General features: G+C 39.8%; 1 protein-coding gene and 1 pseudogene across 1 annotated transcript; one reads left to right on the top strand and one right to left on the bottom strand.

The window, feature by feature from the left end:
- Positions 1-442: 442 nt before the first annotated feature.
- gpr83 (G protein-coupled receptor 83) lies at positions 443-45,847 on the top strand. Its single transcript, XM_055158491.1, has 4 exons — positions 443-877; positions 7,730-7,855; positions 42,384-42,517; positions 45,115-45,847. Exons 1-4 carry the CDS (start codon positions 443-445, stop codon positions 45,845-45,847), a joined length of 1,428 nt encoding a protein of 475 aa, XP_055014466.1.
- Positions 45,848-54,017: 8,170 nt separating this feature from the next.
- Positions 54,018-54,135, bottom strand: LOC129410468 (5S ribosomal RNA; annotated as a pseudogene).
- Between the last annotated feature and the right edge of the window lie 287 nt (positions 54,136-54,422).

Here is a 54,422-nt window from a genome sequence, read left to right as displayed (position 1 = left end):
TTTTTCTTTTCTTCTTGTAGAACTTTTTAAATCTTGTTTTTAAAAGTACTTAATAAATAAAGATGTATTATCACTATTATACTATCTCTAAAAGCCTTATTAGGATGCAGGTGCTTAGCCCGCTGAAAGGGAGCAGGAGCCGAATGATTTGAGAAAATCACGGCCAACGAGCGCGTGGTGTTTCTGTGCGTAATTATTACTTACTCACTTATTCTGCTGCTGTAAAGGAGCCGATCTATTGAACCAATGGGGTAGCTCCTTCGCCGCTTTCCTCCCTCACTCTCCTACCTTTTCCATAGCCGCTGAGCGCGCGCATCAAACATCTGTCACGCGGCGGAGTGGCAGCAGCATCTCTCCAACTTGTTGCTCTAGTCGGTGACTGAAGACCGAACAGAGCTGGCGGCACAACGAATCACCATTACGCAACGTGAGAGGGGTTAAAATGACTTCGAAGGGTCTTGGAATAGGCCTACTTACGCTCTTTTGGCTTGGGACAGGAGGGAGCGCACTTAAAAACAACTCACTTTTGGAAGACCGGATATTTTCTTACCCAGAGAACCTGTTAAACGCGTCTTCTGTGCACGCGCATAACCGCACTTCAGGCTTTTTCTTGCTGGACTTGGATGAGGATTTGTTGGAAGACTGGCGCACTCTGGCCTCAAGCAGGACGCGCGGCGGGGAGTCTCAGGGGGGGTGCGTCAAAGCGCTTCTCGTGGCCGCGTACTCCCTCATTATCGTCATTTCGCTGTTTGGGAATACGCTCGTGTGCCATGTGGTGGTCAAAAACAAGCGCGCGCAATCCTCCACCAGTCTCTTCATAATGAACCTGGCCATAGCGGATATTTTTATCACGGTGCTCAACACCCCCTTCACTCTGGTAAGATCTTATAAGCTTTGCACATATATGAGTCATGGATAGGCGCCGCACAACTTTGGAGAACAATTTACACAGGCCTATTCTATCTCTCTCTCTCTCTCTCTGAGCCTTCTTTTGTTTCAGCCTTGATATAGTTGGTACGCTTTTTACGCATGTGAATGATATTACACTATATTTAAAAGTCCTATATTACGCAAAATTTACTCTTGTGAGCTTTAAGTCATGTCAAAATGTTGTTACCTCTTGAAAAACAGAACTGGAGTTGTGTTTTGTTTCACTCATTTCGTTTGAGCAAGCCTTTATCATTAGTCTGTCTACATCTCCAAAGCTCAAAATGCTCCATTCCACCTTGTGATGTCATGTAGTAGTAGTTTTCAAGTTAACAACTACACCTTTTACCTTTTGTTCAGTAGAGATGGGCAGTTCCAGGGTTGAAATTATCCAAATAATTCTAGTGAAAATGTATTGGAAAAGTGGACCAGTGTGTGAGAAAAAGTCAGTCTAAATATGCAGGGTTTGTGAGTGAAAACAAAACACAACTCCAGTCATTTTTGGGATGAGGAAACAAGCCAGGCTGGCACCACCTAGTGCCTCCACTCAATTTAATTTCTCTCCAGCGAGTAGGTCATGAATCAGAATACACTGGACGGTTTGCAAGAACCCCAAAAGTGCGAGTTTGGGCACCAGCCAATCAGGGAAGAGTCATACATTCTGTGTTGACAATGATTTCTGAGAGCGAGGATTTAAAGCTGGAACAAAGAGACTGTTTGGTGAATTTTATCAAGGGGAAAGACATTACTGCCCTTCTTCCTACGGGATTTGGAAAAGCTTACTATACCAGTTAGCCCGTTAGTAACACATTACATACATAACGACCAAATAGCAGCGATTGGTTAAATAAAAACAAGTACCCGCCTACCGTTGAACGAACGAATTCTAATGCTGCAAGGTCAGAAGGTTTCCATGAAGTGAAACCAGCTGATGAATCAGGCTATGAGGATACAAAATAGCTCAGAAAATAGCATAATATAAGCCCTTTAAAGTCAAGTTTCCACCCTTCTGCTTATACTTGCCATAATGTTTCTTATAATTTGTCGATTAACCTTGATTTCCAGATTCCTCTCTGCTCTGCTTGTTTTCTTATCTCTCAATTCATTTTCCTTCAACATATAAATCCAATCCGATCTCTTGGGTTATTTAGATGTCCTGTCCAGTCTAGACATGTGCTTAAAGGTGTAAGTTTTCTATTGAGGGGTCTGTCACTTGCTTGAATGTTCCACAATATGGCACCAATGTCATCTATGTTGCATATATTTAATTATCAGTGTTTTTATTGCTCAGAAACACCTGAAAAAGCGTGCATTCACACAGTGAGTGGGCTCGCCTGTCCACAGATCTGACCTGTAACTTGGCCTGGTGGTGTCCCTTATCTTTTTGGAGATGGATATGTTTAGTGCCCAACTGTGGAACATCTCTACGAAGACAAGCAGACTAGAAAAGTTGCACAGCTCATCTTTAAGTTTCCTGGGGTCTGTCACCTGCTTGTCTCAGTGTTGTAGTGTTTTATCTGAATAATTCCCCAGTATAGTATAAACTCCAAAATCTTTCATTTATTCAAATACCAAAAAATATTTCGTTTAGTTAACAGCTTGCTTATTTTGTGCCAGAGAAACAACACAATAGACCTGCTGTCATGATAATTACTATACTAAATTATTGTTCAATATAGGTTTCTTTTTTTTTTGCCCTACTGGGAAATATGTTTGTTTTTTTTTCCTGGCAGAATTAACAACTTCAGTGACTCATTACAGGTGCAAACTAAGTACTAAAGTGTTCCATTCTTCTACTTATTCAATATACCTCATGGTTTTTTAACAATATTTTAGATTTAGAATATTTTTTGTGGTTTAATTTTGCTCTTGGACTATAGTGTCAGGCATAAATTCATTTCAGTGTTAGGGTTAGGGTTTATCATCTGTACTTACGTCACCAACATATCACGGTCCAAAATGAGTTGGCTCCAATTATAAAAAGAACTCAGTGCCCCTTTAATAAGGAAAAGCTCGGCAGGGTTTAAACTGTTTACACACGACTCCAGCGTGTTTGCCAATGAGTCCTCATTTATCTGATGGGTGAATCTGCACCTTCAAAGAACAGAGCCACATTCTGCAGTGGATGGAGGAGGCTTTGAGGCATATGCTTTTGGGTTTCTAAAGTAAAATCCAAATATTTTATTGATTGATTGAAGGTGCATCATTCTCACACCGTTGCTACAGATTGGGTTGTTCCATAGAGTGATATATTACACAAAATTGAGTCTTGAGGTTCAATCCATCATGTTATAATGTTGTTACCTCCTCAAAAACATACTTGGAGCTGTGTTTTGTTTCATTCACACATGTTTGAGTAATCCTTTATTATTAGTCTGTCATCTCCAAAGCTCAAAATGCTCTGTTCAACCTCGTGATGTCATGTACTGGTAGTTTTCAACAGCTACTCTGTACCTTTTGTTCAGTAGAGATTGGCAATTCCAGGGCTCAAATTATCCAAATAATTCTAGTGAAAGCATATTGGAAAAGTGGACCATTGTGTGAGAGAAAAAGTCAGTCGAAATATGCAGGGTTTGTGAGTGAAAACAAAAACACAACTCCAGTCATTTTTGGGATGAAGAAACAAGCCAGGCTGGCGCCACCTAGTGCCTCCGCTCAATTTCATTTCTCTCCAGAGACTAGGTCAGGAATCAGAATACACTAGACAATTTGCAAGAACCCCGGATGTGTGAGTCCGGGCACCAGCCAATCAGCGAAGAGTCATACATTCGGTGATGGCAACAATTCCCGAGATCAAGGATTTAAAGCCGGAACAAAGAGAATGTTTGTTGAATTTTATAAATAGAAAAGACCTTATTGCCCTTCTTCATACGGGATTTGGGAAAAGCTTAATATACCAGTTAGCCCCTGTTAGCGTCACATTACATATGTCATTATCAAATAGCAACGATTGGTTAAATAAAAAAAGTACCCACCTACCATGAGCAAACAAATTCTAATGCTGCAAGGTCAGACAGTTTCCACGAAGTGAAACCGGCTGATGAATCAGGCTATGAGGAAACAAAATAGCTCAGAAAATAGTGTACTGTGGGCCCTGTAAACTAAAGTTTTCACCCTTCCACTCTTAATTGTAATAATCATGATAATGGTAATGATTCTAGTGAAGGCGTATAGAGTTTTAAAACACAGTGGAGCACTTCCTGTATTACCACATGACATCACAAGGTGGAACAGAGTGTTTGAGAGAAGAACTTTGGTGAAATATGCAGGATTTTGTGTGTTAAACATGTATGAAGCAAAACAAAACTCTTCACAGGTTTTTGGTGAGAAAACAAGATTATAACACGCCAGAAAACAGCATAATATGGGCCCTTTAAAAGTCTTTTCTAACACTGAAGTGGATTAAAATGAGTCTTACCTCATCCCATTTTCTTCCATTATGAGTGTTTTTTTTTTTTTTTCTTTTGTCAGCTTTATGGTCTAATTGTACAGATTCAGTCACCTCTGTTCCTTTGTTCCATTTCAAAGTAAAGATTATGAATTAATTTGAATAATATGAAAGTATAGGCCAGTTGTGTAACTAAACACAATCAACATTACTCATACAAAGACTATTTGGTTAAAGGTGCACTGTGTAACTTTCCAGGTGGATGGTCTACCACCAGAGAGATGTTGTTGCTTTGCCTGGATTTCCATTTACAGGTCCGATCTGTGGAGAGGTGGGCCCTTGTTTAGAATGTGTGTTTTTCAGAAAAAAAAAAAAAAAGAAAGAAAGAATAGCAATCTCTATGGCATATCTCCATGGACATGGATACAATTTCTGGACCTGTACCAGAAAATTTATACAGTGCACCTTTAATTTCTGTACTAAATGAAGGCAACAATGGCAGCATCTCATTTCTGTTTGTGGTTTTGTTTATAAAAAAAAAAAAAACGTGAAATCACAAAATTGGATTCTGATGAAAATATCTGTTGAACACTTCGACATGATATGAACACAAAAACACTATCAGGTTTCTAAAACTCATTACCGCATGCTGTTACTGCCTAAATCCTTTCCACTGGGATCAGCTTTGGTCGTCCCTTGTTGCACCCAAATCCTTCTGAAATCTACATCAGAAAAATGAGATTGGTTCAAGCCACAAGGATCTCAACCTGGTTCACTTCAGAGCTTTGTAGAGATGCTGCCTGGGAAAACATCTCTTTATTCAATCCCCACAGATTTCTTCTTTATATAAACCATAGACTGTACCAGAAAAAGCAAAAGCACAGTGAGTTAATACAAACATGTAAAGACCCAAATGATGAGGCTCACTGAAGCAGTTACTACGTAAGCCGGGAGGGCTCATAACAAATGCAAACGCCGCAAAAAATACAAACATGACAACACAAATGCAAATGCCACCACACAACAAAAAGCCACAACGAAAGTGACAGCGGGACTCTATTTTCCGTCGGACCAAGCGATGGTCAGATAGTATGGACATCGATCCTGGCCACAAAACAATAAATTACTTTTACTTACATTTCCGACTTTGTTCACTTCAACTTTCATTTACTTTTCACATTCTTGTTCTTCTTCAGCTTTTCCCATTCACTTCTCGCTTGATCCTTTAACGCTTCACTTGGTCAGTCGGAAAATTGAGTCTCGCGGTCACTTCCGTTGTGGCTTTTTGCTTTGCTGTAGTGTTTGCATTTATGCTGTGTTGTTTGTATTTGTTGTGGCGTTTGTATTAAAATAGAGTCCCGCATTCACTTCCATTGTGCCTTTTTTTGGTTTGTTGTGGCTTTTTGTTTTGTTGTCACAATTGTATTTGTTGCGGCGTTTGCGTTTGTTATGAGCCCTCCCGGCTTCTGTAAGTTACAAAGAGAGGAACGACATTTATGTTTTTCGCTCTCTTCATTTTATTTAAATTATTGGTTCATTTCTATTTATACATTTTTGTCTTTTCATGTATTTTTACTTTGATATTGAAAAAAATAAATAAATAAAAAATGAAGTGAATTGGAAACAGGGTCTATGGAGCCAGAAGCGCTCCCATGTTCACTTCCTTTTTGGCTATTTTAGCAGGTTATCTATGTCCACATATATATACAGTCCAGTCTTTGACAGTTGTTTTCTTTCCACTTTATGATCAAAACCAGGTTCACTTCTATTGTAGAGACCCTCGACTACACATTCATATCCTATTCCATAAAAAATGTAACTGACCCTTATGTAACAAATAACTCTATGTATTGTCAATCATTATTTCCTCTTTATGACCTCTTGCATATAGCTGAGAAATGTATTTGTATTGCTATATTTCTATATTTTATTTGCACTTGTATTTTTACTTGGGATGTAACGATATCCAAATCTCTCAATACGATATTATCATGATACATACGATATTTATTGCGATATTTTGGAGAGGCTGATATAATTGTAAATAGGACACTTTTTGGCATTTAAAATACCCTGACAAGATTTTGGTGCGAATTATTTCTGTCATAATCCTAAAAATTCAAGTAAAAACATATTTCTTCATGTTGTCTGCGCTGAAATGAATCATATGTAGTTCCCAATGCTTATAAGCTGTTGCTACTATAAAAAAAAATCATTTCAGCAAAGGAACTTGTGATTCGATATATGAGACTTAACAATACAATTTCACAATATTTCGGTTATATATATATATATGTGTAATTATGCCTTATTTGACACCAGTCTCTTTTTAGTTTTGCTACTTTTATTGATATTTATTATTACCATTTATATTTTTGCTCTTCGTTGTTATACTGTATTGTGTCTTGTGAGCTGCTGTGTCCAGATTTCTCTTGTAGATCTGTATCCTTGTAGATCCTGTAGAAGTCTAGAGAACAAACAAGGTTGCTGTGTCTTCTTTATGATCTAAACCTGGGCTACTGCAGAACGTATTGTAGCGATGTTGTTTGGAGAACAGCTTAACACAGTCTTTACAGGATTTTTTTCTTTATACAGGTGACTTTCAGATACTACAAAGCAATGTCATACTCCCAGATGGGGGGCAGGAAACAGACTCCTCTATTAATTATATGAAACTAGACTAGACCCAAGGACTCACTCTATTACAACAAACAACAATACAAAATTTAGCTGCCCCCATCTATTATGAAACTTTTCTGGTGGAGGGTCTGAATCTATGGACATGTCATTACTTTACCTATGTTTCACAGTATGACATTGAACAGCTTTACCTTACATTTATTTAATTAGAGGTGTTTTTTCTTTTTTTTCTTTAAAAAATACCTAGAAAAACATGCATTCTGACAGGGGGTGAGGCTGTCTCTCCATAGATCTGACCTATAACTTGACCTGTTGATGAGAGAAAGGTTTAGTGCTATACTGTGACAGATTCCATACAAAGAAATAGCATCCTCATTAGGGCTGGATATCATTAAGAAGTTGCCAGTACTGTACATAACTCGATACAGTGAGCTTTTGATTCGTTATGATATATTTCAAATTGATTTGATACAGCTCAATAAAAAATAATGGCTAAATGACGGCTGTGATAGTAAAAGTCTTTGTTAAACCACTTCTTGTGCAAAGTTCATATGAAACATGCATCATCAAAACTGTGAAAATGTCAAAAGTGTTGCATAAATGAGTTTCCTTTTTCTAAACAAACAAAAAAACTGTAGCGCTGTAACAAAATAAATGAGTAAAATATACACCAGAAAAGTTATACAGCGCACCTTGACATAACATTGGCCTATAGAATGTTGTATCTGAAAACCAGCTTGTTGCATAACATGGTTGTTTTTCTATCTCCTTTAGGTACGCTTTGTGTACAGCACCTGGGTTTTCGGAAGAGCCATGTGCCATATCAGTCGATTCGTGCAGTATTGCTCTCTGCATGTGTCCACGCTCACCCTGACTGCCATCGCTCTCGACAGAAGGCAGGTCAGTCTTCACTCGCCTACAAGGTCTACACTGATACTGGTGCATGCAGCATTAGACTTTGTAGTTTATGGACACATCATTTTACAGAAAATCTTGATCATAACTCCACATGAATAAAATACAGTACTAAAATAGAAAATACAATAATACTGAAGGTTTTATCTGCATTGTGTAACTGTGTGCGTCACCTGCTTGTATCTATGGATATACTGTATGATTGCTCTGCCTTAAAGGTTGTATGGAGGATTTTTTTTTTTTGTTTGTTTGTTTCAAGTTGTCAATGATAGCATTATAGAGGTGCAGTAGCCTTGTAATTATGATGACAAAAAAAAAGAAATAAAATTCATCAACTCTGGATGTGGTGGGGCTAAACATTTGCCAATAGATAACGACACTGCCTCGTTATCTGTTAGCTGACAGGCTGTCAATCAAACTCCCTACGTTTCTAGCGTAACTGACTTGCCTGCGCGCCGCCGGTACGTGGTTTACGTACGCCTGTCACGCAGTCCACAGACGCAAGACGCACAGACGCTGTATATCTTCCTCGCAGTTAGCACAAAGTTTGTTGCAATGGCAGACAAGAATCCAGGAGCAGTTCGCCGCAAAAGAAAGTCCGTTTTTGAGGTCGCTGAAAGAAGAAGACAAGGGGAAAAGCAGCGAAGCCAAACTAAGGTGATTCTTGAAGATTCATTCCAGCGATGGCGCAACTGAAGCAGACGCAGGGTCTAAAGACTGACGCATTGGTCGCCAAATTACTCCTGGACAGGTCACTTCTGCTTATTATGAAAACGTACTTTATTTCCAAGAGCTAGTCAAATGTTTTTCAGGACACGAAAGCGATATCCTATGTCTGAAAACGTAATTTTCAAGGCAAAGAAAGAGTCCGCTTGCTGCTGCGTGTTGTAGCTAGTTCATTCGCACGGAATCTCCGCGCACCTTTCTCTGCACCCCTTTCCTGCTCCTCTCCCCGCTCCCCTTTCCGCTCTTCCCCTGCTCCTCACTTCTTCCGGGCACGGAATCTCCGCGCACCGCTCCCCTCTCCTCTCTCCTCTCCTCTCTCCTCTCCCTGCTCCCTGCTCCGCTCTTCTCCCTGCTCCTCACTTCTCGTCCGCGAACGAAATGTCCGCACACCCGCTCCCCCCGCTCCTCACTTCTCCGTCTTGCCTAACCAACACTGTAGTTAGTTGTTTACAAGTCATGTGCAGCACACCGGCTGTAAACAAACCTGTCTCTGGCGTAAGGAGGAGGCGGGAGGAGGCGTTTCTACGTAGGGAGCTGTAGGGGAGGGGGGGTGGTTTCACGCATGCGCAACATTTGAAAAAGGACAAACAGTCGCTGGATTTCTCGTTCCTTGGAAAATCCTCTATACAACCTTTAAATGTTCCCCAGTATGACATTAAACATCTCTGCTTTTTATTTATTCAATTACTGGTGGTTTTATAGCTCAAAAATACCTAAAAAAAAAAAAAAAAAAGGCATTCTGACTGACTTTGGACAGCCTCTCCACAGATCTAACCTATAACTTAGTCTTGATGAAGATAGAAAAGTTTAATACCAGACTGAGAAACATTCCAGACAAAGCAATAACATTTCCATGGAGAAAAGCATTTGATGGACGCTCCATTAGAAACATGGTTACATTCCGACATACCAATATTTAGACGTCAATGTCGGCGTGACAGCATTTCCATTTTTTATTAAACGTCCCTGTACTCTGACATATTTTTTTTTCCTTGGTTGGACTGGCGGCACATTAGCTTTTTTTTTCAACATTCTGCCATTTAGAGACACAAGGTAATTATTAAGTTGCAGTGGCGCTCTTTTCGGGACAATATTTTCACAGACTGGTGGAATAGCAGATGCGGTTCTTGAGGCGTGTTTTAGTCCTGGTTAAATCCTGTTTGAGTCCTGGTTTAGACCTGGTTTAGACCTGATTTTATACCAGATTTTATACCTGGTTTAGACCTGAGTTTAGTCCTGATTTAGACCTGGTTTAGACCTGATTTAGACCTGGTTTAGACCTGATTCAGACCTGATTTAGGCCTGGTTTAGACCTGATTTTAGTCCTGATTTAGACCTGGTTTTAGTCCTGGTTTTAGTTCTGGTTTAGTCCTGGTTTAATTCTAGTTTAGACCTGGTTGAGACCTGGTTTAGACCTGATTTTAGTCCTGGTTTAGTCCTGGTTTTAGTTCTGGTTTAGAGACATGGCCCATGCATTGTACACGAGAAGACACGGTCCATGTGGTGTGTACAAGGAAAAAAGGCGATGGTACAAACTAAGAGTAGGTTGTCAGAATGGCGGCATAAAAGGTGTCGGAATGATGGCATCAAAAGGTGTTGAAATGGGGGCATGACCGAATGACAGAATGTCGGGGTGGAGGTCTGTTGGAGTGGCTGTATGTTAAAATAAGGGTTGTTCCCCCAGAAAACCATTACACAATGCGCCTTTATAAGACCAATTCTCAATGCAAAATCTCATACACATTCAGTAGTTTGCACTGATGAACTCTATTCAGTTTTATTTCTTATTTCCTTTTTAAACCCTTTTTTTTTTTTCCGCCCATAGGCTTTTTTAGACAGAAACAACATTCAGCAAATTATCAGACTAGGAATCAAATTCGTGACACTGAGGCCAGCCACTCCGGGCAGATGTGCTGCTGTTTTTACCACTTGACCATGGGCAGAACACCTCTTCATTTTACAATACGGAAGAGGTCAGAGAATCGGGATGGGGGGTCAAGATCATTATTTTGTGGTCAGTACGCCATGTTTACTAGATTTTGAAGTGTGCTTTTTATTATTACCTTGCATGAAAGTCCAACTGTGACAAATCATATCAATTTGTGGCAGGAGGAAAACAATTCTTGTCTGCCTTGAGATATATAGGTTTAATCTCTACTTTGGAACATTCTAGACAAAGCAATAACCATGGAGACAAGTAGGTGATGGACCCACCACCAGAAAGGTTGCGCAATGCACCTTTAAAAATACTAGCAACTTGTCCAGAATACAAATGCAGCTCTCTTGACTGGCACAAGGAGACAAGATCACAAGGAGACGAGTCCTTTTAAATATCCATGCACTGGCTCGCTGTCTCTTATTGAATTGATTTTAAAATCGTTTTATTTGTTCTTAAACCTCTCCATGGTCTTGCCCTGCACGATTTGTCTGACCTGCTCCAGCCCCACACTCCTGCACGCTCTCTCAGGTCAGCAGATCACTCCTTGTTAGTGGTCTCAAAATCGAAGAGAAAACGCTCTTTTTCTGTTGCAAGTCTGAAACTGTGAACACCACTGCTCCAGCCCCTTTGACAGGCTCAGGCACTTGCTGTTTTTAAATCAGCTCTTAAAGGTGCATTGCATAACTATTCTGGTGGAGGGTCCGTCAAATGCCTTTCCCCTCAGTCTCTCAGTCTGCTGAAACCCTCATCCACACCTTTGTCACCTCCTGCCACGACTACTGCAATCGTCTGCTCTACGGTTCACCCTCCAAACTCCTTAACAGACTCCAATACATCCAGAACTCTGCTGCTCGCCTCCTCATCCACACCTCCTCCTGTGAATATATCGTCCCTGTCCTGAGAGATCTCCACTGGTTCCCCATCCCCCAGCGCATCCAATTCAAACACCTCACCAATGTGTACAAGTCCCTCCATAACCTGGCCCCCCACCTGCCTCTCTGAGCTCCTACACCACCACCAGCACACCCCCACCCGTGCTCTCCAATCAGCCGACGCCAACCTCCTGTCTGCCCCAACCTCCACCAGGACTAAACATAAGACCTGGGGGGACAGGGCCTTCTCCGCTGCTGCCCCCACCCTCTGGAACTCTCTGCCCAAACACATCAGAGATTCATCCACACTCCCCATGTTTAAAAAAAAAAAGCCCTGAAAACCATCTCTTTAAAAAATTACCTTTCATTAATTGTCTTTTTGTCTCGTTTGCTTTTGTTTGTCTCCTCATGTAAAGCGTCTTTGAATATCTTGAAAAGCGCTATACAATTGTTATGTATTATTATTATTATTATTATTAAATGCTTTTCTCCATGGCAATATTATTGCTTTGTCTGGAACGTTTTGCACTATGGTATCAAACCTTTCGACCTTCATGGAGACCAAACCTAAATGAGTTACAGGTCAGATCTGCGGAGAGGCGACCCCCGCTCACAGTGTGAATGTCTGCTTTCTTGGTATTTTTGAACTATAAAACCACATGTAATTCAATACATGTAACACAGAGCTGTTTAATTTCATACTGTGGAACATTCCTGGCAGAGCAATGACATATCCATAGAAACAAGTAGGTGAATGACCCACAACCAAAAAGTTACACAGTGCACCTTTAAAACGCACCTGTTCTCTGTAGTGTTTCTGAGAGTAATGCTGACACTTACATTGTACAGTGTGTTTTTATGTGTGTTTGTTTTTGCAGTCTGTGTCTATTTTTATTTTCTTTTATAATTATTGTTATGTTCTGCACTTTGGTCAGCTGTGTTGTTTTTAAAGTGCATTAGACATAAAGTTGGATTTGATAGTAAAAATAGATAGATAGATAGATAAAAATAATAAATACTTCTCTAAAGAAAACTGAATAGAAACTGGACAAAAGATTTTTGAGAAATGAAAATTTCACAACTTATCCAAGCCACAGGTTACTGGGAAGTCAAGGCCTTATCTGTCAGAACTGAACAAGCCACTCGGAGGGGGAAACGTTCACTCTCAATAACCTTTGTGCAGAATTTTACTTTGATTTTTTTCTTTTTTTTGTGGTGCAACCTACTTGGACAACTGAGTTATTACATGCATTAGTCCTTCTGGTTGATCTGTGAAATATTTACAAGCATTTACAAGAGAGTGAAATAGACCTTTTTCACAACATGAAGTACCCCCTGTAGATTTGCTGAACTTCCGGTTAATGGTTTCTATGGCAAAATATCTGGAAATGTCACGCATATTTTCCACAAGCTTCATAAAACCGCCCCATCTCCAGATCTAGGTCCACAAAGGTTATAAATTCTTGCATGAAGAATTTATCCACAACTATCAAGATATGAAGGACAAAAAATTAAAGGCGAACAACAACTAGTATTAGTGAACTACTCCTGAGCAAAACTAATATTATGGCCATGCTACAGATGTCTAGTTTTGGAATTGCACAAGGTCTATAGCTTTGCACTTACAGGTCCGTCTTACAGGTCCGTCAACTGCTTGTCTCCATGGAGATGTTATTGTTGTACTCCTGTAGCAGGGGTATGCTGTATTGAGCCTCTGAAAAACAAAAGAACCACTTGAGTGATTTCTCACTGCTTCCTTCATGCACAAGTTTAATACAATGAAATATAATCATCACAACAGCATTTTACATGTGGCTCATAAGCCTGTGTGGACACAAGATGGCGGACACGAGCTCACAATGCAAAAAAACGTCTGGTCTTATTAATACAAAAACAAAGTAATCAAACTTTTTGCTAGCAATAAACATTCTCCTATTTCAGCAATCCTTTTAACAATGTACATACAGCAAACACAAAACTTTTGGCAAATCCCACCTGAAAACAAAAGAACCACTTGAGTGATTTCTCACTGGTTCCTTCTTGCACAAGTTTAATACATTGAAGAGAAGGAGCGCAAAATCCCCAAGTGGTGTGCGAAGGCATTACCAATCACCAGATCAGAGAATCCCAGGCTAAGCAGTCGATCACAGATATGATAGATGCTACTGAAAAATAAACTAAAATAAACGTTTTAATAAACATTTAACTCTTTTTAAACTGTTTTTAAGGCTTATTTAAATTTATATTTATTAATATTTATTACAAACCTTTTTACTTTTTTTTTTTTTTTTACTTAACATGAAATCTCATGAACTGTATCACTGCAGCTAGGCACAGAGCGTAGCATTAGGGGCATATACTACCATTCTAACCTATCACATTATTCCCATGAATGTTCCATGATATGGCTTTAAACATTTCTATCAAGCATTTATTCATTAATGGTGATTCTATTGGTCAAAAATAGAATAATTCCTTCTGTGAATAGGGAAGACTCTCCACAAATCTGAGGGCCTGTTTACACGAGAACGCATGCGGGTAAACATGACAAAATATTTAATCAGAAGTGCCTTTCGTTTAGACGGTGCCTGAGACCACCCTCCAGAGTGTAAAAGTTGAATACATTCCACCATAGCATTTCAGTCTTCACTGTCCAAGACATAAAACTCTGGTCAGATCTGCTCATGTCGCTTACGCGTTTACATCACATACATCACCACCGAGCCGCCTGGCATGCATACCCAATTAAATTTCACAAATTTTTGCGTCACCATATGCACACAATTTTCCTCCCGAAAATGCTCATCTAAACACGGAATAAAAAGTGAAAATGCGATGCCACTTTTGCGTCTTCTGTTCAGGCCGTCATCATATAAACGTAGCCTGAAATGTAATGTAGCACAGAGCTGTAACCTGCTTGACTCCCTTTTGATAAACAGGTTCAATCTATACTGTGGAATGTTCTAGACAAAGCAATAACATTTCCATGGAGACAAGCAGGTGACGGACCCTCAAGAACAAAAAAGTTTCACAGTGCACCTTTAAATCTAGTTCAAATTTATATTCAGTTGCATTATTATGAAATGGTAGAACCGTCATGATTACAAGCAGTGATTGGGACCCACATTAAAATAAAGTTTTAGTCACTCAACCCTTTGTCAAATAACATTGTGTAGCTCAATCTACTTCCTATAGGAGCCTGATTGATCCGGTTGATCTGAAAGATCAAAGAAATGCCATCCATCCATTTTCGTCCGCTTATCCGGGGCCGGGTCGCAGGGGCAGCAGCCTAAGCAGGGACTCCCAGATTTCTTTCACCCCAGACACGTCCTCCAGCTCCTCCGGGGGGACCCCGAGGCGTTCCCAGGCCAGCTGAGAGACATAGTCCCTCCAGCGTGTCCTGGGTCTTCCCCGGGGCCTCCTCCCGGTGGGACATGCCCGGAACACCTCCCGAGGGAGGCGCCCAGGAGGCATCCGGAACAGATGCCCGAGCCACCTCAACTGGCTCCTCTCGGCGTGGAGGAGCAGCGGCTCTACTCCGAGCTCCTCCCGTGTGACTGAGCTCCTCACCCTATCTCTAAGGGAGCGCCCAGCCACCCTGCGGAGGAAACTCATTTCGAGCACTTGTATCCGCGATCCTGTCCTTTCGTCACTACCCAGAGCTGAGAGGTGAGAGTAGGAACGAAGACTGACCGGTAAATCGAGAGCTTCACCTTTCGGCTCAGCTCCCTCTTCACCACAACGGTCCGATACAACGACCGCATCACTGCCGAAGCTGCACCGATCCGCCTGTCAATCTCATGTTCCGTCCTTCCCTCACTCGTGAACGAGACCCCTAGATATTTGAACTCCTCCACTTGAGGCAAAGAAATCAAAGAAATGGGGAAAAAAATCACTATTACAGAGCAATAATGCAGATTGATCTCACAATAGGCTGACATGTTGGGCTAGAGTCAATGCTTCTGATGAGGAGGTTTGATCCTTTCAGCTCACAACAATGCAGGGTTCACTGAATAGCATCACCACCATATGAAGCAGTCACAAAATAATTTCACTATTACCAACAAATATATTTAAAGGTGCAGTATGTAACTTTTTGGCTGAGGGTCCATCACCTTCTTGTTTCTATGGATATGTCACTGCTCTGCCCGGAATGTTCCACAGTATGACATTAAACACCTCTACTTTACTTATTCAGTTACGATTATTGCTCATAAATACATAAAAAACAGGCATTCTGACTGTGAGTGGGGTCGCCTCTCCACAGATCTGACCTGTAACCTGGTCTGGTTTGGTTTCTGTGAAGGTAGAAAGGTTTAATGCCATACTGTGAAACATTCCAAAGCAATTATCTCCATATGTTACACAAGTTTTAAATATAGTAAAAGAAGAAGAAATATAGGATTAACAATTACGTGTTTAAGGGGAACAGGAGAGTTTGTTACATTTTTTTTAAAGAATTAAAAAAAAAAAGTCAGTGTGCTTGTTCAAGGCTTTTTACTTATCTCTTTTCAAAACCCATGTGCGTTTGACAATAAGTTAAACAAAAAGTATGTTCTGATGACTCAAGTTATCCAACAAAGGTTAGTAAGAGTGCTGCATTTTTAATTGCAATAACTTGGGTTTATTTCTTGGTAAGATTGGTTTCAGTTAAGTTCACTAAAATATACTTCTGAGTGAACTTGAATGTGAATTGTATTTTAGAGGATAAAAATACAGATGAATTTAGTAAATGTACATTTTAGAGGATATTGATGAGTGAAGATAATAATACATTTGATTGCATTTATGGAAATTTTGATTGTTGTAAATGTTTAATGATTAATTGGATTGTGGTTATTTTAAGGAGACACTGTTAATGATGAAATATTGTTGTTAGAGTTGGTCTAATGTAAATTTCTTTAATTTTGTACCTGCCCAAGGACTGCAGATGGAAAGCTTGTAGCTAAATCTGGCACAGAGCAGCTATTTTCCCTGAGATTAATGTTTTCTGTGCACTGTCCTTGTACTAACTAAATAAATAATAAATAAAACTTGAAAGTCACCAGAATAAAAATCTCATGGTGAGGATCACAGCATCAGTCAAACATCTGAAATTCGATAAACTCTCTGAGCTCTCCTGACTTTCTCTATACTTCTTTGTAATGGCGGTGGTATTTTCATGTTTTAGTGAAAGGGTTAGTTAGATTTGTGACCCATGCTGTTTAAGTAAATCTTTAAAAGCATTCACTGGTGCCTGAAAGCAACACATGCCTCTGTGCAGAAAGCCTCGTGCAAAGGACCAGACCTATTATGCAAAATTTATTTTTCCGAGCTTTTAACCTTGTTATAGATGTTTCCCTTTCTGATTTACCATCTCGAAGTTGTTTTTGGAGTGATTCGTGCATGTTTGAGGCATTTTAATTGTTTATTTTCAAGACGCTATATTTCTGATCTCAGTTTTCACCACCGACATATACGCCCACAGATCTGTAACCATCTTTTTTCTTCAGTTTTATTTTCTTAATCAGTGATACGCATAGGTTTCGGCAGCGTTGTGCAAATGAAAATAACAATGGCTGCTCATCAGTGTGACTTGTAGTGATCCCCAAGAGGGGCTGACAACCTCATAGAACTTTATATGACGTTTACAGCAACGTGAGATCCCATGGCATTGTGACAAAATGAGCCACAGAATGATCCAAAGGGGTCTTAGAATATAGTGTATATAGCAGACACAAGCACAATATGTCTTCTTCAACAAAGGAGAAGATTCAGGTGGTGAAGAAGCTATAAATATGATAAACAATTACCATCTACAGGGAGCTCAATTTGCCAACAGGTGGAGAAGATTTTGAACTGTCAGTGTTTCTTTCAAGTTCCCCAGCAATTACAAAGGTACTGCCATAAACCAAGTCAAAACAGCAGTGTGACAAGTGACTTTTCTGGACTGAGATGTCAGATGTTTTTCCTCCAATTTGGCAGTCACTGCTCTGAGTGCTTCAATGACCACAAGCACCACTGAGATCTTCACCTTCCAGACTTTCTACAGCTCTTATTTGAGCCTCTGGGATTTCTTTGCCTTTTGCTGCCAGTCCCTCTAGCTTGATTCATCAGCCAGTTTCACTTTGTGGAAACTGTGTGACCTCGCAGCATTAGGATTCGTTTGCTTGATGGTGGGTGGGTACATTTTTAATTTAACCAATCACTGCTATTTGGTCGTGACGTATGTAATGTGCCACTAACGGGGCTAACTGGTATATTGTGCGTTGCCCAAATCCTGTAGAAAGAAGGGCAATAACGTCTTTCCCCTTGATAAAATTCAAGAAACATTCTCTTTGTTCCAGCTTTAAATCCTTGATCTTGGGAATTGCTGTCAACACAGAATGTATGGCTTTGTTTATATCCATCGCGACCGCTTTGTTTACTGTTGTGCTGTATCACAAAAGGGATCCAGTCATGGCTTCACAGCACTTTGCTGATTGGCCAGTGCACGGTCTACAGCTTCCGGGGTTCTTGCAAACTGTCTAGTGTATTCTGATTCCTGACCTAGTCGTTGGAAAGAAATGAAATTGAGCGGAGACACTAGGTGATGCCAGGCTGGTTAAGTCCCTTCTACATTCTGTTTGAATCCAGAAGGTGAAAATTCTCCATCGTAACTTGAAACAGATCAGAAACAGCTGCTAATTTGTATCACGTGTCTCTCAAATGCAGAAGACATCACCTCTTGAAAATTCTTGTAACATTCAAAATTCAAAACAAAGTATATCACTTATTTCACCTGAGATAACAGTTTAAAGTAATAGTTTAGAGCTTCGATTGTTGATTCTGTAAAAGTCTCCACTGTTTCTCAGTAATTATTGTTGTTTTAAACAATGTTTTATGTGTAAGCAAGTGCAAACAGAGCATTCATAATCCCAGGCAGGTTTCTGTACACTATGCTCGCCACTTTGTTATGCCGCTGCATGTGTGTTCCCTCATAGCATCTTGCACCCTACTGTTTTATGGATTGTCTCAGGGGTCTCTTTGCACACTCTGCACTATGGCACTTGTTTGTTGAGGTGGATCTGGGCCTCTATTGCTCTGGTGCTCAAGGCGTGCTCCTGTACAGCTACAATAAGTGCCTTTTTTAAACAAGAGAAATCTGAATATAGGCTCAACTAACGTCTTTGAAAACGAGACCATAGAGAGTGCATTGTTACAGATACAGACAGGCTTTAAAGGGACAGTTTGGAATTTTGGACATAGGACCTCATTTCCTAGTGAGCCAGAGTGCTGAAGACGTGTGGAGACAGTTTTTAAAATATTCCATCCAGTCCTTGTATTTGCAGAGGTCGCTGGTGCTAGGCTAGTGCATGTCAATGGCCATAGTTATGCTGCCACTAAAAACAGTCTTACCCACTCCACAAAGCATTTGAAGCAAATCTTTTATAACGCCAGACTATCAATGTGAATGTCTGTGTTGATAGAATAATTTTAGAAGTAAATCCAACCTTGCATTTGAAGGATTTATGTCTGAACAGCAGCAGCGAGTTGTACTTCCTGACAGAAAGCTTGGCTTTGATGGACTGATATATGAAAAAATAGTCCCTCAACATGCGACAACTCATGCAATGGTTAATTTTATTTCAAACATTATTCTATCAACACAGACATTTACATCGACAGTCTGGTGTTATAACTGTTTTGCTTCTGGTGTTTTGTGGAGTGGGTAAGACAGTTTTTATTGGCAGGATAACTATGGCCATTGACTTGCGCTAACCTAGCACCAGCAACCTCTGCAAATACAAGGACTGGATGGATTTTTTTTTTTTATAGTATATATATAGTATATAGTATATATATAACACTCTGGCCCACTAGGAAACGAGGTCCTATGTCCAAAATTCCGAACTGTCCCTTTAAGTGCTATATAGCTGTGTTGTTACAGTACAAAATTTCCAAACACGTAGACTCTGTACTCAATATCAGTTTCCATATCACAATGATAATAATAATCATTAAAAAAAATAAAAATAAAATCAATAAAAAAAAAAGATGAGAGATTGCCATTTTCAACATCAATCATAGTACTGTAATTTCCGGACTATAAGATGCTACTTTTTTTTCACACTTTGAACCCAGCAAACGATGTGGCTAATATATGGACGGATTCTTTGTTTGGCACGTTGTCCATTCATATATCCTGTCTATGGTTTGGCAACACAGCGAATGTGCATACAGCCTGAGTGCAGAAAGTGCCGCTGTCTGTGCGCTTAACACATAGAACATGGGTTAACTTGAAGGTGCAGCATTTGTTAGCAATGTTATCAGTGCACTAAAACATTTGTTTTATATGGTTTATAACCGTGTGATAAAAAAAGTTATGATGCTAAATGAACATTAGTGAGGGGGATACGTCTTATGCGCAAAAGACAAGAAGAAACGTCCTAAACTTCAGTAGCCGGACATCCTCTCATACCTGATTGAATCATCTAACCCCGCCCTCGTGAGAGCCTGAAATCTGCTGAAATTCTACAAGACACTGACATGACACAGACAGGACAGTGGCACTTGCAGGAGACATGTGCAGTAGAGCGCAGGGAGATGGGGGTTATGCGCCGAGAAAGATACTCGTTTGATTGTGTTTTGAACAGTTATTTTGTGCTTCATGCACACATTTTCCTTATTGAAAATACAAATGATGCAGCTTTTAAGTTAAAGGCAATTGATCTGGCTGTAGAAGAAGGAAATAAAGCTGCTGCACGAGAGCTCGGCATCAGTGAGTCAATGGTGAGATTTTAGCAACGGCAGAGTGACGAACTGACTTAAGGCAAAAAGACGACAAAAGCTTTCAGAGGCCATAAAAGCTGATGGCCCAAACTTTAAAACATTCTTGAAGATGTGGACACCTGTGGCTTTTTTAAAAACAATTTAAAAATTTTGTTAAAGTTAGTTGATGCATCTTATATTCAGGTGCGGTCAATAATCTGGAAATTATGGTACTTTCTTTTATATTGCTAAGTGGCTTTATAATCCCTCTGTTATTCAGGTAGATTCCATAGGAGTAAACTAGTCTATGTGGTTTTATACAGCTCAAGATCATTCTAAAATTTATCAGGAAAGATGTGAATGAGACTGAGTATTGTGAATGTTTTTAGTATTGATACTTGCTCAAATGAGTATCTAGCTTTAATATTAGTTTTAGTATCTAATTTTTGTACAACCCTCCTCGTCCTTGGGTACTATATTTTTTTGTCACAGGCTTTGCTATCTCTACTTTGGTTTCGTAATATCCTCTCCTGCTTTAATGCTGAAAAATACATCCACCTTGTAGTAGACAAAATGATAAGTACACAGCACAGGAAGTAGTAGGGGACAAAGTGTGGAAACTGTGTGTTCAGTCTATTCAACTTCAACAGACCTTCTGTCTATTCATTACAAAACTGCTGTGAATCATGGTTTGACCTTACATACGCCTATAGTGTCCTTCTGACAGCTAATCCAGCAGGAGACTCAATTATGGCTATCCATTTGTTTGTTGTTTATCCTATAATTATCATAATGTGAAATGATAATGGGCATTTTGAAGCTTGTTTCAAGAGAGATGTATTTAAAAGGGCTGGACCTGATTTTTTTCTGTCAGAAAAATGAGAAAAAATAGAATTAGTTCAGTTTGCAGTGGTCCAAATCATTAACAGTAATTATCACTAATTATTCCCTGTTGAATTTTTAATCGTGTTTCACAAGTTTCAGAAAGGGGAGAGGAGTTTATAGTAATGATAAAGCTACAAAAAAATTGGGCACAAACTCTTTAAAGGTCAAATATAAATCTGGTCAAAACCACAAAGATGATTCTCGAGACCTGCCTTTTGATGGTGGCATTTCATTTTGTTTTTTAGTTATGAAAAAAGGCAGTGCATCATTTTACAGGCCTATACAGACAGGCAGGTGAAAACTGAAATATTCAGAACATTCAAGTCCCAGTTGCTGACCAATGCCTAATTAGGTTAATTATGCATAAATCTATCAAAGCTCTGAGTAAGCTAATGAAAGTGGGAGAGCCATTATAACATGGTTAAATAATAGTCAGCTAAAGACTGGTGATCTGTTGTTACATCTCTGTGAGCCAACTGTTTCACAAAGGTTCTGTGTTTGTGCTGGAGGAGGTAGGACATCTGCAGATGGCGCTGTCATAAACCCACAGACATGTCATATGTAACCCAGGCAACGTCACATGGTCACTCTGAGGGAGACTGCAAACAAGCAGTCGAAACTGTCAGGTGGAAACAAACTAAACTTTGGTTTGACAAAAGTTATCTCAAATAGATGGACCAAGTGTGTCCACCTGTCAGTCATGTCCTTTTGAAATGTTACTGGGCTCCAAGCTACATTTCTCTGAGAGTTTAGGAATGGCCTTGGCTGGACAAACAATAGGTAGGGCTGAACGGTTTTAGTGGTTTAGTGATTAATTGGTCTCTGTCAGTCGACCAAATTTATACTAGCTGACTGAATCATTTTATTTTTATTTTAAAGTTTTAAATGGAATAGCAACAGAAAGGAGAAGTTAGTGAGCTAGCTGAAGATTTGGTATTTTTTGGTATTTATGTAAACAGCAGATTAAACTCATGATTCAATAGGTTGTTTCTTAGTCCTTTTTCTGCATAAATAGTTGTTTGTACTTGAACTCCTGTGCACAGGTGTAGTCTTGTGAGTGCTGTTTGAGTCAGATACACAGAAATGTGTAATACTTAGCTTATACCACGCCTCATTTCTAGTCGATTAATCGATCAGCAGGACATGTTTTTAGTCGACCACAGCCCTAATGGGAGGCGTATATTTATTTGGAATATATCAATGAGCACCTCCAATGATTTTCTAGAAGAGCAAGATGTCTTAAAAAGAAAATTTCCAGTTACATGGGCTTCTAACTGGGTATATGTCAAGAGAAATGTTGGATCAAAGGAGGCAAAAGTGAACTGTATTAAAAGTTCTGAGCAATTGGAGAGGCTTAGGCTGCGTTCAGACTGCAGCCTGAAGTGACCCAAATCCGATTTTTTGGCTTCTATGTGACCTGTATCCGATCTTTTAATGACAGTCTGAACGGCACAGATCCGAATTTTTCAAATGCGACCCAGGCCACTTGGATATGTGGTCCTGAATCCGATACATATCCGATCTTTTGACATGCAACTTCAGTCTGAACGGCCAAAGCGCATCCATCCGACCTACACGTCATTAACAAGCGACAAACGTCACTATTCTGCGCTGAAGCAGGCGGAAACCGGAACTGTAAAATCGCCAGGTGCTCAATGCTCGCGACCATATTTGGACAACTTCCGTAAACACAGAGCACGCTCGCTGCGGTTGACGCATGGGGTTGACGTCATCGTGTCCTTCCAGTGCGCATGCGGGACACTTTCGGGCCGTTTACCGTTCACACTGAAGTCACAGACAAGTCGCATTTAATTGGAAATGTGAATGACCTCGCAAAAACATCGGATTTCACAAAAAAATCGGAATTGAGCATTAAGCCCTGCAGTCTGAACGTAGCCTTAGTCACCACAGTGCTCTTCTTCTCAGTCAAACATTAGCTCTGCTCTCTGGCTCACTGCATAATTTCATCTTACATTTTCCACTGTTTTAATGTTCAGGTTAAGGTACATTTTATTGTCCCTGTAGTGAAAATTTTTCAAATAATGGTGATTCACAATTCTAAAAAATGAATCAACCTTACTCATTTGAACATCTGTAGTTAATAGTATGTGAATCATCTTCCATCCGTTTGGAGACTCTAATGACGTTTGTTTGAGGTGTCAGCGTCAAAGAGGACACTGAATATGAAATGTAAAATCAGAAGGATTTACAGATATGTGTAGTGACATTGACAGTGTTTACATTTTTTACAGTGTGTATAAGTGTGTGTGTCGTGGAGACTCTTTTATTTATGTATTTATTTATTTATTTGACAGTGGCTAGTGTTTTCAACTCCTGTTTCTGGTTAGGCTTTTCCTACACTAAAACACACTCTTTAAACACATTTTTACAACAGTGCAGTTTCACATTTCAGACATTCCCACATTCAAACACATAGTCACACACAAATACAATACAATATTTACTGGTGGGTACAACTTTGGATCATTTTTAACCAGGATTTGAGCCTCAAGGTGAACATCTTAAGCTCTGTTATGCACTACAGTTTAGGGGGTAGTGAGTTTCATAGTTTAGAATATTGATATGAAAATGCAGACTATCCAAATGTGGTTCTGCCATGTGGGATTGGACAGACGCTACTAGAGCTGCTTCTGGTGACTGTATATAATTTCTTCTGATCAGCATAGCATTATCTACGTGAGCTTGAATGCAAATGGATTGCTATAAGAACTCACAGTCTTTTCCTTAACTCCAAGCAACAATACATTCTCTATGTATAGCCCCTTACTGGTTTTGCATTAGTACACAGAGATAACAGTGTAACAGCAAAGCAGACTGCTAAATGTGGCAGCCTGAAGTGACCCAAATCCGATTTATTTGCCCCTATGCAACCTGTATCTGATCTTTTAATGACAGTCTGAACGACACAGATCCATTTTTTTTAAATGCGACCCAGGCCAGTTGGATATGTGCTCCTAAAACCTATACATATCTGATCTTTTGAGATGCAACTTCAGTCTGAACAGCCAGGTCGCATTCATTCCACCTACACGTCACAAATGTACACCAAAGTTCTTCTCTTCATATGAAAATTGTGTATGAACTCTGGGTCAGTGAAACAGTGAAGGACATAGCAAACGCAGCACTCTTGGCTGCGACTCTGCACCCATATGTTCCTTTGTGCGGACGTTGCTGCCACTGCCTCACAAAATGCCATGGCCAAAAACCTTGTCCTTCTCCTTCTCAATCTCCTCCTTAAAACAAATAAGCTGTACATGTTCTGGCTCCGGTACGACAGCAACTTTAACATCTCCAGGTGCTCGATGCTGGTGCCCATGTTTAGGCTACTTCCGTAATCACTGTGCACGCTCGATGCGTGTGACGTCGTCGTGTCCTCCAGTGTGCATGCTGGACACTTTTGGGGTGTTTAAAGTTCACACTGGAGATCACATACAAGTCGCATTTAACTAGAAATGTGAACGACCTCGCAAAAACATCTCATTTCACAAAAAAATTCTGAATTGAACATTATGCCCTGCAGTCTGAATGTAGCCTAAGTTAGACTTCAATCTGAGCCTTATTTTAACACAATCTGACCAGAAGGAGCTGACCTAGCTGGAGTTATAACCAGTAAAATGATTTGTGCGGTTGAACAAGTCTCTCACACATAATTTTTTTTTTTACAATCTACCATTAGCAGTTTTCAGTTAGTCGCTCTCACCTTTATATTGAAAATCTAACACCTCAACAGGACCATGAATGGTAAATGGTCACATTTTTACACAGCGCTTTTCCACCTTCAAGACTCAAAGTGCTTTAGAACAAGGAACCACTCACCCTTTCACACACACATTCTCAGACCAGTGTATGCAGACACTAGGGGGCAAGATGGGTTAAGTGTCTAGTCCAAGGGCACAATAACAGTATTCATCTGTGGAAGCTAGAATTCCACTGCCAGCCTATGGGTCTCTAGATCTGGCCAATTATGTTTTATGTTGAGAGCAGGATTCGAACTGCCAGCCTTCAGATCAGTGGACAAAACTGAGCTCCTGCCACCCAAGGCTCGTGTTTGTTAATGTGCCCTTTATATGTCCATGGTAACTAATGACATTCTGCCAATACACCTGTATGTAAAACACCCCCAGTGTGATATCACTACAAAGTATCAGTAAGCATACAATATATCCAGGCTTGACTGGAACAAATACAGTGGAGAATTTGCATTTTATATTCAAAATAACGTAGCAGTCAATATAAGAAAGGACCTTGGTGCGTCTGGTACAGAAACATTGAGGTTTCAAGTGCGTCTTTCTCTCAGTAAACCTACAGACACTGTTATTATTATAGATGACTAAGATCAAATACAGAATACAAGAATAACATGATCACATTGCAGCCACTGGTAATAACCGGCAATGGTAGAACGTTGACTGGCTTTCTAATAATTGATTGGCAATCGGCAGGTGGTACATGTACATAGTACAACGAGGTTCATTTGGTCTTCTGATAATTTATTTGAGTATATTTTCAGACCAAGGTTTAGTTTGTTTTCATGCCTGACAGTTTTGACTATTCACTAGTGGCCTTCTTCATGTGATGTTTGACAGCGCCAAAAAAATAAATCAGCCGACCAGACACATCACAGCAGCATTAAGCGAGCAGTCGAAACTGTCATGTATGAAAACAAATTGAACCTTGGTTTGAAAAAAATAATCTATAAAAAAAATTAAAAAAAAAAATCTATTAAAGGTGCACTGAGTATCTTTTCTAAGAGGGTGTCCGCCACAAACTTGTTTCCATGGAGATATTATTCCTTTGCCTGAAAGGTTTAACAGTATGCCACTAAACTCATCTATGTTGTATTTATTCAATTGCAGGTGTTTTACTGCTCAAAAATACTATGAAAAACATGCATTCACCCAATGAGTGAGCTCGCCTCTCCACAGATCTGACTTGGAACTTGGTCTGGAGGCTTGTCTCAATAAAAATACATAAGTTTAATGCGATACTGTGAAGCATTCTAGACAAAGCAATAACATATGAAGACAAGCAGGTGGCAGACCCTCCACCAGAAAGTTACACAATGCACTTTTAAAATAAATACATATAAGATGAATACTTGTATCTGTGACACTTATTCAAAATGTGTTCAGAAGTGTTCATATGTAATTTCAGCACCAGTCGGCTTCACTTTAGATTGTAAAACAAAGGTTCCAAAAACCAAAAGCTATTCACTCCCTTCAGAGCATGACAGAAGGACACTGGACAAACTGCTCCCCAACATGGACACTACTGCTCATCCACTGCACCAGACTATAGAGGGACAGATAATACTCCCTACAGGTGTACAACAACTCACCCACAGCACAAGACTATAGAGGGACAGAGGAGCTCATTCTCCAACAGGCTCCTACAGCTCTGCAAAAACACTGGAAGATACAGGACTACATTCAAATCATACTCCATACAGATGTACAACTCACCCTTATATAATAGATAATACTCTATACAACTGTACAGTAAGTCATCCATATGTAAAAGATAACCCTATGTCCTGTCAGTTATCAATATCAGCGTTGTACTGTCCAACCTCTTACATATGTATGGGATTGCTAAGATATTTTTATTACTTATTTCTATTTTATTTTTACTTTTACATAGATCTTTACATACAGTAATTATGTCGTATTTGACATGAGTATCTTGCTATTTTTTCTACTTATTTAGAATATTATTACCATTTATATATTTTTTCTCTTTGTTATTATAGTATAATGCTATGTGTGAGCTACTTTGTTCAAGTAATTTCCCTTGTGGATCAGTGAAGTTTGTCTGAAGGCCATCACACACTACAGGAGAATTTGCCCAATTTTGGCTGCGATTTGCTTCTCCCTGGAGGCATGACCTGACTTTGTACCTGTGTATGATTTTGAAGCCACTGCACTCCTCATGTGTAGAGTCAGGGTGACTCTGAGCTGCTCTGTCATATCGTAACCACCAAACATCAGCAAGGATATGGCAACAACCAATAAAAAAGAGCGTCAGGGGCAAGATACAAACTTGAAAATAGCGAAAATGATGAGAAGACTTTGTTACTAATTTCTTGTAATTTTTTTAAATTTAAACTTCAGCATCTCAACCACATTATCCATAGAAATTGTCCTCTGCAAATAATGAAATTCAGTCCACAAAACCACGCTATTAATCCAGTTTGAGTCATTCTTTCAAAGTAAAAAGGCGAGAGTAATTCCTCACGTGTGCCTATTTACAGTACATTCACACAGCACACAGATCAAGGTGAAGCTGCAGATTAGCGATAGTGACTCTACTTCCTGTGTACTTTATTGCTAATATTTATGCTTTAAAACTCATGTATCTGAAGTATTGCACTACATTTCACAAATAATAACAACAGTTTTGACTTTTATCTAAACTAGAAGTGCAGTGCTCTGATCTTTTGAACACTTAAGAATACCAAAGCGAGTCATTTTACTGCAGACAGGAAACAGCTGACGTGATCGTGCTCACAGCTTAATATCCTGTGGTCCGCAGACATATCCCACTGTAGTCTTTGCGATCAGACATTTTAAGTCTCATAAGATTCTCCTCGTGTTTGTGGTGTGCACTTTTGTTGCATGTTTAAAAATTGCTTAAGACTGAAGAATCCTGTAGTGTGTGGTAGCCTTAAGTCTTTTCTGAAGATTATTTACAGTAAGATGCTTTGTTGCAGAACATAAACATACTGCCTTTTGTCATTTATTTATAGTAGTCTGTGATAAATGTGTCAGTAAGAAAACAATGTGAAATTGGCCGGGTTCCCTTGGATACTGAACTGAAGCTAAATAAGAAGAAGAGATCAACTGGGGTGGCCGGTACTTCACTTGGTGTTTTTGTCCACTGATCTGAAGGTTGGAAGTTAAAATCTCATCTCATGCTTGACATAAACATCATTGGTTGAACAGCCAGATCCACTGACCCACAGGTTGGCGATGAGATTCCAGCTCTGACAGATGAATGCTGTTGTTGTGCCCTTGGGAAACTTCACCCTCCTTGCTCCCAGTTTCTGCATATAGAGGTGGTTGGATGTGACTGAGAAAAAAAGCTACTGGAATGCAGACTGGAAATCTCGCACTGTACTAAATTTGGGTAATGTGGCACAAACAGTCAAAAAGTATGGAAAACAATGAATTAACTTAGGGCTCGGAGTTCATTGAGTTGGGACCTTCATTACAAAGCCTTTTGAAATAGCTAATTATTTCAACAACTACTACCAGAACAAAGTGAGAACACTCACAAAAAATATGAGCCCAGGGAGCAGTGAACTGTCAAGAACTATAATTACGAAACAATTTATGAATGGAAAAGAAATAGTTATTTTGATTTGAAACATACTGAAAATGGGGAAATATTAAAGGTGTTAAAAAAGACTGCTAAAGATTGCTGTTAAATGAATCTTCAAGCGTCTATGTCACATTTTCAATTTATGTTTTGATGAATGCGTGTATCCAGACTTGTGGAAGTTATCAAAATAGTTTCTCTGGACCACTATTAATAATAATACTAATAGGCAAAACAGAAATAACCCAAAACATCTCACCATTTTATCCAACGTGAATACAAGCAGGATACTCAATCAGTATAGTACTCATAGCTCTTACTGATGAAAGAGAGAGATACTTTATTGATCCCAAGGAAAATTCAAGTTTTGCTGCAACATTTACTCTAGGCTTCTAAGTTGCCTTTGCGTCTCAGTGAAAGGTCTCAGAGCAGTTTAACAGAGGACTCATCGGGTAGCGTCAGCAGATCTGTGTCAGTGCAATTTGTGGAGAAGAAGAGCCAAAAATGTCCCTGCTCTGTGTCCTGCAGCTCCACAGCAGAGTCCTGGGGGAGCAGGGTGAACACAACAAGAATGGTTACGCCACACTGATATAAATTGGTGCGAGCTGTGTATCTTGATTTCAGCGCAGTATTTTATTTTGTTTATCATGACCTTTTACAAATGAAACAATCAGCATAGGGTTTTAAAAGTAAGCGAGCTAAATACTTCATGAGCACACACAGCACTCTCATGAGGAATACCATAATGCCTCAGCCCTGTGCTTTACAGTATTTTTGTGATGCGCCATTTGTACTGACAGAAGTCTATGAGTGTATACAGAGGATACAACTATACATGTGTCTATTTACCAGGCCAGTAGCATGCTACTGTAAGAGCTAATGTCTGCTTATAACTGATGGATTGTTTTTTTATTATAATCTATTTAATCTGTTCTCAGTGTGTATGCTATTGGGATCAAAACACTCCATTAACCCCAAAGTTAAACATTTCAGTCAATAACCATTTATTGGAACAACTGGCAGAAGTTGTGAAGAAGAAATGCAATTCACATTAGACCGGACTGTCATGGACTACTCATATGCATAATATTGTTACTAAGATATGGGGAAATATCTCAATAATTAGAAGAAATGCCACTTTTAAACAAAACAACACTCTCTTGTTTTGTCTGTTGTCCTGTTATGTGGTCCAGTTCTGCCAACAGAAAACTGAACAAACTCCAGATATTTCAGAATGGAGCCGACGCTCTCCGCTGCCCTTTCACAACTAATGTTAATACTCTGCACTGACTGTCATGGAGGAAAGTCACAGACTGGAGTTTGCTTCTGTCCTTACATGAAGTATGGACACACACAGACCTTTTAGCTTGTTCTCATAGCTACACACAGATTTAATACAAGACAAGCCTCTTATGTAACCTTTACTGTGCTAAAGAAAAAACTAATGCACTGAAAAAACTAAGAAAAACACTTTTCACATTAGAAAAACTCCCTCAAGAAATTACGCTAATATACAAACATCTTGCTTTTAAAAAATATCTAAAGAAATCAGTGTTTGAAAGTGACTGAAGTTATGTGTGTTTTCTGCTTAACTTTCTTAACATATATTGATCAACTGTCAATCACTGTAGTGCTTTTATATTGAGAGTGGAAGAGTATAGTCTTTGCACTTACAGAGACTAATGGGGCTACTTTAACTGAACTACAGGTCCATATACATATCCTTGAATCAGGTTTTGTATCAGGTTTTTGCTCTCTCTCATTGTTCTTTTGTCTTCTATTAGTCTCATACAGAGAGAGGTTTTTATCCATCATCACTCTTTCACAATCACATCTCTGTCTCTGGATTATCTAGTCTAGACAGCACTGTGCATATGGGGACCTTTTTTGTTTCACTGTGCAGAACTTGAACAATATACATGTTTTCATAATTAAAATGTGTCCTGTCCTGTACCTTTGTGTGTCTGTGTGTATTGTGTGTAAATACTCTATGACTATAGTTACACTATGCAACTTTTTGGTTGGGGGTCCGCACTTGTTTGTTTCTATGGATATGTCATTGCTCTGCTTGGAAAATTCGACAGTATGACATTAAACAGCTCTACCTAACATTTATTCAATTATAGGTGGTTTTATATCTAAAAAATTAATGTGACTGACTGTGCGGAGTTGCCTCTCCACAGACCTGATCTTTAACTTGGTCTGGTTTGATCCCGATGAAGAGAGAAAAGTTTATTGCCATACTAGGAAACATCCCAGACAAAGACAAATAGCATCTCCATGGAGAAAAGCATTTGACAAACCCTCCACCAGAAAAGTTACACAATGCACCTGTAAAAGCTTTTACAGGACAACAGATGAAAAAAAACCTTCCTACCTAATTCTGACATATTATTTACAGAAATGTTCATTAATGTGCACTCTCCCATAAAAAAAATAAAATAAATTAAATCAAATAAAATGGTAAAAGTAAGGAAATGTTAAAGAAAATCGTCTGTATCATGTCAAAACTTTTCAAATCCATTTTCTGTTAACCTTTTTTTTTTTTTTTTTTTACATTTATTCATCTTTGTTTTATTTTGAAAGGACTTAGTAGATTTAACCCAGGGGTCTCCAGTGTGTTGCTCGTGTAACAGATTGCCAAATAGCCCAAGAGTTTAATCAACAGGGTCAATAGGGAATCGATAGGTACAGAAATACTTCAAGGATTTTCACAGATCAGAGCAGGATGAAGCAGGATGGAGCAGGATGGAGTAGGAGACTGAGGCAGGTTGGAGCAGGAGGTTGGAGCAGGAGGTCAGAGCAGGTGACTGGAGCATGGAGACTGAAGGAGTATTACAATCTGGCAGCGCTGAGCTAGCTTGAGTGGCTTTTAAACCCTGTTGATTACAGAATGGGCCCAGCTGAGGATGGCTCCAGAACACCTGCCTCCACTCCTGAAACACAAAAAGGGGAGGGGAAGGAAGTGGCCACTCAGGGAGTGGCAGATGAAGCCTTGAAGGGCTGCAACATTACTTCCTCCTCTACGGACACCCCCTGGCGGCCCACTACGCTTCTCCAGATGAAGGCAGTAGAACTCTTGGATCAAAGAGGGGTCCAAGACATTCCTGTGGGACACCCAACACAGCTCCTCTGGACCATAGCCCTCCCAGTCCACCAAAATCTGAAGACCATGACCCCAGTGCCGGACATCAAGGCTGAGGATCATCTGGGGAGGAGGCGGAGGAGGAGAACTGGAAAGGTTGAGTGAAACTTAAGTGATGAGGGAAGCTTAAGACATACTGCTGAGGGGATGATAATTTGCTCCACCTTGAATGGCCCAATGAACTGTGGAGACAGCTTCTTAGGCTCCACCTCAAGTGGCAGGTCTCGTGTGGAGAGCCATACCTTTTGGCCAGAGGCATATGAAGGAGCTGGAGTGCTGCGGCGGCTAGCCTGGCCTTGAGAGCTTATAGATGCATGCTCCAGAGCAGAACGGGCTCGAGTCCAAGTTCGGTGACACCGCCGCAAGTGATCTTGGACTGACAGGACTGCTAGCTCTTGCTCCTGGTCCGCAAACAGGGAAGGTTGGTAACTATAGCAAATCATTCCAAAGAGGAGTTCAACAGGGATTTATGGGCATACTCCACCCATGGCAGATATGTGCTCCAACTAGAAGGATTGACAGATGAAACACAACGCAAAGCCACCTCCATCTGCTGGTTAACCCACTCCGTTTGGCCATTACTCTGGGGATCGTATCCTGAAGAGGGACTGACATTAATATCCAAAACAGAACAGAAGAATAGGTGAATTGAGAGCCTCTTGTCAGATACGATGTCTGTTGGAATGCCATGCAACTTGAATACATGTTCTACTAATAAGTCAGTGGTCTCTCTAGAAGAAGACAGTTTAGCAAGAGGGACAAAGTGAGACAGTTTGGAAAACCTGTCAACAGTGGTAAGAAAAACAGAATGGCCATTAGAAGGAGGGAGTCCAGTTACAAAATCTAGTGAGATGTGAGACCAAGAACTCCGAGGGATGTGTAACTGCTGCAAAAGAACTGAAGGTGGCTTATTAGAGGTTTTGTTTTGGGAGCACACTGAACAGGCATAAACAAAGTCCTCAGTGTACCTCTTCATTGATGGCCATCAGAATCTGCGCTGTAGGACAGAAAAGGTGCAGGTAACTCTGAGGTGGCATGTCAAACATGTGCAAAGAGCCCACTGAAGAACAGTGGACTGGACAGCATCAGGAGCAAACAAGGAATTAGAGGGGGCATTGCCATTGGGTCAGGGTGGTTCTGCTATGCTAGTTTGACATGGGACTCAATTTCTCAAGAAACTGTGGCTACAAAAGAGGATGCAGGTAAAATCGGGTCACTCTGGAGCAGGGACATCAGGAGAGTATATATGAGACAAGGAGTCTGGTTTAACATTCTTAGATCCTGGGCTGTATATCAGGGAAAAGTTAAACCGATCAAAAAAGAGGGCTCACCTCGCTTGCCTAGAATTTAGCCTCTTGGCAGTCTGGATGTATGACAGGTTCTTGTGGTCTGACCAGACACAGGATGGTTAGAACACTCAAGACAGTGGCGCCACTTTTCCCGCGCAAGTTTTATGGCCAGGAGCTCTCAGTTGCCTACATCATAATTTCTCTCTGCTGAAGAAAGTTTATGAGAGAAATATGCACAAGGATGCACTCTTTTATCAGAGAGATAGTGTTGAGAGAGTACTGCCCCTACCCCAGAGTCAGAAGCATCCACCTCAACGATGAATTGGAGTGCGGGATTAGGCTGAATCAGAAAGGGGGCAGAGGTGAAACCCTGCTTTAACTCCTTGATGGCAAATTCTGCTTCATTGGTCCAAACAAAGGTGACAGAGGTGGAGGTGAGGGCAGTAAGAGGGGTTGAAAAATGACTGAAGTTGTGTATGAACCTTCTGTTGGTGAGCCCAAATCTCAGTAGTAAAGGATGAGTAGCATGAACAGTTGTTGTTTAATTATGAGAGAGCATTCAGTCAAAAAAGACTTACAGGATCCAAGGTCTCCACTGTATGGAGCAGAAGGAGGAGCATAAGAAGGAGCATAAGGAGGAACAATTGCCTCTCTTGTAGGTGGTGGAGGTGAGAACTGGGCAGGAAAGGGGTTAGTGGCAGCAGCTTGAGGAGTTAAGGCGGTCATCTGTGTACGAAGGCTGGCAAGACTACCAGAGAGTTCCTTCATGTGAGCCTTTAACGTGTTGTCATGGTGCTTCAACAGCGAAGACAGATATAGTGCAGATATAGTCTGGTTAAGCAGGTCAGAGTCTGCTGGGTTCATGCTTCTGGGACAGATCGTACTTTGACAGATTACCAAAGAACCCAAGAGCAGACCAGGTCAATGGGAAATCCCTAGGTATTTATTACAGAAATATTTCCAGGAATTTCACAGATCAGAGCAGGACCGAGTAGGACTCCGGAGCAGGACACCTGAGCAGGTCAGAGCAGGAGGCTGGAACAGGTGACTGGAGCCTGGAGATCTGAGGCAGATGGACAAAAGGTAAGTAATTTGAGTTACAGGTAGGTATATCAAATGTAGCTGGAACGTAGCACTGATTGAAGGGGTATTACGATCTGGCAGTGCTGAGTTAACTTGATTGGCTTTTAAACCCTGTTGATGACAGAGTGGGCCCAGGTGAGGAGGGCTCCAGCACACCTGCCTCCACTCCTGAAACACAAAAGGGGAGAGGAAGGAGGTGGTCACTCAGGGAGTGGCAGATGAGGTCAGAGGAGCTTGAGGAGCTGTGACACCGGTAGCTCTCCAACCTCGTCCTAGTAGCTCGCCAAGAGATTTCTGAATTGCATGTATTGTCCTGAATATGTAAAATTTGATGAATAAAATGCCTATTACCATTGTACATGTATCATTTCAATGCCTAACTTTGTACACTAATAAATGAGTAATAATGTTTTATAGGTATCTAACAGTATGTCAATTAAGGCTCGCCGTAGCTCTTAAATATACACCATTTCTTGTGATCACAGGCATTTTCATTTTGTAAAGGCAGCTCACCGAAGGCAAAAGATTGGAGACGTCTGATCTAACCAAACTAAGAAAAATCTCTGATGTGCAAACAACCAAAACAGGACAAAAAAGAGGTATGGAAAATGGGACGGTAAATGATAAGGGCTGCTCAAGGCTAGCAGAGAGTGAATAAAATGTCATTCGCTTCACTGGACTTAAACACTGTGATTTCACAGTACTGGCTGCTGTTGTGATGGTTTTTAGCTTAAGAACACTATTCAGCTATGAAGCTGTCCTTATGCCATCTTACTTGTATTCAAATGCTGCTTTTATTTTTTGATGATATCTTTTCAAATGTTCAAACTTAGAGAAAAATCCCGCACACAGTCTTACTTGCAAAATGTGATGTTTATTAGGACAAACATTGCAACAATTTTCTCTACATTCTTGAGCTGCTCCCTCTCCTCCAACGCACCCATCTCAAGTAACTGATGTGCAAAGTTCTCAGTCTTTCACAAATACTCAAACTTGAAAGGTACACTGTGTAACTTTTCTGGTTGAGGGTGATTATTGCTTTGCCTGCGCTGTTCCACAGTATAGATTAAACAAATATCTTGTATTTATTCAATTACAGGTTTTTATTACCCAAAACTATCACAAAAACATGCATTACATCTGTCAGCGGGTCCACTTCTCCACAGATATGAGCTGTAACTTGGCCTTGTGATGTGGCCCGCTTGTCTCCATGGAGATAAATGCAATGCCGTACAATATTTCAGGAAAAAGCATGAGTCAAGCAGATGGTGATGGCAAATTTATAAAGCATCATTAGCAATTTTAATCAGTTTCAGAATCTTAGTTAATTAATGGTATTAATTCTAAGAAAAAAATTGCCGCCACTCTGCGTTTTTGTCCTTGTGAGCTTGTTACAGTTTCCTAAAATAAGAAGGGTTTTTCAAATTAAAACATAAAAACACTATAATTTATTCAAATCATTCATTTTTCAAAACTGCGTCACTCAGTAGTTCAGTCTTTTAAAAGTGACAGCCTCAGGTGGTTGCTTTAACTGCGACATTGACCAGTACCAAGCAAAAGTCCAGTATTGTAAGTTGATGCCACATTGAAAAGGGTTTTTGGCCCCAATATGTAAGGCACATTGTACACAGTGAGACCATTATTTGGAAAAAAGAACTGAAGAAGCAGCTTGGATGAGCTGCAAAACATCATCAACCAAACTAACTTTTGTCAGTCAACAAACTGAATTTTCTCCTCGATTACGTGGAAAACACAAAATGAGGTGTGTCTAGCACTCCAGTACAATTGTCTCCCTATCCCAAAAATTTCTGAAGTGAAACAAACACCGTATATGTATGACATTCACTGACTCTCTCACAATATCCCTAACTTATTGAGAGTAGTGTGTTTTACTTTGTTTAGCTGCCATGTATTGAAGGCACCAGCCCTAGTTGGATTTAGCCATTGTATCTGGCAATCCAAAGTCTGATTCAATATTCCATTTGCACTCCTTATGCAGGGACAATAAAAGAACAACAAATAGGTACAGTATAAATTGAACATTACCTGTTCAGTAATTCAGTTTTAATCATAATGACAAGAGTCAAGTCTGAAAGAATTAGGATAGACAGATGAATAGATTTGGATAAAGCTGCCAAGACAGTGGACATAGGGTTTAAACCTGGGACTGTCCAGGGTAAATAGAGACATCTGGTCACCCTATACAGCAAAAAGTGGAGTGTTAAAATTGCCTCTCACAGAATCAGTTTTAACATTTGCTTAGATTTTATGAGTCCAATCTGCTCTATAGCTAATTTAACATTTTTTGGAAATGTTAATTGAGTAACACAGGACTAAAGTTCCTGTTTACTCCGGATTTAAACTCAGTTCCACCACAATACCATGACTTAGGGGAGGTCTTCAGTAAGGAGAAAGCACTATCCTTACCACCACACAGGCCCTATGACTGTGCCATAGACCTTGTTCCCGGAGCTCATCTTCCACCTGCTCACCTGTACAACCTATCCCGACCTGATAGAGAGGCCATGGAAACGTACATCAGAGACTCTCTAGCTGCAGGTATCATCCGTCCATCTTCATCCCCTGTGGGGGCTGGTTTCTTCTTTGTCGCCAAGAAGGACCAGACTTTACGACCATGCATTGACTACAGAGGTTTGAACAATATTACTGTAAAAAACAAGTATCCTTTGCCCCTTATCTCCTCTGCCTTTGAGCCTTTGCAGGGTGCCACCATTTTCACTAAGCTGGATTTGCGCAATGCATACCATCCTGTCCGCATCAGAGAAGGAGACGAATGGAAGACGGCCTTCAACACACCTCTGGGGCATTTTGAATACTGCGTCATGCCATTTGGACTCACAAACGCTCCAGCCATGTTTCAAGCTCTGGTAAACGATGTCCTTTGGGACTTTCTTACCGCTTTGTTTTTGTCTACCTGGACGATATTCTAAATATTTTCCAGAGACCCATTGGAACATCGCCAACATGTCCGCCAAGTCCTACAAAGGCTTCTAGAAAATAAAATATTTGTGAAGAGTCAGAAATGTGAGTTGCCAGTTCTGTCTCTTTTCTGGGTTTTGTAATTGAAGGTGGACAAGTTAAGGCTGACCCTATGAAGATCAAGGCAGTCTCAGAGTGGCCCCCTCCCAGTAATCGCAAACAACTACAACGGTTTCTTGGCTTTGCCAACTTTTACAGGAGATTCATGCAAGATTACAGCAAGGTCGCACTTCCTCTCACCCATCTAACTTCCACGAAACACCCATTCCAATGGACTCCGGAGGCAGACTATGCTTTCAATAAGCTTAAGAGGCTATTCACTACAGCGCCGGTCCTGATTCAACCTGACCCATCAAAGCAGTTTATTGTTGAGGTTGATGCCTCAGATGTGGGAGTCGGAGCTGTTCTCTCCCAGCGCTCCGACTCAGATTTTCGACTCCACCCTTGTGCTTTCTTTTCCAGGCGGCTAGCTCCTGCTGAACGCAACTATGATGTCGGCAACAGGGAACTCTTAGCGATCAAACTCGCACTTGAAGAGTGGAGACATTGGCTGGAAGGAGCAGAGCAGCCTTTTATTGTATGGACTGATCACAAGAATTTGGCCTACATCCAGTCTGCTAAGAGGCTGAACTCACGCCAAGCCAGGTGGGCTTTGTTTTTTGGGAGGTTCAAGTTCTCCATTACGTACCGCCCTGGTTCCAAGAATATAAAACCTGATGCACTCTCTCGCCAGTTTGACCCTTCTGAGCAGTCTGATCCTGAGACCATTGTTCCTGTTAATTGTGTTCTTGGAGCTCTCTGTTGGCAGGTAGAAGTAAATGTGAAAAAGGCGCAGGAAACAGAGCCCGATCCAGGAGGTGGACCACCCAACAGACTCTATGTCCCATCCGCTGAACGCAGTGAGGTCTTGCAGTGGTCCCATAACTCCTTTTTTGCCTGTCATCCTGGGGTACAGCACACTTTGTCCAGCCTCAAGCGTCATTTTTGGTGGCCAACTATGGACGCTGATACTCGTAGCTTTGTATCTGCTTGCACCGTCTGTTCTCAGAATAAATCATCTCACACATCATCCCTGGTCACACATCGCAGTGGATTTTGTAACCGGACTACCCCTCTCTAACGGTCAATCTGTCATCTTAACCATTGTAGACAGATTTTCTAAAGCAGCTCATTTTGTGGCCCTCCCTAAACTGCCCTCAGCTCGAGAGACTGCCGACCTCATGGTACAGCACGTATTCCGCCTGCATGGCATCCCTACTGACATTGTCTCTGACCGGGGTCCTCAATTCATCTCCCAGGTTTGGAAGGCGTTTTATCAATCTCTGGGTACCACCGTCAGCCTCTCCTCTGGTTTCCATCCACAGACTAATGGTCAAACCGAAAGAACCAATCAAGACCTGGAATCTGCCCTTCGCTGTGTGGCCAGTCACAACCCTGCCTCCTGGAGTTCACACCTACCTTGGGTAGAGTACGCACATAACTCTTTAACCTCCTCTGCCACTGGTCTCTCCCCTTTTCAGTGCTCCATTGGCTATCAACCTCCTCTCTTGTCCATGGACGAGGTTGAAGTTACTGTACCCTCCATCCAAGCCCACATGCGGAAGTGTCGTAAGATCTGGAAGGAGACCAGGAAGGCACTGTTGCGGACTTCATCTCAAAATAAGGCTGTCCGTCATCGCCGCCCTTCACCGAAGTACACCCCAGGTCAGAAAGTTTGGTTATCTTCAAAACACATCCCTTTAAAAGCTGACTCCAAGAAACTGTCACCCCGCTTCATTGGGCCGTTTGAAATTGAAAGGGTGATAAATCCTGTTTCCGTTCGCCTCAAACTCCCACAAGCACTACGTGTTCATCCTACTGCATATTTGGGTCCGACCAGTAATTCCTTAACAGTTTAACCCCGAAATCAAGAGTTATATTAACATTTTGAGAGTAGTAGTGACACTGTGTAGGGTTATCCTGATTAGATAAATAACACAGGTGTTTTATTTTTACACTTTATTTTAGTTTGTTTAAGATGAAATTATGTACAAAATTAGTTCAAACTGGTCTTCTCTTGTGGGAGTTTAAATTGGTGGGTTTTAGGTGGCAAATTAACATTGAGGGAAGTTGAATTGATGTCAACCATATCAACTCAATCCCCCATTTAACTTTTAAATAGTTAAATAACACTTTTTTTTCAACCCTGCAGTTTTTGCTGTGTAGAATAGATGAATAAATGGATAATAAGAAAGAGACTGTGACATTATGAAAAGCCATGAAGCAGCCTTAGCTTTAGTCTTGAAATGCTGCACTCACTGGGGGAAAAAAAAAAAAAAAAAACAACATGTTATAAACAGGGTTGTGTAACTGGTGTGTGGCAATGCCTGTTTGGAAAAGTAAATGTCAAACCCCTCAGTGTCACTTCATTATTATAAAAAGTGCGCGTTTGTTCTGTGGTGACAGCTCTCACAAACACGTCAGACACTGCTGGTTCTTCCTCACTTACCTTATGCCTTGTGAGCATCCTAATTATTCAGTTGCTTTTCACAACTTCAGAGGCCAAAGCAAAGTTTTACCATCATGATAAATGCTAATAACAACTAGTAGGCCAAGCACGCTCTCCTGATTGTCAGACAATAAAACAACAGCCTGCTGCAGACTTATTTTGACCACAAAAGCTGTGATTGATTAATGATTATTATAGTGAGAGTCTGTTTGATTTTGATTGAGCATTCCCTTATAGTTATTTCTATGGTTTGAGCAAATGTTATGTTATTATTTTATGAATTCATTTTAACTAATTTGATGCATAATGTTTTATATATTGTAGTCTAGGTGTTCAAAGAGTCATCCTGGCTTCATATTATTTACAACCTGTAGACTGCTGTATTTGACACAGCTGCTGTTGTGATGGGAATAAATGAATGGAGACCTTCGTGACTCTAGCCCTGTATTTGTCTGCAGTCAGTGGGATCATTTGCCAGTCTCATATGAATATGAAGGAAGCTTTGGAGGTGAGGAACATGCTTTCAGCATCACTACACAGTACACAATATGACATCTGTCACTCCCTTCGCTCTCATCCAGGTCTTTGTCACTATTGGGAACATTCTGTCTCCACATGGTGCTAATCACAGCTCAGTGCAATTTCCTGATTTAGACTCTATAGAGCAGATGAAAGAAAGTTTTTTTCACATCACTCAAAACAGAACAACTAAACCGCCTTTGTTCTCTGTAACACCATAATTAACCTAACAAGGGGAGCCCCACAAGGTGTTCACAGGGTAACATAATTGAGTTAAGTGAGTTTGCTCTTGATTCAACTTCCCACAAACCAGCTGTGTTCATTGCGCCGCTCAAAATTTTTACATTTTAAAGGACACCTACTGTATTATGCAAAATCAACTTTTCAGAGTTTTTTAATAATCCCCTTTTCGTTTACCCTCTTGACATTGTATTTGGAGCGATTCGTGCAGGTTTGAGTAACGTTTAATTAACTTATTTTCAAGACACCAAATTGCTGATCATGCCCTGTGTTCACCTCCAGCGGCTTACGCCCACAGCTCTGGACTAACTTCATTCTACAATTTTATTTTCTCATCAGTGAGAGGTGCAGCATTCAACAGCATCATGTAGTAATTTTTGTACAAATGAACACAAATCCACTGCTCGCTAGCGTGATGGGCAGATATCCACATGAGTTGTTGGCATTAAGGATCTGTTGGTGGTGATATGTCAGCATGTGGGGATGTGGGCGTGGCCTTGCAAGGACCCAACTTTAAAAAAACTAATATTTCATTATAAATCCTGTATGTTGTTTTTCTTTTGAGTGCGTATAATTTTATTAAACCTGTGATATCTATGATGCAAAGCGGGCAAAGTGTCAGCTCATATGTCTGAGGTGGTGCTTCCCCAAACTGACATGTCCAGTTTGCATTGACTCAAATGGAGACACAAGAAGCTGTCCGTGTGTGTCGCAGATAGACAAACCTCTCACTGCTTTCCCTTAGAGCGGATGAGTGCGTAAATTCACATCTCCACATAAGAAGCAACATAAGAGCTTTACATTTTACTTAGACCACAGAGGCTGACTTTCTGTGGCGTGCGAGAGATATGAGCCATTTACACACCGGGCTCGACAAATCCATAACACGACTCTGTTTGTGATGATGGTTACGGCGACATTAGTTCCCAATGGGCAAGGTCTGCGGACTAATTCTTTAATTAAGTTATTTTACATGAATACTGCAATTTCAAATGTGTAAATAATAACATAATGAGCCACAGGTACAATATGTAATCTCTAATGGTATGTATTATTGTCAGATTATGTGTAAAGCAGGGTGGAGTGGAGATGTTATAGCTTTGCCTGAAATGTTCTAGAAGTGCATTAAAATCTCTATCTAGCATTTTTTTTTAATACTAGTGTTTTGTTTTGTTGTTTTTCAAGGGGGGCATACCTCTCTAAAGTGACAGTAGCACTTGGTCTCCATGGCGATAGATAAATTTAACCTCCATGGAGACAAGCAGGCGGTGGACTCTCTTCCATGCAGAGTGCAAAACATTTCTACATTTGATCACATATTTTGGCTTAGTATTGATATTCATGGGTTTCATCTTCCTAGATCTTATTTTAAGTACCTTTACCACTTGAATCAATAATATTTTGTTTTGAATTGTTAATTGTTATAGCAACTGTGCTAGATTTTAGATAAAATAGTGTATGGTCATTACACATTATTCACAAACAGTGGTGGAACATAACAAAGTAAAAGTAGTAAAGTGCTCTACTTTAGTATACATTTTGCACTTTACTGAAGTACATTTAGATGGTTACTTTTTACTTTTACTTCACTACATTTGAGAGCAGGTATCTGGACTTTCTGCTGAACTACATTTGTTAACAGGACTGAAAAGTAAAATTATTTTTTATTATTGTATGAGACCTGCTGAAAAGGTTTATTTTTAACACAATTGTAATTTGAGCAAACAAAAATTTTTTAAACAGTTAACATTGAAGCTTTATTTGATCACAAAAACTGCAGGAAATACTTTAAATTTTTACTCCTTACGGACATTTTTAAAGAGGTACTTTAATATTTTACTTATGTAGATTTTTTCGTGTGATACTTTTACTTTTACATGAGTATTTCTTTGTTCTGATGTCTGTACTTTTACTTAAAGGTGCATGGTGTAACTTTTCTGGTGGAGGTCTCTTTTCTCCAGAGAGACATTATTGCTTTGTCTGGAATGTGTCACAGTATGACATTAAACCATACCAGACCAAGTTACAGCTCAGATCTGTGGAGAGGCGACCCCACTCAGTCAGAATACCTGTTTTTGTACAAGCCATAAAACCACCTGTAAATGGATAAATGTAAAAAAGAGCTGTTGTTTAATGTCATACTGTGGAACATTCCAGACAGAGCAATGACATATCCATGGAAACAAGCCCCACCACTGTTCACGAAAACGACCTGGTTTTGAAAATATGAACATTAACCTGTTATGTTCTGTACCTCAGGTGATTCTGCACCCTCTTCGTCCGCGGATGTCTCTGACACAGGGGGGCTGCTGGGTGGCCGTCATCTGGATAATGGGAAGCTGCTTCTCGCTTCCACACGCCATCTACCAACAACTCCTGACCTTTACTTACAGGTAAACCACTTAAAGGTGCACTGTGTAACTTTTACGGTGGAGGATCCATCACCTGCTTGTTTCCATGGATATGTAATTTCTCTGCCAGGAATGTTTAATGAGAGTAAACACACCTACTTTACATTTAATCAATTACAGGTGGTTTTATGGCTCAAAAATACCTAGAAAAACAGACATTCTGACAGATCTGACCTGTAACTTGGTCTGGTTTGGTCTCCACGAAGATAGAAAGTTTTAATGCCATACTGTGAAACATTCCAGACAAAGCAATAACATCTCCATAGAGAAAAGCATTTGACAGACCTTGCACCAGAAAAGATGCACAGTGCAGCTTTAATGTCTGTGCAGTATGTCTAGTGGTGGAAGGTAATGAAGTATACAAAAGTACAATACTTAAGTACAGTTTTTACATATTTGTACTTTATTTAATTACATTTTACAGTGGATACTTTTTACTTTTACTTCTCACTACATTTGAGAGCATGTATCTATACTTTCTACTTCACTATATTTTAGGTCTGGACTGAAAAGTAAAAAGTACTTTTTTTATGGTTTGAGACCTGCTGAAAAGGCTGAGACAAGTTAATGTCCCAACTTTGAGCAAACCAGATACACAAATTCACCAAAACAACTAGAAAACTTAGGAAATCAATTGAATCACTCATTATCAAAATCATTACATTTCATTGTATAATTGTTCTGAAACTCTCTGCAAAATACTTTAAATTTTTACTCTTTAAGTACATTTTTAAACAGGTACTTTAATACTTTTACTTAAGTAGATTTTTTAATCATATGATACTTTTACTTAATTCTTTGCCCAAGTATCTGCACTTTTACTTAAGTAATAAAGTTGAGTACTTCATCCACCACTAAGTTTATCACCTTATGTATGTGTGTAAAGAGAGGAACACATCAATTTAACCCATCATGGCCACACACAGAGCCACTTGTTGACATTCAAGAAGGTACAATCAATACAAGGTCTGTTACGCAACCGTGAAAAGTATTGTGAAAGTGGTGAGTGTGGCTGACAGCAGCTCAACAAATCTGAAGTGGCAAAGTGGTTTTGTGCTTGTGATGGTATTTCATATGTACCTTTATATTTAACAAGCACCACAGGAGGCAAGTATGTCAGATGTTCAGTCTGCGGCAAAGTGGTTGGTTGGGTATTTCTTTTACTTTAACTGTAACAAAATAAATTTGACAAACAAAAGGACATGAGGGACCCGAGTTCATTGTTGAATGATCATGGATTTATTCTTTAAATTAGTTTGTGCTTGAAATATGCATTTTAAGACTTCCATTGTTGTACTTCATTTCACCCCTTTGTCATCACAGTTTATACAAGTCAATTTTTCTCACATCAGTGAAGTTCATGGTCACAAAGAAAAGGGTAAAAGAGCAAGACCGTACCAAAAGACAAAAAGGCTGGTGGGATCTCCGTGGTGATATGTAAAGATGGGTTATTACATTCATACGACATGAGTGAAGTGCTTATATTGACTGATAAAAACATAAACAACCAATGTTTGCAAAATCCCCCATCTTAGATGAGATGCGGAATGTATTTAGTCAAGAAACTTTTGTCCAGTTGACAGAATTGAATTTCTCTTTTGCTATAAATAACCAATGAAAATGGAGCTCCTGAGCCTGCCCAACAGCAACTGCACGCTCCGGTTCCAGAAGTACATTTGCCATTAATTTTCCCCATAGACACAAAGGCATAACTACTATCCTTAACATGACTGTTTTAAGTCCAAAAATCACATTTAAAAAACATAACTTTGTAAAATGTTTTTATGATTTAGCAACTTATAAAGTTTCGGAAACAGATTAAAAATAAAAATAAAAATAGGTATTGAGACCACTAGATTATATTAGAGTATTGCAAACTATTTTTTTTTCTTTTTTAATTTTTTCTGTCTTCTTTTTTTTTTTTTTTTTTCGTACAGTCTATGGGAAAAATTAATGGGAAATTTATTTTGGGAGCCAAGGGATAGATGTCAATGTCAAGATTCTCTTTTTCTTCAGAAATTATTCATTAAACAGACTGACCAGGACCACAGGCAAAAAGGTTTTTAAAAATTAATTTATTTTATTTTTGTGTATTTTTACTTTTATTACAGTTTTAAACATGCAGTTGTTTTGTAACTTTGAGCAGATGGTTCAACAATCATACAAAAAGCAACTAGCTATAAAACAGGACGTCTTTTGAGACTATGAGTGGAGCAGAGAGACTGAGTGGAGACTGGCAGACTGTGTTTATTCTATAAGCATTGTACAAAATAAATCAATTTAGAGTTAACAAAGATTACTGATGAATTGTGATGGAAAAATTACTCACATACCAGACTTATAATAAAAAAAAATAATAATACAAATTTTCCTGTGTGTATGGTCAAGGGATGATCAATTCAAGTTGATGATCAATTCAGTTACACTCATTGTGCACTGCAGAAAATTGCTGTCCACTTCTAAGTCGATTAATTGGTTTAAATTATGTTATTTAAGATAGTTACCAAGAGGCAAACTGTGTTAGACTTCTTTATTTGTTTAGTATTTTTCTAAACTGCTGTTGTTTTCTGTGTTTTTAGTGAAGAAAAGGAGCGCAGTCTGTGTGTGCCAGATTTCCCAGAGCCTTCAGATGTTTACTGGCAGTACATTGACCTTTTGACCTTCGTGCTCTTGTACATGCTCCCTCTCCTCATCATCACCATCTCCTACACCACCGTGGCGAGACGTCTTTGGCGCCATAATGCAATTGGTGACACGACCACTGCTCAGCACGCCACCCAGAGGAAAAAGAGGAGACGGACCCTCGCTATGCTGCTCCTAGTGGTGGGAGTGTTTGCAGTCTGCTGGTTTCCTCTTAACTGCTATGTGGTGCTTTTGTCCAGCCAGGCTATCCAGTCATCCAACGTGTTATATTTCTGTTTTCACTGGCTAGCAATGAGCTCCACCTGCTACAATCCATTCATCTACTGTTGTTTAAACCCCACATTTCGTCAGGAGCTGCAGTTGCTTTTGGATATGTGTAAACGCAGGAGGCCGGTGGTGGGGCTGGAGCCGGAGAGTCGCCCGGTGGAGATAATTCCCCCTTGTCGTAGAACAGCCTGGCCCGATAATGACTCGTCCAGGTCCAGAGCGGTGCAGTCCCACGCAGCTCACAGCTCCTTACAGCAAAGCCACGCCTCCACAAGCCACTCCCACAATGCCAAGGAAACGCACGTGGTGTTCAGCGCCAGGGAGGTGCTCCCAGGCCGAACAGATGTGCTCTCTGTGGAGCCCATTGTAGCTGTCAGCTGGCTGCAGAAACCCAATTTATAGAGCCATGTGTTTTCATTGTTGTTGGATGTGGTGATGCCAGTAGAGAGTGTTTCTTTCCAGAAGAGTAATTACCCTTTTGTCAAGAAGACTTTAAGAAAGTTATTTGGGTAAAACAACAAAAAACTCAAATATCCAGTGAGATCCAAAATAACAGATTTTTTTTAGATGAACTGGACAACTATTATTATGGTGTTCATGGTCTTAGCTCTGAGAAAGAGCCAAGACCATAAAGTGTTCGATTTTATGCACACAAATGTTCACACAAACTTACAACTTAACTTCTAAAAATCTAAATACGTGTATATATATATATATATATATATATATATATATATATATATATATATATATATATATATATATATATATATATATATATATATATATATATATATATATATATATATGCCTTTACTTTCCAGGCTCTCTCCAGCTCCTCCTTGAGCCCCTGGTATTTCTGTAGTTTCTAGTGTTCCTTTTTCCTGATATTACCATCGCTTGGTATTGCGATGTCCACCACCACGGCTCTGCTCTGTTTCTTATCCACCACCACTATGTCTGGTTGGTTCGCCATCACCATCCTGTCAGTCTGTATCTGGAAGTCCCACAGGATCTTGGCTCGGTCATTCTCCACAACCTTTGGAGGTGTTTCCCACCTTGATCCTGGGGTTTCCAGCCCGTACTCTGCACAGATGTTTCTGTACATTATGCCCACCACTTGGTTATGTCGCTCCATGTATGCTTTCCCTGCCAGCATCTTACACCCTGCAGTTATGTGCTGGACTGTCTCAGGAGCCTCTTTGCACAGTCTACACCGTGGGTCTTGTCTGGTGTGGTAGATCTGGGCCTCTATTGCTCGAGTGCCCAGGGCCTGCTCCTGAGCAGCCAGGATCAGTGCCTCTGTGCTGTCCTTCAGACCAGCCCTCTCAAGCCATTGGTAGGATTTCTTGATATCAGCCACTTCAGTTATGTTCCGGTGGTACGCCCCATGTAGGGGTTTGTCCTGCCATGATGGTCCCTCCAGCACCTCTTCCTCTGGACCCCACTGTCTGAGACATTCTCTGAGCACCTCATCTGTCGGGGTGATCAGATACCCTGCAGGAATCGTAATATACTATGTATATATATATATATCTATATATATATCTATATCTATATCTATATCTATATATATCTATATATATATATATATATATATATATATATATATATATATATATATATATATATATATATATATATATATATTATATATATATATGTTTCTATGCTGTATTTTCATCTGAACATTTTTATGATGTCTTTTGTTCACTCACGGGTCCCTGTGGCAGTGATCACAGTTCAGTATTGATTTCCTTTATTTCATACATAAAGTACAGAGCTTGAAGAATGTACAAAGGTACAAAGGACAACACAGTGTGTTCATACAAAAATCTGAATGCAAATGATTGCAGCATGGAAGTTTTTTTTTTTTTTCATAAATGTAAAAGTTGTGTCAAGAAAAAAATGTATGTGCAGTTGGACGTTTGAATTCTTTCTGGTGTTTCGTTTCAGAAACTGCTTTGTAAAAGATATGTTTTTGACTAAATGAGCTGAGCTGTATTGCGCACAGTGAGATCCTGTCAACAATGATTTATGGCTGAACAGCCTGCATGAACAGCTATAGCTTCATAATATATAGACACACCTATGTGCTTTAAAATAAAAAGAACTACTGAATGTAACTGTTGTTAAAATGTTTAATTAAAGTGTGAATATAAAAATAAAAACAAAAACAAAAAACGTTTGATAGCAGACAAAAAGTGCACTGCAAGGTGTCCCCATCATGGAGATGTTATTGATGCTACTGCATCCATTGTTCTATAATGGGCATTTTAATTGATTATAAGTACATTGGAAAAACATGCATCTTAGTGGTGTTACCTCTCCGGGTCTAGCCTGTAATTTGGACTCATGTTGTCATCATGAATAGGCAAGTTTAATGCCATACTGTGGCACATTGTGGGGCATAGGCAAAGCAGTACCATCTCCATGTACGCAAAGAGGACTCTCCATCTGAATCACTGCACATCTTTAAATAAATGTTGTTTGTGAAAAAAGTGAAAAAATACATTTTTTTGTGAGAATGTATTGACCATATTTGTTTTGTTATGTTTTTTTTTTTTTTTTTTTGCGTGTGTTTTTTTTTACCAGCTCTCACAGCTATAGGTTCATAAGAAGTACTGAATGTACCTGTTGTTACATTGTGTAATTTAAATATAAATGTAAAAAAGATAAGCGGCAAAAGCGCCACTGCACTGTGCATTTTTGGTAACAAATACACCACCTGCTTATCTCTTTTGATGTTATTGCTTTACATTATTCCAGAGAAATATGAGTAGCTGATTATTTTCTTTTCTGTTTATATAAAACATCTTTCATCACTAGTCCAGATGTTGATTTTACAGATTTTTTTGTGAGCTTTTAGTGAGAGCAGCTTGTTAGAGGTTAGAGATGTATCTGCTGATATAGTTGTCCTTCTCTTCTCATGTGGAAGCATGTGACTCAGACTCAGGCACATGCTATGTCACTATGAACACATCAGTGGTATATAACTTGTCTGCTGGACTATCGAAGAATGTTTTCAAGGAAGACTTCAAGATGCCATCATATATTGCACCCAAATAAAAACAGAAATGCTGAATGAGTGTCATAATTTCACCAAGCATAAGAATCATTTTAATAACATTCACAGTTGCAAATGAAAAATTCAATTATGTCAACTGTTTGAGAGTGAAGTCAGATAAATGATGTCAAAGCTTTCCATTTCTGTTCAGCGATATTGTTTATCTCTCTTTCATAACTCCATCCTCAGACCCAAATCAAAACTGGGAAAACAGTAAACAGTATGCTAATGGCGTTAGAGCATCCATCAGAGGTCTGAATGATTATGCTAAATATGACTCAGGCACATTTCACACTTACTGCAGTTCATTAGACCTACCTAACAAACAGGAACTGTAAACAAGTAGGTGAATCCGTGTATCATTCGTTCATTCGTTTTTCAATATAAAACCAAAAATAAGAAAACGAAAAAACAACAGTTTTCTTTGTTATTTATCTCCAAAACCAAAATGAAAAAACGGATAACGATTCGTTTTTTCAGTTTTCGATTTTGTGTTTAAATGAAGAATGGAAAAAACGGATAACGGCCGTTTCCCGTTTACGTGACTTCCGTGACTGCGATGCCGGACTTTTGCACCGCATACGGACTGAACCGGGACTGATCCAGGTCCGAGACCAGACCGAGACCAGGGCGGGACTGAGACCGGGACCAGACAGGGACCAGAGCGGGACCAGGTCGGACTCCGAGCTTTGACTCTGAGCCTCCACGGGGTCCGAGCCTCAGCTTCGAGCTCCGGCCCTGCCGTGGGCTCTGAGCCTCCGGTCTGGTCCCGGTCTGGTCCCGGACCTGGTCCATTTGAACCAAAAGCTCTTAGTTCGATTCATTTTCATTGGTGTGAATGCGTCAGTCGGAGGCTTTGCACCACCTCGGAACCAGCCGCGGTTCTTGAGCGCGGAGGACCAGAGCAGCTCTGTCCCGGTCTCAGTCCCGCTCTGGTCTCGGTCTGGTCTTGGACCTGGATCCGTCCTGATTCAGTCTGTATGCGGTGCAAAAGTCCGGCATCGCAGTCACGGAAGTCACGTAAACGGGAAATGGCCGTTATCCGTTTTTTCCATTCTTCATTTAAACACAAAATCGATAACTGAAAAAACGAATCGTTATCCGTTTTTTTCATTTTGGTTTTGGAGACAAATAGCGAAGAAAACTGTTGTTTTTTCGTTTTCTTATTTTTGGTTTTATATTGAAAAACGAATGAACGAATGATACACGGATTTAGGTGTGTTAGTTTTAGAGTAGTTTCAGTGTAGTTAGCTCCTCCCTTCAGACAAATATAAGGCAGTGTCCATCAGCGTCTGACCAGAACTGAATAATGTTATATGGTTATTTTTTCAGACCAAGAGTTTGTTTTCATACCTGACAGTTTCGACTTCTCACTATCGATCTTCCTCAGAGTGATCACGTGAAGTTGCTGTGACATTTCCGGTCAGCTGGTTTATACAGGTTTTGGCGCTGTCATCCTGCCTCTACCGGTAGGAAGATCCCAGGTGTGTGAGAATAAAAACGCCTCCTTGTCCCGGTTTATAGCCCCGTGGGCACGTTTCCATATTATCCCATAGCCTCTTTAATTTAGCGACGTGTTTGTTTTCCTCTGTCCCAGTGATGCTTGCTCTGTCCCAGTCCATAATGTGGTTCTCTCTTTTACAGTAGTCACAAAAGGCTGATTTGAGTTGTTCCTGTTCTGCTTGGTGTTGTATTGCTCACGTGCACGCCTTCGCTGTTTCCTTCTTGCATTCTGTTCTTTGTTCCTTTTTTCGTGTACTGAACGCTATCCCTGTTTCCCTGATGTATGTTTATTTCAGGACAGGCAGGGTATTTCATGTATGGCATCACATTTATGCTCCGGTTCTATTTTGGCTTTTGGGTGAATGAGTAATAGCCTGAGTTTTCTCTAAGGTTTCACTGGTGTGTTGATAATTTTGTCTTCTCTTTATGTTCTGGACAGAGGAAAACAAACACTGTTGCTGGATTAAAGTGGCCCAAGTGCCCATGGGACTATAAACGGGGACGAGGGAGCTTTTTTACTCTCACACACCTCAGATACTGTCCTGAGAAAGTCGGACTACACATGGCGCTATCATCCTGCCTCCACCAGTAGGAAGACAGCACCAAAACCTGTATTAATCAGCTGACCGACACGTCACAGTAACATCATGTGACCACTCTGAGGAAGACCACTAGTGAGCAGTTGAAACTGTCAGGTATTTAAACAAACTCTTGGTCTGAAAAAAGAACCTAACGTAAATTATCGGAAGACCAAATAAATCTCATTGGACCAGAACTGAAGAAGCCGTTTATCCAGTTTGAAGTTTTTGTTTGGGATGGATCATATCTGGGCAACTGAGGGATTACACAGACAGCATTCAAAGTTGTGTTGGAGTTTTTTGTTTGTTTGTTTGTTTGTCAGAGAATAAAGAAATGTGTGGTTTGCATGCTAATTGTTGTGATTCACATTACCATGATGTCAAAACTCAACTCTGGTCTCTAAAAGATGTAAAAAGCTTTTCTAAACATGTCAAGGTCACTAACTAGGATGCACATAACGCATATGGTAAGTAAGAAATAAGAGCCTTTAAGTCACCTAAAATGTCAACAGTCTTAAATTGTGTGTATTTTTCAAAACACTTCTGATACTCGCGCAGCTTCATAAATAACGTGAATAGCAAAAGGATTGACTCTTGACATTATTTCTTAACAAATCTGGGTAAACAATATGACCTTTTTAAACTTAGATTTGTTTTACTTGCTATCATAAAATTAATGCAAGAAAGAAACCGGGATGCTACAGGTAGAGTGATAATTTCCATTTGAGGGAAAGACACAAAACTGTTTCTCAGTAAGGTCAGTGCTACCTGTGTGTTTTGCATAGTCCTGCAGTATGTATTTATTTTTGACTTGATATGGTAGAAAAGTACCAAATATCAGTACAATTCTGGCTTTTAAAGGTCTTAAATTACACAGAATGGACTCTTTTGCACTTTAAGCATAAGTATTTCTCCTCAAAAACAGACCTGAGTTTGAGTTTAAGTTAGTCTGAAGCTGCATATCCTCCTGGGACCCGAAAGAAAAAAAGTATATTGCAGTATATATATATATTTATAGATTTTTTTGTGATTTTCTATCTGTTTGGAGGTAAATGAAAACCTTAGCATTTAGATTTTGTTCATTTTATTATTATTATTAATTTTGTAACATGTCCTCTGTATTGGACACTGGGGACATTTTGGTGTTAAATCCATGTGAAATTTACAACCTAACAAAAACAACTTTTTTGATGACAAGCTTCTACAGTTGCTTGTAATTTCTTTTTTCTTATCATAATGCAGCCACAAACTAACTCCTATTGAGTTCATTTTGTATTCTGGACATGATAGTACCATATAATCCCCCGCCCTATTTAGGCAGAGGAACCTAGGCAAGACAAGTTTATTTGTAGAGCACAATTTGTAACCAAAGTAATTCAAAGTGCTTTACAGAATAGGAAATACATTAAAATCATAATAAAAACAAATCAAAACATAAATAATCATCATAAAATTAAAAAGAGGGAGAGAGAGAGACTAATTACATAAATTAGAGAGAAGAGTGCAAAATGAAAACCTTTCAGTCATATGCACAGGGAAACAGAACTGTTTTGAGCCTGGATTTAGAGAGAAGTAGAGACCTGTCTCACATCTTCAGGAAGACTGTTCCAGGTTTTAGCTGGATGAATCTGAAACGTGACTCCCCGTGTTTAGTCCTAACTTTGGGCACCAGCAGGAGACCGGTCCTTGAGCTCCTCAGAGTGAGAGATGGTTCATATGGCACTAACATGTAAGTAAGTAAGTAAGTCTTTTATTTATATAGTGCTTTTCACAGACATACACTGAAAAAAAAAAGTTGCTGGATTTGCGTAAAAAAGTTATGGACAGCGGTTGCACGCAATAAAATTATGTTTAGGCTTTGAAACTTTTTTCGAACCCCTCTACACATATTTTTCTCGGAACATGAACATCACTTTTTCATGTTGATGAAATTTGAACAAATCATGCTGAATATGCATATTTATCTTATGGTACCTTATCATGAAATGTATAAGTATGTATAATTTAATTTAATTGATCTAATTCTGTAAAAGAATACAAAAACAGTCTTTAGTTTTCTACAGATCTGTATTGTCTTAAACAGAATCAAACACACAAGAGAGAGCACAGGGACAGAGACACACAGTTTGGAAGCTGGACAGTGTGAAGATTTATTCCAGTGAAGAAGCTCTGGTCTCTGCCTGTGGACACAGAATTAACACATGATGATCACATTCTGATGATCTACTCTGTTGTACATGTTTAAATACACTTATAGCAATTATTACTACAATAACGGACCAGAACAGAATCACAAGAACATTAGAACTGTATCTGCAGAAACAAAACTCACCATGTGCTGCTTTTCTTCCTCTAAACACAGTAACAGGGAGGGCATCTGGTATAAAGTCTCCTAATGCCACATCATTTGTACAAGTACGATAACAGTTTCAATAGGAAGTTCATTTTGAAAAATTTTAAAATAATTTTAGTTGGTTTACTTACTTTGTTCATCTGTGGTCTGTGTTTTGTTGGTTCTCAAACATCTTCCTTTTTTCTGAAATATCAACTATAACATTCATGAACTTCCCCACAGCTCCAGCAGAGCTCTGGACATCACTGTTTGTAGACGACTCTGGAAGCAACACATTTAAATCTTAGTACAACTGTCACACTCTTGTAGATGGACAGTCAAAAACAATTTGTTTCAAGCTGTCCTTACATTAACTCTAATTTCAAATAAAACTCCACAAACATGTTTTAACAATGACGACATTCTAGGCCGGAGAAGCACATAATAAAATCTTTGAAAAGTCTCACCTCCAGATCAGCTCTCATAATCCTCCTGCTCCACACTGTGTGTCCTCTGCTCCTGGAACTGTCTTGTGTCCTGTTACATTTGAATTTTCCCTCCAAAAGTTTTGGGGAGGAGAATTCCAGAGGGACGAGCCTCACCAGAAATTATAATAAAGTCATGTTTCCTCAACCTGATTAAAACATGCAGGTCTCACATCGGCCACAATCAAGCGATGTTTGTAAGATTTAAACATGCTTGACAGAGAAACGTAAAAAAGTGATGTTATTGTTGTCAAATTTGTTTTTGCAATTTGAGCAACCCCTCTCGGACCGTTTTTTCAGTGTATGTCACAAAGACACTTTACAGAGCATTACTCATTCACTCCATACCCAGTGATGGTAAGCTACTATTGTAGCCACAGCTGCCCTGGGGCAAATGGAAGCGCTTGCAGCCATGCCAGTCGGTGCCATCTGTCCCTCCGACCACCATCACTCAGGCTCACAACACTTTCATACTAGGCAATGTGGGTGAAGTGTCTTACCTAAGGACACAACAAAGATTTTTTTTTTGGTTGTTGTTTGTTTTGTTTTGTTTTGTTCTTTTTTTGTTTTTTTTTTGTTTTGTTTTTTTTGTTTTGTGACTGGCGCCCCACTGTGGCGCCTGATTTTCCCAGTGGTCTCCCATCCAAGTACTAACCAGGCCTGGCCTTGCATAGCTTCTGAGATCTGATGGGATCAGGCTTTGACAAGCCGGTATGGCCACATATCACATATGTACTTTTGAGCTTGCCCATGGAGAGACTTGTACACAAGCAGAGCCATTTTCAACCTAGTTCCCTCATTAAGAGTCTATCTCAAAACACTTTAAAGATAGACTGGTTGACTCCGTGTCCACTACAAAGGACACAATGAATGGGCTGGGTCTCAGGAGGATATGTGGTGGTGATATTGACATAAGATGAATCACAGGTCACTTACGGCAAATAGTGTTGCTGCAAATAGAACTAAAGCAAATACCTTTACTCTAATAAAAACATCACTATGAAAAATAAAT

This window comes from Boleophthalmus pectinirostris, unplaced genomic scaffold, assembly GCF_026225935.1.
Source record: "Boleophthalmus pectinirostris isolate CB_2022bp ecotype Guang Dong unplaced genomic scaffold, ASM2622593v1 HiC_scaffold_22, whole genome shotgun sequence".
Lineage (NCBI taxonomy): Eukaryota > Metazoa > Chordata > Actinopteri > Gobiiformes > Gobiidae > Boleophthalmus > Boleophthalmus pectinirostris.
The sequence above is the reverse complement of the archived record's forward strand: the minus strand, read 5'-3'. Positions and strand labels throughout refer to the sequence as shown.

Bases quoted from the DNA above. Each gene is read 5' to 3' on its own strand.
- gpr83 (XM_055158491.1), top strand. From the start codon at position 443: ATGACTTCGAAGGGTCTTGGAATAGGCCTACTTACGCTCTTTTGGCTT. The intron at 878-7,729 runs GTAAGATCTTAT...TATCTCCTTTAG, and splicing joins TCAACACCCCCTTCACTCTG to GTACGCTTTGTGTACAGCAC. The intron at 7,856-42,383 runs GTCAGTCTTCAC...TCTGTACCTCAG, and splicing joins TCGCTCTCGACAGAAGGCAG to GTGATTCTGCACCCTCTTCG.